Genomic DNA, 72,089 nt, shown 5'->3' on the forward strand with positions numbered 1-72,089 from the left:
TTCGAAACGGTGTATCTTGCACCTTCATCCGACAATCGTACCGCCTTTGGTACCATTACCGCAAAATGACGTCAAAACTGTTTTTCTGGTTTTGAGCTTAACTTTCATTTCCGGACTTTTCCCTATCTTGACTTGTACTAGTACTACTTGGAGCTTGCTGAATGGCTATTGGATGAACTTGTTGTTGTGTGTGTACCTTTGGGTTGGAATGAGGAAATAATGAAGCCATGATGGCTGGAAAAGTTAGCAAATTCAGGGGAAGTGTTGTCCGAACTTTGAAGGGATTTGTTTGCATTGAGTTTGTGATCTAAGACTTGGATTTGAGCAAGGCAATGTTATATGATGGATGATTTATGAGCCGTGGAGGTGAGTGACCCTAAACTATTTCCAAAGTACTTGTGAAATGTTTTTTGCATTATGTACTCGATTGCATATCATGCGTGCTTGCATGTGAGTTCATGACTTGATTTGGCTTCAATGAGTTCTGGGAAAGTCTTGTGCTGGACACCAACGTCTCCACTCTGTTTATGGTTCATGTTCATGTTTATCTGGAGCTCAAGAAGGGGCTCCCTCTTAATGTTAATGTTAATGTTAAATGATCTATTTGAGCGTTGGGTGTTCAAGTGTTATGATTTCCCTGGCTCACGAGAGCACTAAACGAACATTTGATCTCTGAATCATGACATCATCGAAATGCAACATTGTGAAATATATTTGTTTAATGATTTTACTGGTTACTCGCTGAGCTTCTAGCTCACCCCAAAAATATTTTATTCCCCTCCACAGGGCTCAAGGCGAAGGAAGGACTTGTAGTACTTGTGCACGTGACTGGATGGCCTATGTTTTGTATAATTTGGATTTGGAAATCATTTTATGTATAGTTGAGAATTGTTTCCGCTTCGCTTATGACATGTAATTTTTGGAGAATTTGATGTTTATTGGAGATTTATAATGTAATATTTGAGTTTTATCTTGTAATCTGTTTGAGGAATGTAGTGAACGACTGAGTCCCGGCGAGAGCTGGGCAGGCGGCCCGCCGAACCCTCTGGTTCGCCTTAGGGGGAGGTGGGGCTGTCACAGCCTTGGCACTAGCATCACCCGAGCTAATTCTAACTATATCAGTCAAAAGGATCTACCACTCTGGATTTAGTCCACAGTAGGGCTACCAGGTGGAATCTCCTTCTCAGGATCCTCCTCCAGAGCCGGACTCTGGATAATGTCCATCACCTCATCAACCGACCCACCAGTATCTGCTAGGATCCCAGAAGCCCGATCTCGGACCTTCTCATCTAACTTAATAAGTCGAGCCCTAGTCCTTTGAAACTCATCGCGAGTGACCTCAGCCGTGGCCATCTCGTTTGCCAATACCTCCTCAAGCTCGGCAATCCTCTCACTCTGAGCATTCACCATCTGGCTTAACTCCTCCACCTCCTGGAATAGTTCTCTGTTGGTGTTCACCAACTGACGACGCTCATTGTCAAGGGCTAGTACAAGGTGGTTCGGGTATGCATACGTTAACCTACACGGACATCGAGGATACCTAGTAGCGGGCGAGCTCCTCCACCAAGAGCTCGATAGTAAATAGGCCTAGGAGGCTCTACATGGCCATTGGCATGACCATTCCCATTAGCAGCAGGGTTCCTATTTCCATTCTCCATCCCTGCAAAACAACCACAATTTTTGGATTAGAAACTTAGTCACTAACTCGCTCAAATATCACTTAAAGTATAACTAAGTCATCTTATTTCAAATCTTAAGGGTAAGGTTTCTAATATATCTACCAAATAAATCTCTAACCTAGCGCTCTGATACCAACTGTGCTGCCCCCACTTCTCCCAAGGGCGAACCCAAGGGTATCTGCGGGACGCCTGCCCAGCTCTCGCCAGGACTCAAGACAATTCAATTGAAACTTAATACAATAATAGCTAATGCGACAAGACAAAGTAAGAAAGTGCAGATGCTTCCATATATAAATATCCGATCTTACACCATGAGTTCAAAATACATCAATTTTCCAAAATATACAACTAGCAAAAGATGTCTAGTCGATTACAATCGAAACCCTAATACAAAAGTTCATCCCAAAGGTTTTCCTAAGTTTCACCCCAACTCCGCTCCTGTTAAGGAAAACAAATATACGGGGTGAGTGATTGCTCGTGAGCCCAAGAAACACACATGCAAGCACGTTGTTCACGTAACAATCCCATTTAACAAGTAAAACAATAATATTCGGGTAATTAACAATTCAAGTAAAATTTAAACAGAAACAATTCAAGGATATGGTAGCTCTCAGGAGCTAATTTTCACTTGCTTTGCCAACCTCGATCGAATACTTTCCCGCGATGACACTCCATCAACTGAGTCGGTATTTTAAGTCCGTAGATCTCCACTAACTTCACAGGTCCGTCCACCATACAACCCCCCACCGGGCCCGAACTTCTATAAAGCCGCTACTGCACGAGTAGGCCAAGAAAGATCTCTCCAATAGATCAAGCTTATACAGGTTTTCTCATGGCTCACCAAAGTTCCCGACCAAACCCATGCCGGCTCGAGACCAAGGTCGGCCGATGAAATTTGGGTGTCCCCCAGGTCAGGTGTGAGTCGAGGAGTTTCAATCCAGCGACATATGCAGCCATAGCATATAATTCAATTCAATTCAGGTCAGGTAATTCAATTCAATTCAGGCAATTCAATTACAATTCATTTAAATGAGAACGAGTGTGATAAAGTACACACTCGACTCAGCAGTTATCAATTTTCAGTTCATGAGAAGCAATTCACATAATTGCAACAAAACATGCACTTGACACTCACCTAGTCAAAACAAGAGAGTGGTGCACAATCAAGTATTCAAGTGAGGGTTTTAGGCGTCCACTGTGAGATCCTCTTGAAGCTCTCCTTGAGTGCCTGAGCAAATAATAATTAACTATCACACATAATCCCTTATAAACCCCTAGTTAACAAGGTAGATTGTACACTTGTACAACCTAAGAAAATATCATGAAAGAGAGCCTTAATTACTCATAAATCGAGACTCAAAAGTGAGGTTTAATAATACAAGGAAAAACTGATTTTCATGTTTGAAATCAAGTGTAAACGGTCAAGCAATATCGAAGGGTAATGGAGAGTTTCTAAAAACTCAATTCCCTTCAAGTTCAGAAATTCTAGATATGAGGTGCAATCTTTGAAAAATCGTATCAGTCTCTGTAGGTCCAAAATTGGAAAACTTGGTACTGTTGGAAACTACTTCTAAAGTACTAAAAGTTCCTAGAAGACACTTTTCCATGATTCTAAATGGAAGACACTCAAATTTCGGCTTAAATCTACTAACTTGCACTTCCAAGACCGATTCGGGTTTGGTTTTTGGCAAACTTTGGAAATTCGGCAAAATTCACAGAATTTGAACTAGCCTCTAAAATTTGAAAATCAATTAGAGTTACAATCAAAGTTTAAAACACAACAAACGGAACAAGAATCGGAGTTTTGAACGCCAATATATAGCAGTTCAAATTTGGTTCAAAATGAGGACTGTTGGGCAATTTTTCAGATTTGGAAGAATAAATTTGGTAACTTCTTTGTATATTAAAACAGTCTTAGAATGACACCAAAATTGGTACAATTCAACTTCCATATGAGAACTACTCCTCTACCAAATTTCGCTTAAAAATTCACAAGGGAAGGTAGTTAACTAAACTACCAAAGTTTAAGGAAATCCAAAGACAAAACTGTCTTCATGCTTCTGTTTTTCTTTTTCGAACCTTTGGCCAATCAAATCATCTCAAACATGGTTCATTTATGAAGAAAAGGTCTAATAAATATCCAACATACATTTGGTAGATGATTGACACCAAAAGTTTCAAAATAACCAGTCCTAATTCAATCTAAGCTATTCGGCTAGCCAAAATTAGGGTTTTCTATCACTGGTGCAGTTCTGTAATTTGGCCATAACTCAGTCAATTCAACTTAGAATTGGGCATGGTTGGTGGCTTGGAAACTACATTCAATAGGCTACAATTCATCAGAAGAAAGCATTTTAAAATTCAGTTTGTAGCTAGCTCAAATTCAAGCAACAAGCCTCAGCTCATCTCTGACTCTCGAGCACAGCAATAAAACAGAATAAGTAAATTTAAAGAACTGGTACGGCTCACTCAAGTCGAATCAGGGGATGTATTTTATACCTTTAGAAAACTGGAAGTGTCTAGTTTCCAATGCCACAAACAACACTTGATTTTGACATCGGAGCAAAGAGTTATGATCGTTCAAAGTTCACTGCCAGAGAACCCCTGATATGCGAATTTCCAGTTTGTTCTTGTTCAAAACTTAACTTTCTCTTAACCAAATCAAGTATTTTTTTGTGGAAACTTTCCACACAACCTATACAACATATCTACAACAAATTCAAGGCCATTTGATCACAAAAAAATTGAACCAAGGGCTCGGCAAGAACAGGGCAGAATCGGCTAAGCTTCTCATGCAACTTTCCTTTGATTTTCTTTCCACTTTTTCAACTTATCTCTACTTTTTTAACACTTAATCAACATAAATAACACCCATAATCATCATATCAGTCCAACGTGTCCATGGTGGGATTTTATAGAGCCCACTCAAATGATTTTCAACCAAATAAAGATACCCTCATGAAGCTACAAGCTTCCAAGTCAAATTTAACTCACTAGAACCAAGTTTAAAAGGTTAGATGATTACCAACTCTTGGATGATGAAAAATCAGAAATTTTGGGTCACCAAAAGCTCCAAGAAACCATGAGAAAGTTGCACTCTTCCTAGTCCAAGTGATTCTCCAAGTTGTTGTGAGTTTGTGTGATGAATTTGGAGTGAAGAGGTGCAAGAAATGAAGTGATATGATGAAGGGTTTGGCTCTTCTTCTTCCTTTGGAGTTTCGGCTAGCAAGGGTGAAAGAAGAGAGAGATTGTGCCGATGGTGAAGCTTCTCTTGGAAGCTTGGTAGTTGTAGTTCAAATTTTGGCAGAAAAGTCAACTCTCAATAGTGCGCGTACGCGCTTGTTTCGTGCCCGTTTCCTCTCGGGTTTGTTTCACTTGTGCACTAAACCTCTAATGCACTTCCTTAAACACTATTATTATCCACTCTTAGTAGTCTAACAATAATTTTCTAAAGTCCTTCAATTAGTCGCGCGCGCGAAAATGCGAACTTCCAACTCGCGCGCGATAAAGCAAAATTTCTAAGAAATTCTTGTAACGATAGTATAACTAACTAATACTTGGGTAATAAATCATGAAAATAATTATTTTGGAGTAAACCAATAAATAAGTGAATAAATCAATAAAATAAAATAAATTACGATCCTCACATTTCCAACTTTATACTTGATCACATAAGGGAATGTATCAATGAATGCAATCCTCCTAACATGACGCTTGTTTAACTTTTGTTGTGACTTAATGTGCTTAAGCGACTCATGATCAGTGTGTATAACAAATTTCCTTGGTCTCAAGTAGTGCTGCCAAGTCTCTAAAGCCCTAACTAATGAGTATAACTCTTTATCATATGTGGAGTAATTTATAGCTGCCCTATTTAGTTTTTCACTAAAATATGCAATTGGCTTACCCTCTTGCATTAAAACAGCTCTAATACCCATGCTAGATGCATCACACTCAATCTCAAACATTTTGTCAAAACAAGGCAATGCAAGTAACGGTGCATGTATGAGTTTGTGTTTAAGCAATTGAAATGCATTTTCTTGAGCATCACCCCACACAAACTTCTCATTCTTTTTAATCACAGTAGTTAAAGGTGCAGCAATGGTACTAAAATCTTTGACAAATCACCTATAAAATTTCGCAAGACCATGAAAGCTATGCACTTCTCCCACCATTCTTGGAGTTGGCCATTCTCGAATGGCTTTGACTTTGTTTTCATCCACCTTGATTCCCTATTCACTCACAACAAAGCCTAGGAAGACAAGCTGGTTAGTACAAAAGGAGCACTTCTTGAGGTTGGCATATAGCTTTTCTTACCGAAGTACTTCAAGAACAAGGTTTAAATGCTCAACCTGTTCATCTAAGCTCTTACTATAAACTAGAATATCATCAAAATACACAACACAAAATTTCCTAGGAATGGACGAAACATATGGTTCATTAACCTCATGAATGTACTAGGTGCATTAGTGAGTCCGAATGGCATAACTAACTACTCATAAAGCCATGTTTAGTTTTAAAGGCCGTTTTCAACTCATCACGCTCTTTCATCCTAATCTGACGGTAACCACCTTTCAGATCAATTTTTGTAAAGATCACAGCACCATATAACTCATCTAGCATGTCATCAAGTCTAGGAATAGGTGTTGTGCCCCATTTTTTAAAATAAAATAAAATAACGAGCTTTAAGAAAATGGAATTTTTTTTAATTTAATTTTGAGTGAAAATGTGTGAGTTAAATAATTTGTAAAGAATAAATAAAGAAAATGGGCCTAATAATGGGGTTTAAAAGTACGACGATTTTGGCCCAAATTATAGTTAAAAAAGGGTTTTGAATAAAAACCGGAGTCGCCACTTGGTATCGAGTTAAGGTGTACCAAGTCACCTAAAATGAATTTTAAATGAAAAAGTAAAGAAAACCTTTTTTAAACGACTCCCAATCTACGAAAATCAGAGAAAAGTGTTCGGGAGTCACATTTGAAGAAAGGGAAGGCAAGGATAAAATCCAATGCACCTTTTCAACCTAGCCAAAGCTAGTTGCGTGATTTAGTCAAAGATTTTCTTATTTTAACCTAAGAATTTATCACATTTGGATGTCACTCTATGAATGCAAAACCTAAACCTAGGAGGGTATCGGGGGGGGTCGGAATATCTCTTCAAAGTTTAATTGGTGCAAATCACATTAATTGTGATGACCAAGAGTGACTCTTCGAAGAGGTCACGAATATGCAAAAATATGAGACTCTAAAAAAAGAAAAGAAAATAATAATAATATACAAATATACATGGCCTAAAGGAATGCATCATAACGGGTGCGGGGGACTATGATTCATGACTAGATTTTCCCTTTAATAGAGGGAATACGAGCATGGTAAGGCTAGAGAGCCAACTCGTCCATATCCCATATTTGAGGGTTTCTTCCTAATCTAATCAAGCAAATGTACTAACCTATCTCTAATTTTTCTTATATGAAATGCAAGTCTAATGTTATGTCTCATACATAGGATAAATAATGTATATATAGGGGAAATATGGGGTAAGGGATACACATATAAGGAAAATGTCATGCAAAAATGATAGAAGAAAACCCTAAAAATCGGAAATATGCATGGAAATGTAGTGTAGTCATACAACATGATCTAACGCGTTGAAGGTGCCTAAGGGTCTAGCGTTGGACCAGCCCATATCTAGGAATCCTCACTAGTATTGGACTAGTGGGAAATCGGAACAAAGGGCCACAACTAGCGTTGGACTAGTGTGAATTCGGGAAATGGACTACAACTAGCGTTGGACTAGTGTGGTGACGCCACACATTGATTATAACAAACATAATAAAGCGAGTAAACACATAAGATCACATAAACACATAACACATAAGCATGATATCTAGATGCAAGGCCCTAAGAAAGCGAGTAACACGTAACACATAAGCATGCAAAAACACAAAAGGCGAATAACGCAAATAAAGCCCTAACTATTACATTAGGGGGGACCTAACTACAATCTAAACGGGGGAAATGAAATAAAATAAACCTAACTATTACACATTCTATCTAAATACAGATCTTGAACTCCCTAACTACTACAGCTTGGCATTAAATGCCTCACAAATGAGCAAAATTAAAAATAAAATAAATATACTAAATTAAAACAACTAAAACGAATAAATAAATAAATGAAATGAAAATATTCAAAAGCTATGCAATTAAGTACATAAAGTCACATAGGGGCACATAGGATCAAGTAAAGTCAAAATAAGGGATAGAGTATACCTCCCTTGAATTGACGACCTAAGGAAACGGAATTTCTATATTTACTCTCCAAAACAAACAAAAAAGTCAAGGCATCACTTTAGTTAAGCATTAATTACATGAAATGAAAATTAAACACGGAATGGAATCACTTAATGTATTTCACATAAAATAAGCCATCCATGTTCAAGAAATTGAAGCAAACAAGGACCTGATTAAGATAATTTAAAAGTTTTAAGAGTCTAAAATGAAATACTAAACTTAATGGCTTAAGATAGGATCTATCAAAATCAAATGCTAAAACTTCACAAAAGAGGAATGGAAACTTATTTATTATATTTAAACTACAAATTTCACTAAAATCCAAATCCAAGTATAAATCTATTAACAAATGTTAAACCTTCAAAATTATCATAAAATTCACTAAAAATCAATCAAAAAGTCACATTAAGTTATATCAAAGAAAGAAATATCATGTTAAAGGGACAAAATGATTAATTTTTCCATTTTCTTGGGCCTTCGTAACATTAAATGAAACTCAAGGGGTTAGAATGCAAATTATGAAAACTTTTTGCGTGCATGCAACGAAGCTCTCTTTATTTCTGCTGGTTTCTTCCCTTTGCAACATACTGGATTTCTCAAATGCAATCCTAACGCAACTAACATCTCAGCCAACCAATCAAAGCCTCGACATTAAACCAAAGACAACCACAAAACTTAACTAGCCAACCACTTAGAATGAGGTTATGCAAATTCTGGAAATCTTTCATGCAAAAATGGTTCGAAAGCTTTCTTATTCTCTGCTGCAACTTTGCAGCTTATTCTCTATATAAATCTTCCATAAACTCAAATAAAAAACAAGATAAAAACAAATACCATAACCTATCAACTAATACGCCTCAAGACACAAACCATTAACATGCCAAACTCTAATGCAAAGCTTGCTGAAGATTGAACAGCGGAAACCCAACAGAACATATGACAACAAAAATGAAAGAATGGGGATAACTTCTAGTAGTTCAAAATGGAATCATTGAAAGCCGCTCAATCCTATAGCATTAGGAATCATGCGAAAAGAAAAACAAAATCCAAGGGCAAGGCACTCCATAGGCAAGATTAAGGCAATACAGCAGCCCTATACTTCATGCCAGAGATGACCCAAAACACATACAGCAGCAAGAGACACAAGACACTACAAGCTATTAGCAAGACACTACACTACAAGCATCTGTGAGACACTACAAGCATCAGTAGCCCATGATACGACTGAATGTAAAAATGTAGCAGAGGCACAAAGGGAGAAATTCATGGCAAACATACACACATCATACGAACAGGATGCCAAAGCAATCACACGCTTCAAGCAACCAAGAGCTCTAGCATCAAAGCGGCTCTATTGCAGCAAAAAGGCAGAGAGTTCCAATTTTATTGTGGCAACTCTCGGATCTTCATAATGGTTCTAATACTTTCAACCAAGAACTGACTCAATATCAAGACTCTTAAAGCTTTCTTTTCTCTTCTTTTCAACATGTAATTTGGACTTCTAGACATAAGAGCTCTGCATAAGAGCATGAAAATCTAGAAGGATGGCTAAACACTACTTATATGATCGGTATGAAGAACCCATCATCATCCGGAATGGATGTAACATCAAAACCCGTCAAGAACACATGTAACAACGGAAATCTAAGGCAAGGAGGGGTCAAGAACATGGCTTTAAAAAAATTCATGTAGCCGAGCTGTTATTCGAGGATTTACTGCACTTTCGTTGGGTTTTCCCTAGGCATTACAGATCATCAGAATAGAATGGATTTCTGTATGAATCACCATCGCCTTACTATGAAACAAAAAGGAACCGAAATATCACTCGAATCAAGCCCATGCACACATTATTCATTTTCACAGCAAAGTAAAGCATCAATTAGTTCCTTCACTCCCAGGCAGGGCAAGGAAATTCTAAGTAACATCATCAGCAAATAACCATCAGTTGACATGGAAGCAAACGCAGAACCATCAGACATCAGAAAGAGCACAAATAAACAATTAAAGAAAGTAACTTTAGACTGTACAATGCAAGTAATATGCGAGGAAACTGCTGCAAAAGGGGGAAACTTGCAGGTAAACTGTCTCTCTCAACTTCTGGCCACACTCACGGGCTTTACATGGGAATTGAAATGAAAAGAAAAAGGTTGAGGGTTACCTATTTTGCTGCTGTAAGGACTGGATCCTTGATAGGAATCTGAAAGAGGATCACTAGAATCCACCATAATCCTAGGGAAATGAGTTGCAGGTCCTCTTCTCCTTGTTTTTCAGCTTCGATCCTCCAGTTTTCTCTACGAAACACTCCCTCTTTCTTGCTTTTAGTTTTCCTCTCTTTTCTGGTTCGACCTTCCTTTTCTTTTTCAGTTTTCCCATAGCTCTCCCCTTTCTCTTAGTTTTTTCTTGCTTTTTCTTTGCTTCCTTTCCTGATTCCCCTAGCCGCCACTCTTCTCCTCTATCTTGATTCTCCTTCACTCCCTCTCACTCTGATTTTCTGTTCTCTCTATCTCTTCCTCCTCACTCTATTCTTCCCTCTAGCTGCCAACCCTAGATTCTACCCTTTCTCTTCTCTAGGCTAATCCTTTTATATCAAATGAGGGTTCCTAACCCTCATCTTAAGGGTTCATATGGAACCCTAGTTCTACTGCCTGCCTTTCTAGCCATTAGATTGGCTTTGTTTCCATGAAAATTTTAAGGTTTGGATCAAAGCCAGGTGGAGTGGTGTTAGAATGATCCAATGGTAAAAAAAATGAAGGAAAGAAATGGTGGAAAATCATAGGAAGTGAAGCTGCGTTTCCTGTACTGTAGCATTTTCCATGCCTTCGAATCAGAAGCCATGGAAAGAGTGCACGTGCGCGTGGCTACCCCCCTTTTCTTTTCCTTTTTTTTTAACACAAAATCGATTTTCATTTTTTCTGTTTTTTTCTTCTTTCTTTCTTTCTTTCTAATTCTTTTTTCCTAATTTTTTTTCCGATTTTCTAAAATGATTTTCATCAAGAAAAATAAAATAAATTAAAAAATAAACAAAATCAAAAAAATAAAAATGAATAAAATAAAAATGGTGAAATTTTTGGTGTCTACAGTTTGCCCCTCTTTGTCTGAGTTTCGAAGAAACTCGAGACAAAGCCGTAGACACCAAATACCTACCTGTAGTTATTCTGCCGTGTGCTGAAACATGAAAAGGTCAGCGGGATAAAATCCGGTCCTACCGTGAGTCCAAATTCAACACAATAAAACGGTCAGTGGGATACTCCCAAGCCTGCCAAGATTCCAAATTCGACTCAATAAAACGATCAGTGGGGTACTCCCAAGCCTGCCAAGATTCCAAATTCAACCAAATCCAACATTATAAAATGGTCAGTGGGATACTCCCAAACCTGCCAAAATTCCAAATTCAACCAAATCCAACACTATAAAATGGTCAGTGGGATATTCCTAAGCCTGCCAAGATTCCAAATTCAACCAAATCCAACACTATAAAATGGTCAGTGGGATATTCCCAAGCCTGTCAAAAATTTAACTCCAACTAAGATTCCAATTCGATAAAACGGTTAGTGGGATACTCCCAAGCCTACCGAGATTCCAACCTCAACAACCAAATCCAACACGATAAATGGTCAGTGGGATACTCCCAAGCCTACCAAAATTTTAACTCCAACTGAGATTCCAATTCGATAAAATGGTTAGTGGGATACTCCCAAACCTACCAAGATTCCAATCTCAACAACCAAATCCAACACGATAAACGGTTAGTGGGATACTCCCAAGCCTACAGAAATTTTAACTCCAACTAAGATTTCAATTCGATAAAACGGTTAGTGGGATGCTCCCAAGCCTACCAAGATTCCAACTTCAACAACCAAATCCAATACGATAAACGGTCAGTGGGATACTCCCAAGCCTGTCGATATCCCAATTTCAACGGAGATTCCAACTCGATAAAACAGTCAGTGGGATACTCCCGAGCCTACCGAGATTCCAACTCCATCATCATAGAGTGGTCAGTGGGACATACCCAAGCCTGTTGATATCCCAAATTCAACACAATAAAATGGTCAGTGGGACATACCCAAGCCTGCCGTAACATTGGTCAAGAAATTATATGTGATTGTCAAGAAGGGGGGTAGAAGGGTGCGCGGCGGACGCCGAGACTTCACCAATAAGAATTTAAATTTGATTTGGTCGATTTTTTTCTTCTTTTTTTTTGGGAGAATCTTTTTTTAAAAATAATTTGCCCCAGTTTCAACCAATATTGTGCAACCGATCATTCAATTTGCATTATGGCATTATTGCTTCTGCTTAAACTTTGATTCACCTCTTCCTCGGTCCGAACCCTTCAATTCTTGGGTGACATTCCACAATCATATAAAATGTGCCCCAGTGTGTTGCTATTGGACCATTGGACCTGTAAAAAATAGAAATAATCGTAATGATAGTTAATGCCACCACCATCCGATCAATCTTGCTTTCAAGAAATGTGTAAATATGAGTACCTGGGCGTTTTTCCCCGATGTAGCGAAAATTTAACTTTACTCCGTGAACTGTGTCAAGTTTCCTCAACTTCCAATACTAACAAGACCCTTGGTATCCAGTCAATCATAAGGGTTGCCATTTGATAAATTCTTGACCCAATTTCGCTCCTCGAATTACATCACATCTTCTTAACTTCTAATGCTAATAAGACACTTGGTATCCAGGTAATTCCAATAAATCACAGGGATTGCTATTGGATAAATCCAAAGAGATAAATGAGACCATGAAACAAATGAAAGAATATTCTATTTACACAACAATGATGAAAATCTCCGTAATTTGAAAACAATCATTCATTTTGAAAGAAAATTAATTGAAGAGAAATAAACCTGTAAACTTAACAATTTACACTTGAGAAACTAAAGTACTTTGATTTCAAACAAAATGCCACATTTGACCCTTTGGATATCACTCCTCCGGAGTTCAATGCTTGGCAACAGAACCACAATACGAAGAGAAATTCCAATGGACTAAGTCTCCAGCCATTCCATTCCAAGCTCACTTTCTCCTTATAAACCCTACCTTAGCGCCCTTTCGGGTTTTCACTAAGGTTGCCCCCGCCCTTTTTATTTTCTTCTTTTTTTCATTTTCTTTTTTTTTTCTCGTTTCTTTCTTCTTTTCTTTTCTTTCTTCTCTCTTTTTCCTTTTCTCTTTCTCTCTTTTCTCTTTTCCTTCTTTTTTTTTTTCAAAGGTGCCCTTTTGGGATTTTACCTAGTGAACAAATCCTGCCGATAATCTCTATCAATTTGGAAATGTGTTTTGAGAAATGGTGGCATCAGTGTGACAATCCTTCCCTTGCAAAATTGGTGAAGATGTATTGACATCATTTGCCATGTGATTTAGAAATTTTCCTTAAAGAGGCGGTGCAAAGAACGGAAGTCAGGACTTTTAGTTTTTGTAATGTGGTCAGGTGAGATGCTAAGAAAAGTTAAGGCTTGAAGGCGGATTTCAAAAGTGGTTAGATCATCTAAGGTCGCATCTTCATATTAACCCTACTAAAATTGCCCCAGTTTATTCTCAACTGAGGTTCTTTTTCATTTTCTTTCCTTTTTTTTCCGTCATTCCATTCATCTTTTGGAATGTTCACAATTTGCCCCAGTTTATTTTTAACCGAGGTTCTCTCTTTTTCATTTCCTCTTTTCTCCTTTTTGTTCATTCATCTTTTGAAAATTTTAAAATTTGCCCCAGTCTATTTTTAACTGAGGTTTTCTTTTGTTTATTTCCTTTCATTCTTCTATTATTTTTCACCTCTTGCAACTTTTCTTTCCAACTCAAACTTGCCCCAGTGTGGGGTTTGCGATCCTCAGGGGTTGCCAAACGAAATAATTTATTCTGAAGGTTCAAAAAGGTATAACTAGGGATAAAATGTTTAGTTGGAAAGGAAGAAGGCTTGACTTTCATTCCATACTTCGCATTAACCCTAAAAGGAAACTTCTAAATGAAAAATTTCTTACACATATCCGAATTGATCGGCTGAGGGAAAATTTGTCAATCCATTTCTGCTAGAACAGGTGCTCCACCAAGGATCCTGCCAATTTGATGCAAAATTACCCTTAGCCTTCTCTTGGTAAAATCTATTTCAACACTTTATCTCCTTCTTCGAATAGTCATGATTTGACCTCCTTGTTGTAAGCACGGGTCATTCTCTTTTGATAGCACCAACTATGATAAATGGCATTTAGCTGCTTCTTATCAAGTGACCTCCGATTTTTATTTCTTTAAACTTGATCCCAATTCGGCTTGAATTTCGATTTATAGCATTCAGTCCTCTCATTTTGAAATTCAAAATTCACATTCGTGAGATATCAAGATTGCCGCCATCAAATTTCGGAACAGTGATATCCAAAGGATCAGAGGATTTTATTCTTGGCCATCACAGTATATATATAAAACTGTACATTTTATTGAATTTCAAGATAAATACCAAACTTAATAGCATGTTACTTGTTAAGCAAAACGTGTCTTTAAAAGCCACTTGATTGAAAACTATTTATAAAAACACAGTTAAACAAAAAACACACATATGAACGATTTTTCATTGGATTTAACCAAAACAATTTCCCAAATTTATTGAAACTTCCCTTCAAAAGGGAGGAATCTCACTAATTTCGCTCCTTCCAGGATTCTCAAATTTCTTCCTTGGGGTAAATCTCGTGATGGTATCCTTGTGTTCAGGAAAAGGATTCATACTTGAGCTCGGTCCTTGTTCTTCCCTTTTCCTTAACACTACATCTCCTGCTTCGATCATATCCTAGATTTTATGTTTTATTACCCAACAGTTACTAGTCGAGTGACCGGGCGCTCCAGAATGGTAGGCACAAGTGGCCTGAGGGTCATAATCACGGGGAAACCCTTTAAGATAGATTTTGGGAGGCATAACACCAATTTTCCCGATAGCTTTGAGTTGTTCGTACAATTGATCGATAGGTTGGCCCAGGTTGGTGAAAGTTCGATATCGGCCGGGTTTTTGTATTTCTTTGGTTGGAGGATGGGCTCGGTTGTTTAGTTGAGTAGGTCTTGGATTATAAGGAGGGCGAAATCGAGTTTGAAAATTGGGTTGAAAAGTTGGGACGGGTAGTATAGGTGGGTTTGCATAGTTTGGCCGAGGTTGAGGGTGATTAATAGTAGGATGGTAAGCAGGGCGTGGGTATGGGTAAGGGTACGAGTAGGTAGGTTGATTAGTAGGTAAGGGATTATACTGAACACTAATACTGCTAGCAAACAGTTGGTCAATCATGTGCCTTTGTGCGGTCACCTCCGTGCTTAAATCATTGATTTTGTTCAACACTTCGCTTAATTGAATTCCTAGATTTGCAGCATCTGTTGGAGGTACTGTGGCGGATCTATCAGATGATTCCCGATGTGCACTCATGTTTACACGATTTCTCGAAACTCGGTTATGTGATCGTGTAATAATGGGGCTTCTTTTTGTAACTATGTTTACAAATTTCCTGAAAATTCAGGAAAAACCCTATTTAAATTTGTGACAGCCCCACCTCCCCCTAAGGCGAACCAAAGGGTTCGGCGGACCGCCTGCCCAGCTCTTGTCGTGACTCAGTCACTCACTACAGTCCTCAAATAAATTACAATATCAATCTCCAATATACATCACATGGTCCACAAATTCACATATCATAAGTGAAGCAATACTTCCCAATCACACTTCAAACTAAAACCTCAAGAGATAAAAGTAATGCGAATTTCCCGAATACGACGAAGGTCCTCAGTTCTCACATAATTACAAGTACAATCGTAGTCTCAAATATTACACAAGATAAAACTAGACCTTCAACTGAATAGGAGATAATCCAACCAGTCCCATGAATAAGTACTACAAGCACTTCCTTCGCCTCGAGCTCTGTGGAGGGAAAATAAAATATTTTTGGGGTGAGCTAGAAGCTCAGCAAGTAACCAGTAAAATTAGTAATCAAATATATTTCACAATAGTTCATTTCAATGATGTCATGAATCAGTAATCAAATATACGTTTATTGCTCTTGTGAGCCAGTGAAATCATTGTACTTAAACATCCAACGCTCAAATAGGTCCAATAACAGTGAAACAGGAATAGGGAGCCATTTGCGCTCCAAATAACCAGTAAACAGTGGTGGAGACGTTGGTTCTAAGCACAAGACTTCCCAAGAACTCATGAAGGCAAATCATGTCATGAACTCACATGCAAGCACACATGATATGCAATCAAGTAAATAATGCAAGAAACAGTTCATAAGTAGCTTTGGAAATAGTTTGGGGTCACTCACCAACCACGACTCACGAACCTTATCCATCATTTATCATTGCCTTGCTCAAGTTGAAACCCTAGATTACAAATATCAGGTCAAGCAAAGGAATTCTAACATTATCAAGCTTATATCACCTTTTGGCACTTTAATCACAATTGAAGCTATACTTATTGGATTGAAACGAATCTTACGGCGTTACGAAGCTAAGACATATACTAACATTTCTTATGAAGACCTCCAAGGCCAAATCATACATTTTCAGGGTCAAATATCGAAATCTCAGAGAGGACAGAAAACTGTCCGCAAAACAGGGTCTATGAATAGTCAAGGGTATTTCGATCAATTCACAAGCTACAGTACTCCGATCAATCTGAAATTTTTACAGGTAAGTAGTTAACTCAAATGTCTATATCTTTCATGTTTTTAGCAAAAGCTAGATCGGTCTAAAACACAGAGAAATTGGCAGTCAACATTGAGTTCAGAAACAAGGTAAGACTGAAAGTACACTTCTAAACCAACCTTTGCATTTAACCATTTCTAATAGCAATTAAGGCTAGAAATTCTGCCTTAACACTAGAATAAATTCCACTAATCATATACATGTCAAAATCAAAGAGGGAATAACTTAGATCACGTCTAGAAATATCGTTAATATGGAACTCATTCTCCCAACTTCCAAATTACAAGAATTTCCATAAAATTAATCAAGATCAACTCAAATTCAAACAATCAAATACTCTCAAAGATTGGACAGCATTTCCCCTTACTTTTCTTATTTTCCATATTACAATACAATACCAAATATATCTCAATTCAACTACATTTTCACATACAAATCATAGCCTCTAAAATACACCTAATTAAGGCCACAATACCCTTAAATCTTAACTAATTAAGAGCACAAGAACCAATCATAAGAAAGCCCCAAATCAAAACCTTAAATCTGAAATTTTCGCACAAATCTGAAATTTTTCGCAAACAACCGCAATTAACGCACAAAAGCTCCATTTAACACAATTTAGAGGCCAATCATAATCATCATGTGAAAACAGAAAAATTCCCCAAAAATCGGAAAATTACCATAATACTACTTTAAATCATGATATATTCTCACAAAGCTACCGTAACTACAACCTTAAGCCACAAATTTGAAAGTATTAAAGGCAAAGAGGGTTTCTAAGAGTTGTACTATCCAACACCTTGAAAATAAGCCAAGCAAAACCCTTTACTTCTCAAAACTTTCCATCCTTAGCTTGCCACCACCTTAGACTTGAAGTTAATCGGAGTAGATTGCAAATCGAATGGTGGAATCTCAAGTTTTGGACAAGGAGTTGAAGTAGAAAATGAAGGTTCCTCTCTTAGTTTTTGCTCCCAAGAGGTTCGGTCAGCTTTGGAGATGAAGAAAAGTGGGTTTTGAACCCCCAAATATGGTCAAAAAGTGAAAACTTAACCATTAAGGAAAACTGTTCGCGACAGAATCCGGCCGGATAGGAGGCCGGATTCAAGGCAGAAGCAAATCAATTTTTTTTTCAAATGGCCAACTCAATCCGGCCTGCAATCCGGCCAAGAACTGGCCGGATATGCGGCCGGATTTGCCAAGTAGCACTGTTCACCAGAATTTTTTTGTTTTCTTCTTCCTCCGGGCGTCACAAACTCCCCCTTAAAAGAATGTCGTCCTCGACATTCCAACTTGTACTAATCAGATCAAAATAATCCTCGAAAGTTAGGCAAGTACTAAGATTCACTCCAATCTCACTCATCACTTAGGAACGAGTTAATAGATAGCTAAACAGGTAATCAAAAGAATATGCAAAAGGGCGAGGTTCAAACAACCAGCCCTAAGTTGGAAATAAAGTCTCAGATATTCGAAAAATTCAGGACATGGCTTAGCCTCAAGTTGGAAATTTCTTAGGTCGGAAATTTTACCCTTGGCGGTGCTGGACAACACAACAAGCTAGCACAACGGCTATACTTCACCAAAGAGTCTCAGTTCAAGAAATTCATCCCTGGTGGTGCTTGAAAACACAACAAGTTAGCACAACGGCTATACTTCACTAGAGAACCTCAATGCAAGAATTTCCATTCCTGGTGGTGCTTGAGAACACAACAGGCATGCCTCGCCCGAAGAATGGTGGTGCTTGAAAACACAACAGGCAATGCCTCACCAGAGAGGTCCAGTTCAACTGCTAAAGAGGAGTAGTAGCCGGTCTACAACCACACGAGTACGAATAAGTTCAAAAGCAGGGTCAAAGCAGGGTTCGAACAGATAAGTTCAAAAGCAGAGCCAAATACTTCAGGTTCATGGTGCACGAGTACGAATAAGAACCTACTCGACTAGCCTATGCCTAGCAATTCACATTCTCAAGTAGTCACAAAATTCAAATCCACATACTGGTCATATACGAATCAAACCACTTGCTCATGCGTAAATGAAATACCATCTGGCAAGTCAAGTCCATTAAGTGTACGTAAGAGCACACTCGCCTAAACAAGTTCAAATCTCAAATGAGCTTAGCTTAGTCGGTCTCAGGCAGTTCAAGTAGTATTCGTCCTCAAATCCTTACCTAGTCCTCGAGTGTAAATTTGGGCAGCATGCCCTTTGTATTTACCTATTTTCCAGCCATTTATGGCTTCATTATTTTTCTCAATCAGTCCCAAAGTCACCCACAAATAATCTCATGACAATAGCCATTCAATCGGCTCCACAATCATCCAAGTACAACACAAGTATAATAATCCAATCGGAATCATGTTTTGAAGGCAAAAGGCTATATGGCAGATTCGACATCTTAAAACATTTTAGTCACAACTAGAGTTACGTTTATCGGATTTATGTGAACTTTATACCGGCTCGAAGCTAAGACAAAGGGATACAATTTTTATGAAGACTACTCAATCCAGTTTGTGACGCCCCGAAAAGAATGAGAGTGAGAACCCGAAAATTTTCTAATTTTCTAGGGTTTATTTTTTTAATCGCACGCCTTTTCTACATTTTCTTTATTAGAAAATGTTCCCCAGATAAAGTTTATGAGCAAAGATAGTTTGAAAATGATTTTTCTAGTATCGGTTAGTTTTTAAGAAATTAAGAGCGTATTTTGAACGTGGGACCCACAAGTGCGGTAAATGCATTATATTTTTGACAACTTGTTGGAATTTTGTATTAAGTGATATTATTTTACAAAGTGTTAAGATATTTGTATTGGAGAGACAAAAAGATAAGTTTTAAACCTAAAGGTGACAAGTGTCACCATCTAATTTAATCTTGGACTTTGACCATTTGACTTTACCTTTACCTTTACCAAATAAATACAAAAAAAATTGATCAAAATAAGCTTCATTTTGCAAGCTTCTTGGCCGAATGTTCTTGCTCAAGAAAGAAAGAAAAGCTCTCAATTTCTTCCTTCTATTTCTTGCTCAATCTTCAAATCCAACCAATAAAACTCCAAATCATTCCATAAAATCTCTTTGCTAAGTGGTCTTGAGGTGTTTTGTGCAGTTGTTTGGAAAGCTAAGGTGATTTGTTGCTCTATCTCTTGTATGGCTAAGGTGAGTTGTGAAGAACCACTCTCCTCCCTTAATTGATGTTCAATTCATGATTGGTGGTGGTATAAGATGCACTTTTATGGATTATATCTTGATTTTGGTTGAATTGGTGAAGTTTTATAATTTTTGGGGATTTTTCTGTTTTCATATGGATATAATTATGGGGTCATGTATGATGATTGGAAATTATGTTTAATGACTCTAGGAGGTGGAAAAAGTGATTAATTACAATCAATTTCTGTTTTGGAAGGAAAAGTGGAAAACTAGGTTTCAATGTTCTTCATTCTGTCCGAATTTTTAGCTCATATATAGAGGCCGAATTAGCCTTGACTTAAAACATGAAAGTTTTATGTAATGACATTTTAGAGGTGCCTACAAAATTTCAGGTCAATCGGAGTAGTGTGGAATGAGAAAAGTTGAAATTACTATTGCTGTTCTGGTTTTACCCGAATGTAAGAATTGCGCCTGTAATTGGTTGTTTTGGTCAGGATTGCTTCCGAATTGGTTGTTGAGGTCTTCTGATGAAATGTAACCCTGTTTCTTATATTTCAGCTGGTTTTGGAATTTCTGGATTTGGACTTGGATAGCCTGATTTATGATGTTTCCGCTAGAATGCGTTCTGTGACTCTATTTTTGTGATTCTGGTATGGTATCTTGCATTTTTGACCTAGTTACACTCGAAACTGGGTTGAGTGACCTTCTGAAATATTGTAGCCCTATCTCTTAGCTTCTAAACGGTGTGTCTTTCACCTTCATCCGACAATCGTAGCGCCTTTGGTACCATTACCGTAAAATGACGTCAAAACCTGTTTTTCTGGTTTTGAGCTTAACTTTCATTTCCGGACTTTTCCCTAGCTTGACTTGTCCTAGTAGTACTTGGAGCTTGCTGAATGGCTATTGGATGAACTTGTTGTTGTGTGTGTACCTTTGGGTTGGAATGAGGAAATAATGAAGCCATGATGGCTGGAAAAGTTAGCAAATTCAGGGGAAGTGCTGTCCGAACTTTGAAGGAACTTGTTTGCATTGAGTTTGTGATCTAAGACTTGGATTTGCGCAAGGCAATGTTATATGCTGGATGATTTCTGAGCCGTGGAGGTGAGTGACCCTAAACTATTTCCAAAGTACTTGTGAAATGTTTCTTGCATTATTTATTTGATTGCATATCATGCGTGCTTGCATGTGAGTTCATGACATGATTTGGCTTCAATGAGTTCTGGGAAAGTCTTGTGCTGGACACCAACGTCTCCACTCTGTTTATGGTTCATGTTCATGTTTATCTGGAGCTCAAGAAGGGGCTCCTCTTAATGTTAATGTTAATGTTAAATGATCTATTTGAGCGTTGGGTGTCAAGTGCTATGATTTCCCTGGCTCACGAGAGCACTAAACGAACATTTGATCTCTGAATCATGACATCATCGAAATGATCGAAATGCAACATTGTGAAATATATTTGTTTAATGATTTTACTGGTTACTCGCTGAGCTTCTAGCTCACCCCAAAAATGTTTTATTCCCCTCCACAGGGCTCAAGGCGAAGGAAGGACTTGTAGTACTTGTGCACGTGACTGGATGGCTTATTTGGAATTGTTTTCGCTTCGCTTATGACATGTAATTATTGGAGAATTTGATGTCTATTGGAGATTTATATTGTAATATGTGAGTTTTATCTTGTAATCTGTTTGAGGAATGTAGTGAACGACTGAGTCCCGGCGAGAGCTGGGTAGGCGGCCCGCCGAACCCTCTGGTTCGCCTCAGGGGGAGGTGGGGCTGTCACACAGTTCACAATTGATCTAGGTCAAAAGTACAGATTACAGAACCAAAACATCCTTGTCAGTACGGTTACCAGTACTCAATTCAAATGACAATAACTCAGGCTACACAATTCCGTTTGAGGTGTTTTTAGTTGTGTTGGAAAGCTGAAACATAGGGCTAAAAGTTTTGTGTTTTGGCCAAAGTCTAATTTGATACGGATCAAGGTGGAAAACACAGCTAGAATGAGGAAATGTCAAAACTGTCCACGAAACTATACCTATGGCAGCAAGGGTACTTTTGTCATTGCATGAGCTACGGTGTCAGATTGAGCTGAAATTTTATAGGCAGCTATAAAACATTATTTCCTACAACTTCCATGATTTGAGCTAAGTCTGATTCGGCGTCCATCATAGGCGAATGAAACTGGCAAACAGGGTAATACAAAACCGAAAACTGGAATTCATGCATTCACGGGCTGATCTTCACAATTTTAGCTTGAAACACTACTTTACCTCCGTATCTAAGCTTGTTCACAGCATCAAATACTAAACCATGTTTCTTCCAAATTCACAAGCATTTCCTCAGGAAAAGTATCGAGTACCCAGGTACAAAAATCCAAAACGAAGAAACTTTACGACTTAGGCCGTACGCTCCTAAGCGTAACTTAACCAAGTCCTATCTTACACTTATCACTTACAAGATTCACAACTACGCTCCAAAAGAGCACTTACTCCTTTGCACATAGCCGCTTAACTTTCAAATCAACCCCACAGTCCGGCACCCTAAACTTTAGCTTAGGATACGCTACAAAGATCTAAAGCCTAAACTCTGATACCAACTGTGACGGCCCCCCCTCACCCTAAGGCGAACCAAAGGGTTCGGCGGACCGCCTGCCCAGCTCTTGGCGGGACTCGCCTACTCACTACAGTCCTCAATTCAATTACAATATAAATCTCAAATATACATCAAATGTTCCTCAAATTTACATAACATAAGTGAAGCAATACTTTGCAATCACACTTCAAACTAAAATATCTCAAGAGATGAAAGCAATGCAAATTTCTCGAATAAGACGAAGGTCCTCAGTTCTCACATAATTACAAGTACAATCGCAGTCTCAAATATTACACAAGATAAAACTGAAATGCCAACTGTACTGGAGATAATCCAACCAGTCACATGAAGAACTTAATACAAGCGCCTCTTTTACCTCGAGCCCTGTGGAGGGGAAATAAAATATTTTTGGGGTGAGCTAGAAGCTCAGCGAATAACCAGTAAAATCAGCAGTCAAATAAGTTTCAGAATAGTTCATTTCAATGATGTCATGAATCAGTAATCAAATGTACGTTTATTGCTCTTGTGAGCCAGTGAAATCATTGTACTTAAACATCCAATGCTCAAATATGTCCAGTAACAGTGAAATAGGAATAGGGAGCCATTTGTGCTCCAAATAAACAGTAAACAGTGGTGGAGACGTTGGTTCTAAGCACAAGACTTCCCAAGAACTCATTGAAGCCAAATCATATCATGAACTCACATGCAAGCACACATGATATGCAGGAAGTGCGCACCATATACATAAATATATCAAATCCATTGCAACAATAAACAGCATATCTCATATTAGGGCAAGTGCGATAAAGTACACTCTTACCCGATCAATCAAATGACATATCATTAAATCACACTGGTCAAGTATTGAAAACAAGTGTCCAGTTCAATCAGGTATTTAGAAGCACTCACCAAAGGTCTAGTGCCTCTCAAAAGTCACGTTCAGGTCCAACTCCTTGGTTGGAGTCCAAATCTGCGATAAAATATCATTTGCGAATGTAAAACTCTTTAGAGTTCGAAACATAGGAGTTTCACTTCAAGAAAATCAAGTAAATGTAACTCGTTTAAGTAGTATTCACGATACTTATCAAATGCCGAACAATTCATGCTCGCTCTTAAGCCTTTGAAACTTTGAAGCAATTATACGTTGAAATACCATTTGAGTCGAAGAAATGGAGAAAACGTATTTCTATTAGTCGTAATTTTCATTTTTTCAAGAGTACAAGTTTCGGCCGAATTCTAACTCATATGCGATAAAGAAGATGCAAAGATCCTAGATGGTTCAAGTGGTATTCACTCTCAATCTTTACTCAAGTCGCAAGTATATCTACCTAGGTCTTGAGCGTAAATTTGGGCAGCACGCCCTTTGTATTTACCTATTTTCCAGCCATTTATGGCTTCATTCTTTTCCTCAATCAGTCCCAAAGTTACACACAAAATTATCTCATTTCAATAGCCGTTCAATAGGGTCAAAGGCATACAAGGACAAAATCAAGCTAGGAACATGTGCGGAAATGAAGTTTGAGTCAAGAAACAAAAGACAGATTTGACGTTGTTTTCCGTAACGGACACAACCGAGGCTACGCTTATCAGATTGGGGTGTAAGCTATACTGTTTTGAAGCTAAGATAAAGGCCTACAACTTTGATGAAGACCACTCAGTCCAGTTTGTAGTGTAGCTAGGTCAAAATTTCAATGTACAAAACCAGAATCTCACAAACAAGTTAGCTAACCGTACTATGGTTAAATGACAATAACTCAGGCTACCGAAGTCCGATTAAGACGTTTTTAGGGCGGTTGGAAAGGTAAGACATAACACTAAAACTTCTGTGTTTTGGCCAAATGCTAATTCCATACAGATCAGGGTGAACAGATGCGGTCATATTGATGAAATGTCAAAACTGTCCCTAACGTTCTACCTATGGCAGTCAGGGGTATTTTTGTCTTTTTACATGTTAAAGTGCTCGGATTGAGCTGAAATTTCACAAGAAACTATAAAATATCATTATCTACAACTTTTATGTTTTGTGCTAAGCCTAATTCGGCCGCTAACCTAGTCAAACAAAACCAGTCAGAACAGGGGAGGTGAAAAACTGAAATATGGAATTTGGGGTTTCAAAGGGAAATCTCTTCATTTCTTGCTCCAATCACTACCACAACCTCTTATACAAACTTACATATACCATATACCATCCAAACAATAGGAATTTCAAGTGAACCCTTCAAACCCTAACTCAAAATTCATCACTACAATCATCCAAAATCACATGAATTAAGCATCACAAGCAAGATTACAAGTTACTACTCAACTTAGACAAGACTAAGGAAAATAAATGTGATGGTCAGCCCATATTGTGAGGACTTGCAAATTCCTTATATATTTATTGAAAATTCCATTTTATTTAAAATTATTTGGAAAATATTATTCTATACCATCTTACTACTCAATCACCCTAGAAAAAGTGCCAATGATCATAGGAAATTAGGGTTTTCCTTTCCGATTTCAATTCGAAGTGAAATAGGGTTTTTCGTGTACCCGTAGTGTAATTATCCGGTATGGAGTAAGGATCAAATTTGGTGCTTAAGAGTGACTTTTAAGTGAGAAATAATATTTGATTAGAAGCTATGATATAAAGTTAGTGAATAGGAAATAAAAACCCTAGTACGTGTAATTTAAGGAAAACGGTTAGAACTGACGTGTACTGTTCGTTACCGAGTGAGTGCACCGATTAAACCCTACTTTATTTCTTTAATCTCCTCATTTTATTTTGACTAATTAACCCTCAAAATATCTTATACATGAGTCACCGTGGTGGGCCAAAGGAAGAGGGAAGAAAACTCTAGAAAGGACACATGTCAAGCCCTTATTGGAAGGAGCTTTGACTAATTTGTATCAACCATCATAAAACAAGAATTTAACCAAATCTTCTCCATTTCTTCACCACCTTGGCTGAAAATAGAGAGAGAAAAAGGGGAGAGAAACTTCATCTTCATCAACTAAATTTCTTGCCTAATCTTAAACTCCAACCATAAATCTTGTGAATCACTTCACCAAAACTACTCTTTAGGGAAGATTAGAGCTTTTTATGGCAAGATTTTGAAGGAAAGATTGTGGTCTTCTCCTACAAGCATCCTAGGAAGGTATCATGGCTTTTCACCCTTTTCTTTTCCCAACTTTGGTTAAATATGGTTAGAAGCTTTTAATTTTGAGTTACAACGGTTAATTAGTGAGTTTTGTTGGAGTTGGGGGGATGATTAGCTAGGGTATCATTTTCAGCTTTGATTATGATCATATATCCTTTAATTGATGTTATGAAGTTGCTATTTGGAGGTTTTGATGATTTAAACCTAACAAACATGAAATTCTAGCAATAAAGTTCTAATTCCAGGTTTAAATTCTCACAAAACACCATTCTGCCCGTTTTTGTTTCATCATGATCGAGGCCGAATTAGACTTCACATAAAACATGAAAGTTGTAGAGAATGATGATTTATAGGGTCCCAAAAAAGTTTAGCTCAATCGGAGCAATGTAGCCTATGAAACGATCGAAATACCCCTGCTGCCCTGTTTCTGTCCGAAAATGAAAATCAGCCTCTGTAAGTGGTTAGTTTGACCAGGAATATTACCGAATTGGTTGATGATGTATTCTTAAGAATTATAGCCTTATATCTTATCTTTCAAATGGATTTGGAATTACCTGAATTGGAGTTGTGTGTGCTGAGATATGAGTGAATAAAGCAGGACTGCTAGTTGATTTCTGCAGTGAATTTTGAACTGGAAAATCTGGAGTTGTTTTGGTAAATTTGACCTAGTTAGGGTAAGAACTGGACTGAATGGTCTTCATGAAAGTTGTAGGGCTTTGTCTTATCTTTTCAACGCCTCCAACAACGCCTTAAACGGACTTTTTTAGCCTGCGATATGGCCATTTAAATGTAGTACGGTTAATTAGCCGATTAGTTGGAACTTGGTTCTGGGAATTGGGAATTTGACTAGGTTACACTGGAATTTGGACTAAGTGGTCTTCATCAAAATTGTAGCCCTCTGTCTTAGCTTTGAAATGGTATAAATTACATCCCAATCCGATAAGCGTAGCTTCGGATGTGTCCGTTACGTAAAACCCGTCAAATCTGTCTCTTACTAAAGCTCATTTCCGCACATGTTGTTAACTTGATTTTGTACTCATATGACTTTGAGCCTATTGAATGGCTATTGTGATGAATTTATATTGTGTATAACTTTGGGATTGGCTGAGGAAAATAATGAAGCCATAAATGGCTAGAAAATTAGGTAAACACAAAGGGCGTGCTGCCCAAATTTATGCTCGAGAACTAGAGAACTATACTTGCAACTTGAGTAAGGGTTAAGAGTGAATATCACTTGAACTATCTAGGATGTTTGCACCTTCTTTTACCGAGGTATATAAGTAAGGACTTGGCCGAACTTATACCCTTGAGAAATAAAATAATGACTGCTCGGAGTACGTTTTCTTTGTCACTTCGACTTAAATGGAGATTTCAAAGTTTTATGAGCAAGCATAAGTTTTACAAATATTTTACTCATAGCCTTTGGTTTAAATGTACTCTTTTCACTTCCAAAACTATATTTATATTTTGTACTAGTAGTTATTCGGATTTTCTTGGGTTCCCTTAAACTTTAGAGGGGTTTAACTGTAATATTTTCTCATGGCTATTATTAGGGTTTCTTGGCGATTGAGAGTGGGAGTGTTTGGATAGTGTATTATTTGAAATATTATTTGAAATAATTACTGTAGTACTTTTTGTGATGTGATGTATGTGAGATAAAAAGGTGGTTGGAAATATAAACATGTGGGTTGAAAAATATGTCTATGATGCAAGCGAAATATTATTTGGGATAATTGAGATATCCAAACAAACCTTTAGTGTTATCCGGGAGGATACCTTGGACATTATTTTGCTTAAATAGGTGAGTGTTCCTTGTTTGTTATATTTCCTTGACTTATTGGCTTGTTATTATTGATTGATAATGTGTTAAGTGCTTTCAATGATTGTTAAAACGAGTTTTCTAGGCGAGTGTGTACTTTATCGCACCCGACCTAAATAAATGTGAAATTTTCAATGATTAAATGATTAAATGCTAGTTGCGCATGAATGTAAGCTGTTTGGCTGAACTGGACCCTGCCCTTCGTTACCGATCGACTCGAGCCAGGAGCGGACTCGGTCGGGCGATATGGTGACCCTGGGTGTGAACGTTGGTATACTCGAGTATTACCTTGTAGGTTGGTGGAGCCTGGTCAATGTCCAGGAGGGGGTGAATGAAATGAAACGAACGAACGAACGAGGGTTTTACTTACAAAAATGCATTTTCAAACAATTGGAGGAATCAGAGGAAATGTCAGGAGAACGAATGAACGAACGAAAGCATGGCTCCCTGTGAGCCCGTATCCTTTTAATGAATGTGTTATTATCGCTTTCCATTGTAAATGTTTCTTGAATTATTGATACTCTATGTTTAATGTATTGGATTGATTGTTTGGTTATGTGTTCGGAACCTCACTGAGCTTTTAGCTCATCCCTTTAGTTTTGTTTTCCTTAACAGGGAAGGCGAGCCAGGACAGGAGTTTTGGATCGACTAGCCTAGACTAGTTTCTTGGTTTTCTTTTGTAATGGTTCTCGCCCTAGTGCTTGGCACGGGTTGGATGTATGAAGAATTTAGAACCTTTGTATATTCGATGTTTGTACTCTAATGTACATAAGTTTTGCGTTAAGCTTTGGATTGTCGTTATACTTATTCCTATGTTTTATTTCGATTTTAATTGAGGACTGAAGTGAACGACTGAGTCCTGGCGAGAGCTGGGCAAGCGGTCCGCCGAACCCTTTGGTTCGCCTTAGGGGGAGGTGGGGCTGTCACAGTTGGTATCAGATCCAGGTTCGCGTGGTCTCTGCGCGGAGTGAGTTTGGGCTAAGTGGTGAATAAGTATGAAGGACTAAGTGCTCGTTCGAGCATAAGCTATGAACCCTGAAGTGTTATAGGTCTTAAATCTTTCTCATGGTATCTAAGGACCATAGATAGGTATGTCGGGTAGGAATTTCGATTTGTAGATGGTTTACTCTTGGGACTGGCCAGCTCGAGATGTGAACTATCTTATTTCGGGTTCTCGTGCCCGAGTACTCCAGAATTGAGGCGATGCAAGCTACTAGGTACTTGAGACTTGTATTTTGGAAACATGAACAGGATTTGTCTGGCTAGAATGAGCACAAGAGGTCAATGGGTATCTAGTTTGGATAGTAAGTGACGTGGGAGACCGGACGGGGTTATTCAACTGAAATTAGGACGATATCGCCTTTTCTTTTGATTTGCCCTTATATTATTGTTACATGACGTTAGTTGGTGTATTTGTGCATATGATTATCTGTCTAATTTGATATGTCTTTGTGTATTTGATCATCTGTCTTCGTGATATATGGTGTGTTACGTGTGTCTATGTTTAATTGTGTATTTGGTATGCTGGAATTTGTTACTTTAGTCAATTTACTGTGTTTATTCACTAAATTACCTTTTGGGGGAAAAAGGAAAAGAAAAGAGAGAGGGAAAACATATAGATGGACGGGAGACGTAGTCGTGGACGTGGACGTGGCCGTGGGAATAAACGAGCTCAAGAGCCAAGAAAGGAAAGGGAAACAACAGCTGCACAAGAGCAAGGACCAAGGGTTGAAGCCGGGGACCAAATAGCGACGGCAATTCAACAAATGACAAACATCTTAGCAAGGTTGGTGGACCAACAAGGTCAAATACCTGTGAATCAACCTCCGAACCCTGAAATAGGAGAAGATCAGGCTCTTGAGAGGTTTCAGAAGTTTGCTCCTCCGAAATTCCTTGGAGGGTCTGATCCGGATGTAGCCGAACAGTGGCTGGAGGCCATGATCAACATCTTTGCAGCTTTGAACTATACCAAACAAAGGCAAGTGAACTTTGCGGTATTTCAATTTGAAGGACCGGCCCGAGCATGGTGGAACGTGATTAAGGCAAAGTGGGAAAGAGAACAGACTGCATGGACATGGGCAAACTTCCTAAGGGAATTTAACGAGAAGTACCTCCCACCTTTAGTCCAAGAAAGGAGGGAGGATGAGTTTATTGGACTACGCCAGGGAACCCAAAGTGTGGCCGAATATGAAACAAAATTCACCAAACTATCCAAGTTTGCTTCCGAGTTAGTGGCCACGGAACCGAGAAGGGTAAGATGATTTATACAGGGATTGAATCTAGAAATTCAAGAAGCACTGGCGGCGGTTCAAGTGAATACGTTTACGGAGGCCTTGAGAAAGCCCAACGAATCGAGAATGCAAAAGCACTGATAAAAGCCTCCCAAAATCGAAAAAGGGGTACACCTGGTAGTGTGACTGAGGAACCAAGTGAATCGATAGTCCCTTCCAAAGTGCAGAAAGTGAACTTTTTGTCCCACCCACCATGGACAATAGGGACGTTAGATGAACGATCTACAAAAGGAAGTCAAGTAGGCCATGGGGAGATTTTTCAAAAAAGCCAACAAGTGGCTTCTTCCTTGACTTGTGGCTACTGTGGAAAGGCCAATCACATTGAGAGTGATTGTTGGAAGAAAGGCCGGAAGTGTTTGATTTGCGGAAATGGTGACCACCAGGTTAGCAACTGTCCGAGGAAACGGTCACGTGAAAGTAGTACTTAGCAACTGGAGGGCACTAAACCAAAATCAGCGAATGAAAAAGGGAACCGAACAAAAGTACCGGCAAGGGTATATGCCTTAGACAACCAACAAGCTCCTGAGCCATCTGAAGGTAAAAATTTCGAGGACGAAATTTCTTAAGGGGGAGAGAGTGTGAGGACTTGCAAATTCCTTATATATTTCTTGAAAATTTCCTTTTATTTGAAAATTATTTGGAAAATACTATTCTATACCATCGTACTACTCAATCACCCTAGAAAAGTGCCAATGATCATAGGAAATTAGGGTTTTCCTTTCCGATTTCAATTCGAAGTGAAATAGGGTTTTTCGTGTACCCGTAGTGTAATTATCCGGTATGGAGTAAGGATCAAATTTGGTGCTTAAGAGTGACTTTTAGGTGAGAAATGTGTTATTATCACTTTCCATTGTAAATGTTTCTTGAATTATTGATACTCTATGTTTAATGTATTGGATTGATTGTTTGGTTATGTGTTCGGAACCTCACTGAGCTTTTAGCTCATCCCTTTAGTTTTGTTTTGCTTAACAGGGAAGGCGATCCAGGACGGGAGTTTTGGATCGACTAGCCTAGACTAGTTTCTTGATTTTCTTTTGTAATGGTTCTCGCCCTAGTGCTTGGCACGGGTTGGATGTATGAAGAATTGAGAACCTTTGTATATTCGATGTTTGTACTCTAATTTACATAAGTTTTGCGTTAAGTTTTGGATTGTTGTTATACTTATTCCTATGTTTTATTTCAATTTTAATTGAGGACTGAAGTGAACGACTGAGTCCCGGCGAGAGCTGGGCAGGCGGTCCGCTGAACCCTTTGGTTCGCCTTAGGGGGAGGTGGGGCTGTCACACATATACCTCTCAAAGATGCTTATAAGAGTTATCCACCACCTCTTCTTGTAATCCTTTTGCACACCAAGGTTTCCAAGTGCTCAAAGAAGGATTTAATCGGTTTAGAATCTTGTTTTCTCACTCAAATGGATCAAACTCAAGATGAAATGGAGTTCTTTCTCTTGCTCTCTCTCTCCCTCAAGCTCACGATTTTCAGCTGGAAAAATGGAGAAGATTGGAGGCTAAGAAAGGTTATAAGACTTGGTCTTGGTTTGGGCCAAAGGTGCTTGGATAGCCTCCACTTGTCACCACCAAAATCCATCTCAATTTTTTTTCTTTTCTCTTGTTTTCTTGGTCAAATATTGTGGCTGATGTATGAGATATTTTGAGGGTTAATTAGCTGAAATAAAATGAGAAGATTAAGGTAATAAAGTATGGGTCAAGTGGTGTTTTTACCCGGTAATAAACGGTACCCGTTGGTTCGCGCCGATTTTCCTTAAATCGCGTATACTAGGGTTTTAACTTATAAGTCACTAACTTATTGTTATCTTTTCAAATCACACACTTAATATCATCTCAAACTCACTAGTAATCACCAAATTTGATCCATTCTCTGTATCGGATAGTCACACTACGGATAGGCGTAAAACCCTAATTCGCGCTAACTTGAAAACGAAAAGGGTGAACCATTAATTCTATGTTTATTTACACTTATTGTGGGGTGATTGGGGAGTAAGGCTATTATAAAGTAATAATTTCCAAATAAAAGGGAATTTTTAAGAAAAATATAAGGAATTTTGCAAGTCCTCACACTCTCTCCCCCTTAAGAGAATTTTGACATCGAAATTCATACCTTTAGTTGTAAAGAACTTAGAGTATTTCCCTTGCATAACCGTTTCTAGCTCCCAAGTCTTATTGTAGCCACATTTTAGCTAAATAATGGAAAACGCGATTCGTACCTTCTCCTACTTCCGATGGTTCAGGTACTGCCCGTTGGTCCAAGGCATACACTCTAGCTGGCACCCTTGGTTTATTCCCTCCTACATTTGATTGTTCAAGGTTTAAGTGTGACCTACGGGGGCAAGTTGCAAGTTGGTGCTCGGCACTACCACACCATAAATATTTTTGTGCCTTTCGCCAACAATCATCTTCAGCATGATTGGTCTTCCCACAGTACCCGCAAGATACTCGAGGGGCTGAGGTCTGACCTCCTTATGAGGCACCTCTTACTTGTCCCTTTCCACTCGAGGCTCCGCTTGGAGTAATTTCCTGAGGTGTCCTCGAAATTTGCATACCACCATCCCCTCGACCCACCTTAGAGGGTGGCATATCTCGATCACCTTGTCCCTACCCTTGAATTCCACCAGGCACACCTCTCCTTTTTGCATGAAAAGTGTGATACACCGAATGTTAGGAAATTGTTTAGTTTTGGTTTTGATTTAAACCCTTAAATTTTTTTTGTTTAAAGACTAGAAACCCTAAATTCAAAAAAAAAAAAAAACCCTTAGTTACTTGTGACTAATCGGTTTTCTTAAATCTCTCATGTTTTAATTGAAACCCTACTTTTAATGGAATTGTAAAATCCTGCACATTTTCTTAAAATTCCCTTACTTGGAAATTATTAATTTATAATAGCCTTACTACCCAATCACCCCACAATAAGTGCAAATGAATATAGAATTAAGGGTTCACCCTTTTCGTTTTCAAGTTAGCGCGAATTAGGGTTTTTACGTCTATCCGTAGGGTGACTATCCGGTACCGAGGGTGATTCAAATTTGGTGATTAAGAGTGAGTTTTAAATGATATTAAGTGTGTGATTAGAAGTGATAATAATAAGTTAGTGAATTATAAGTTAAAACCCTAGTACGTGCGAAATAAGGAAAAACGGGTTGGACCGACGGGTACCGATCACTACCGATTGAACACACCATTTGACCATCATTTTTATCAAGTTAATTTCCTTGATATTAGAGCTTAAATATCAGCTCAAAATCTGATCTTGAGGGCCGAAATTATTGACTTGGAAAACAAGAAAAAAGAAAAAAAATTTGGATTAACCAAAGTGTGACACTTGTTGGCCATTTAAGGCCCTTTGACCAAGCCAACATTCTTACCTTCTTATCTTCACTTTGGCTCCATTTCTTCACCATTTTTCCTTGGTTTGGCCGAGAGCAAGAGAGGGAGAAAGAGTGAAGAGAGCTTTCTATTTCCAACCTCAAATCAAGAGTTGTGAGTGAAACCAAGAAAAACTAAACCGATTAACTTGTAGGTTGAGAGTTTGGGAAGCTTAAGGAACCAAAAATTCCAAGAAGAAGTGGAGGATAACTCTAGCAAGCTTTGTTTTTGAGGTAATATGGCTGACCACTCTTTTCTTTTCCCTTAATCATGTTGGAGTTGCTTAGTAGCTTGTATTTGTGGTTGTAATGCTTATATCAAGTGATTTTGGATGGTTGGGGTGATGAATTTGAGTTAGGGTTTGATTGATTTCCTTCTAATACTTGTTGTATGGATGGTATATGATGTCTAAAAGCTTGTATATGAGGTGGTAGTGATGGTTTTAAACCAGAAATGGGAATTATATCTTGATTGTAGCAAATTTCCAGAATTGAAGTCAGTGTATACCCTGTTCTGCCTGGTTCTAGTTCACCATGTTAGAGGCTGAATTAGGCTTACAATAAAACATGAAAGTTGTATAGAATGATGTTTTATAGGTTCCTGAAAAATTTCACCTCAATCGGAGTAACGTAGCCTATGAAAAGACCGAAATACCCCTGACTGCCATAGGTAGAACTTTCGGGACAGTTTTGACATTTCACCTAACCTGACCGCATCTGTTCACCTTGATCCGTACTGAATTAGTATTTGACCAAAACATAGAAGTTGTATTTATATGTCTTAGATTTCCAACACCGCTAAAAATTCCTTAATCGGACTTCGATAGCCTGAGTTATTGTCGATTACGTATAGTGCGGTTAACTAGCCCGAATGTGAGCTTCTGGTTCTGTAATTTGCAATTTTGACCTAGCTACACTACGAACTGGACTGAGTGGTCTTCATCAAAGTTGTAGGCCTTTGTCTCAACTTCGAAATGGTATAAATTTCACCCCAATCTGATAAGCATAGCCTTGGTTGTGTCTGTTACACAAAACAACATCAAATCTGTCTTTTGTTTCTTGATTCAAACTTCATTTCCGAACATGTACCTAGTTTAATTTTGTACTTGTATGACTTTGAGCCTATTGAACGGCTATTGAAATGAGCTTATTTTGTGTGTAACTTTGGGACTGAATTGAGGAAAATATTGAAGCCATAAATGGCTGGAAAATAGGTAAACACAAGGGGCATTCCGCCAAATTTTCACTAGATGACTAACCTAGCCTTTGGAGTTCTAGTTCTATATTTTGCATATTTGACTTGGATACACTGAAAAATGGGTTGAAATATCTTCATGGAAGTTGTAACCTTTTGTTTAAGCTTTGAGACACTACCTAGTACATTTTGATCCGATAACCATAGCTCCAGTTATGGTCAAAATCGTGTAACCCGTTTTGACCCATTTTCATTCTCACGCACGCGCTCGTGCATTTCTCAACCGTTTTGCCGTTTTGGACCATTTAGGACTACTTTTGTTATTTTGTTACCATTCCGGCCATTTCGGCCAATTTCGACATTCTTTTGGCCTTAACGTCGTTTTTGACCGTTTTTTTTTATTTTTGACCGTTTTCGACCGTTTTCGACGTTTAAGTTATAAACTGCTATTGTATGGCCGTTTCACTTATGTGTGTATATAATTTGTCAATACAGACTGTGAGGCTTTTGACGGTGACGGTCAAGCTCAGTGAATTATATCGTTTTTCGTGCCAAGCTTTATCAAGTGAGTAATTCGGTTGTTTATTGATGTGAAATTATCAAAGTGCTTTGTATATATTAAATGGGTACTTAGGCGAGGGTGTACTTTATCTCACTCGACCTAAGCCCATCCTTTGTTTTGATTTCATACGTAAGAATACATGTCTTATGTTGAGTATCACCCTCTTGCTATGTGCTGATGGGGGTGGTTACATGATTTGAGTTGAACCCCTTTTGCTGTGTGCTGTTGGGGTAAGTACTTTGTTGTGTACTTTATTAAGAGATATCATCTATTGAGAGATTGGATATCTCAGGGCTTGGTTCCAGCCCGGTTCCAAGGGTAGACGAACTATTCGAGCCAGTCGGGGTTTGGTCGAAGTTAGTTCCATGCTAACCTGGGGATTTCGTTCTTTGTTAAAGCTTTGATGAAAGCTAAGTGATTTTGTTTCGCTCGAGCTGCTGTGTGCTGTTGACTGGCCAGCGGGGGTTGATAAGGTGAACGGGGAAAGTAAGTGGAGTCTACGGACCATGAGTACTTTGGTTGACGGAGTGTCAACAGGCGTTCAAACTCGGGGAATTGAAATGGTTTTGAAGCCACCCGTATCCTACCATTGTGTTGTTACCTTTCTGTTATTGATGTTAAATATCCTGATTACTTGTTATTTGGATGTGCGTTTACATTTTTACCCCTGATTATTCACTAAGCATATAGCTTACCCCATTCCATATATTTTCCTTAGCAGGGGGCCGACGCGGGTATCGCTCGGGAAGGTGTTTAGACTTTTGGCTATAGAATAGTTGAATTTGTACTTGTTATAAGTTGACTAGTAAGATGTATATAGTTGTCGTGGTGGTTGTAGTTATCAGCTTTGCTAGGGTTTACTTTCTGGTATTCGTGGTATGTATGACTTGGTGTGCTAGTTTATGCAACTTTTGAAGATGTAATCGTTTGAATAGAACTTTCTTTTGGCGTGACCTCTATTTTCTAGTTTTAGAGTATCGAGTCCTGGCGCGAGTTAGGCAGGCGTCCCGCCGATACCCTCGGGTTCGCCCTTAGGAGAAGTGGGGGCGTCACAGGTGGTATCAGAACGCCTAGGTTAGAGGACTTGGGCAGTTGGGAAATGTGTGATAGAACATATAAGTATTCGATTGTCTCTAAGTTGAATCATATCTATTAAGATGAAATGCCGGAGAACTAATTAAGTGATATTTTATTGTGTAGGTATGGAGGCTGGGGGACCTAGCGATACCGGTGGACCTAGCGGTACTGGAGTACGAGCTACGGGTGTAGGCTGGCCGGTGAACCGAGTGGTACGCCGACGAGTACTCAGATACCAGAGGAGGGTCGGGGAACCCTATAGGCTATATTCTCCCTTTGGCCAGATGAGTCGATCGTGTGAGTGTCGACATACGTATGGATACCCTGACGAGGTGGTTATGGCTATAGATGACGAGCGTCGTCACCTAGGCAGGACGGTCGACACTTTGAGGGCACAGTTGGATGAGGCCAGAGGGGTGAGTCATGCACAGGCCATGCGTCTGCGTGACCTCGAGACGGGGTTATGAGTTGAGGAGGAGCGGATGCATACCCTTGGTCGTCAGCTTGAGAAGACCCACCGCCATCTCTTCACTTTGAAGGGACAGATGAGAGAGAGAGCCCGAGGTATCATGCTAAACTGTGAGGTTCTCCTAGATATGTCTGTCGAGGCGCCACCTAGGGCTGGCGGAGTGGGGCCGATGGATGCGCGATAGACTCTATAGGCTCTATTGGGGATTTCCGCTAGGGTCGTTACTCTGAGTTGTTTTGTTGATTTGTTTTGGAGCCGGTGTGCTCATGAACGAACATGTTTTGTACTGGCTGGATAATAGCTGCTATGTGAACTGATATGTGTATATTTTTGGCGTGTCTTGTATATATATGTACATATTTTGATCTTTTCATTATTTATTGCATTTGATAACTTTTCAACGCTTTGATCTCATACTATATTTTGTCCCAATTATAGAAGTTATAAAATAATCAAATGGAGACTCGTGGTGGGGGTAGAGGACGAGGACAAGGAATCGATGGGGTAACCAATGAAAATGCGAATACACAAGCCGAAACCCAAGTAGCTACAGCCATACAGCGAATGGCTGATTTATTAGAACGAATGGTTAACCAACAGGGTCAAGGCCAAGTACAATATCTTGGAAATCATGAGGGAGAGGACCGTGCCTTAGAACGGTTCCAGAAGTTTCTACCACTAAAATTTTTAGATGGACCTAGCCTAGATATAGCGGAGAGTTGGTTGGAGCGAATGTTAGACATTTTTGCTGCGTTAGGATACCCGGAGGAACGGCTGATAGCTTTCGCCGTTTTTCAATTTGAGGGAGCGGCTCGTGCCTGGTGGAATGTAATTCGAGACAAGTGGAATAGAGAGCAAACCCCATGGACATGGGTTAACTTCACTCGTGAGTTTAATGAGAAGTACCTACCGCCACTTGTTCAAGAAAGGCTAGAGGATGAGTTCATACGCCAACGTCAAGGGTCCATGAGTGTGGCGGAGTACGAGATGCAATTTACCAAACTCTCTCGTTTTACTCTTGAGTTAGTGCTGACAGTGTGACGTCCCCATTTCTCCCTAAGGCGAATCATAGGGTATCCGCGGAACGTCTGCCCAGCTCTCGCCAGGACTCAAGCAGTTTCCATTCAAGCTTAAAGCAAAATCATTCAACAACACTAGATAAGTAAGAAAGTGCGAAAAACTCCCAAACTTAACAATATACATAACGCTTATCCAATCATTACATTAAATTCCCAAAAGGTACACCATTACCCAAAATATACTACATCCGGGTACATCAAATATCCAAACCATATATTAGGTTTTTGAAGTACAACCAGTAAGAGGTCTAGCCCAAAATATATTAAAACCCTAAGCCAGAAATGTATCAAAAGAGTTCCTCCAAGTATCATTCCATGCCCAATCCTGTTAAGGGAAACAAATCTACAGGGTGAGCGAAACACTCGTGAGGGCAAGGACACACATGCAAGCAAATAGTTCAAGTAACAAGCCCAATTAACAGGTCAAATAATAAAGTACAAGTAATTGCCAATTCCAATGAAATGTAAACAGAAACAATTCAAGGATATGGTAGCTCTCAGGAGCTAAGTTCCACTTGCATTGCCAGGGTCATTCGTATACCTTCCCGCGATGACTCTCCATCAACCGGTGGGTATTTCCAATCCGTAGATCACCACTTACTTCCCTCCATCCATCATTTCACCCTCTCGGATCCGTAACCAACAGGCATGTAAAGGCGATACTGTACAAGTATGCCAAGCAAGATCTCAAAAGATCAAGCTTCAGGTCCCAAGATTTACCAAGTTCTCCCGACCAAGACCTCACGATTGGCTGCGAGATTAAGATGTATAACCATTGGGTTTTGGGCGTCCCCACAGGTCAGGTTTTCAGAAACAAATCAAGTTTTAGCCGATGAGATTTCTCTGCATTCGACTTTAGGTCATGTACATGTAAAATCCAGCAATTTCATGTAATTCATGTAGCAAGTCATGTATTGATTCAAGTAAAGGAGATAAAGTGCGGTAAAATACACACTTTCCCCAACAAGTACAGTTCAAGTAACAACAGGTTCAAGTAGAGTTCATGTAGGCAACAGATCTCAAGCGAAGTGCAAGTAAACATGCACTTGACACTCACCAAAATAAGTAATGAGGAAGAAATGCCCCTCGGAGCTTTAGGCGTTCACTGTAGGATCCTCTTGAAGGTCCTCGTGTGTGCCTGAGCAAATAATAATAAACTATCATTCACAAACCCCTACTATTAAAGAAGATCGTACCATAGTACAATCTTAGAAAGTCTCGTGAAAGGAGCCTAACTTATCCTAAATCGAGGCTCTCAAGTGGGGTTTCAAAGTACAGGAGAAATTTAGTTTTCATCTTGGAAATTAAGTATAAATCGTTCAAGTAATATCGAAGGAATAAGGAGTACTTGAAAACTCCATTTCCTTGGAATTTGGAAAATTTCAGTTTTGATACGATACATTAGAAAAATCGTATCTCACGTTTCACAAGTCAAAAATTGGAAAACTTGGTACCGTTGGAAACCTCTTCGAAGGTACTAAAAGTTCTTAGAATACACTTTTCTTGGATTCCAAATGGAAAATATTTAAAAATAAGCTCAAAATCGCTGTTTTGGTTCATAAGGCAGATTTAGGTTGGTTTTTGGCCAACTTTGAAAATTCGGTAAAATTCACTTGATTGGAACTAGCTTTTGAAATTTGGAACTCTTTTAGAGTCGCAATCCAAGTTTACAACAAAACAAGCGGAATGAGAAATGGAGTTTTGAGTACTAAGATATGACAACTCAAAGTTACTCAAATTCCCTTGTGAAACATGGGTTTTCCAAACTCGAGTCATGAACTTTGGTAATTTATTTGAGCCATGAAACGGCCTCAGAATAACACCATAATTAGCAGTATAATACTACCATATAAGGGTTGTCCCTCTACCAAATTTCATGGAGAAATAACTTCGGAAAGGTAGTCAACAGAACAACCCAAGTTTCGAAGAATTCTAGGGCAAAACTGTCTTGAGCTTTTGTTTTCCATTCCAAATATTTGGCCAAGGAAAATCCTTCAAACATGGTTCATTGGTGTAGGAAAAGCCTAAGGAACATTCATGGTACATTTGGTAATTGTTTTAACTCCAAGAAACTCAATTGGCAAGTCCACACCAAGTCTAGCATCAATTCTGCCCAAAATTTAGGGTTTTCAAGAACAGAGCAGGTTTCGTATTTTGATCACAAATCACTCAATTCAACTCACAATTGAGCATGGTTGGTGGCGTTGGAAAATAAATTCATAAAACTATAATTTTACAGAAGAAATCATTTTGAAATTCAGCACACAACTAGCTCAAATTCGAGCCTCAATTTGTAGCTTCTGAACTTCATTCCAGGAAAACAGAGAAACAAGACAGTCATTTTTAAACGGTTGGTACAGGGTACTCGGGTGGAATTAGGGAATGAATTTTAACCAAATGAAATATGGGAATGTCTAGTTTCCAGTGCCGCAAACGCCACTCGATTCCGACATCGGAGCGATGAATTATAGCCGAAACAAGATGGCTGTCTGGTAGTGACGGGAATCATTTCCCAGTTTTGACAGATTTTCTAAATCTCAACATGCACCCACCCAAATCACGTAAAATTTTGAGAAAACTTTAAACACAACCTATATTTCACATTTTCATCAGAAACAAGTCAATTGGACTTCAAGAAAGTACACTAAAATGCACGAAAATAGCAGGGCAGAATCGGCACCTTCACATGCAACTCCTCATTTGACTTCCTTTTCATTTTTGCCACTTAACTCTACTAAATTAGCACTTAATCAACACAATTAGCATTCAATCCTATCAAATCAGATCATCAAAGTCATTGTGGGATTTCATAGAGCCCACTCACTAATTTTCCAACAATTTAAAGCTGCCCATGAGAATCCAAGAGCTCATGAATGTATTCTATCTTCCATAAAACAAGAATTAAGTGGTTGATCATTACTTACTTTCTTAGAGAGCCAAGACAGAAATTTTCGGTCACTTTGAGCTGGAGAAAAACCATGAGAGGCAGCTCCTTTCCTAGCTTATCTTGATCACCAAGTGATTTGAGGGTTGCATGTAAAATTTGGAAGTGATTGAGCAAGGAATTGAGGAGAGAGAGTGGAGGAATTTTCTGGTCTTGCTCTTCCTTTGTTGCTCGGCTGTTTGTGAGTATGAGAGGAAGGAAATGCTGATGGTATGAGCTTCTAAGGTAAGCTTAAAACGTGTGGCTCAATTGTACTCAAAGCTGTCCACTAAAATAATGCACGTACGCGTGCGTTTCATGCTCGATTCCTCGCGAGTTTATTGCACTAGTGCACTAAACCTCTAATGCACTTACATTCATATTATTATAATTCACTCTTAATAGTCCCAAAATAATAGCCTAAGGTTCCTCAATGACTCGCATGCGTAAAAACGCGTATTTCCAATTTAAGCGCGAGATAGTGAAATTTCTAAGAAGTTCCTATGACGGTAATATAACTAATTAACCTTTGAACACTTAAATGTAAAAATACCTATTTTGAGACTAATGCACAAGTCTCCAATTTTCCAAGCTTATTGTATTCTCGAATCGATTATTTACTCCAGTCGCGTATTTACTATTTTCACTTAACGAGCCTTCAGAAATTAAATTTCGAAACGAGTCACTTTAAAAATATAACTAAGCTATGGATACATTTAATTAGGCCTAAAAAGGTTAGAAAATAATAATCGGAGCATTTGACCAAATAAATAATTAAATGAGTTAGAATTTGGAGTTTAAATTAAATAATTTTTTTTTGTGAGTCTTTAAATCCTCTCCTCCTTAAGAAAATTTCGTCCTCGAAATTTACCTTGATCTACGAACAAGTCTGGATACTTTCCTCGGATTGCCTCTTCAACTTCCCAGGTCGCTTCCTCTAACTCGTGGTTCCTCCAGAGAACTTTTACTAAAGGTATCTGCTTATTTCTCAATTGTTTCACCCTTCTATCCAGAAATTTCACCGGTTTCTCCTCATAGGTCAAAGTCTCATTAATCTCAATATTTTCCGATTGCAATATGTGAGAAGGGTCAGGATGGTACTTCTTAAGCATGGATACATGGAAAATATTATGGATCCGAGATAAACTCGGTGGCAATTCCAACTTATAGGCTACACTCCCCACACGCTGGATAATCTTATAAGGCCCTACGAACCTTGGTTGTAGTTTCTTCCCCTTTCCGGACATCAAGCTCGCTTTCAAAGGTGTGATACTGAGAAACACTAGATCTCCAACCGCAAATTCCAAATCCTTCCTCCGGTTATCTGCGTAACTCTTTTGACGACTTTGTGCGGTTTGAATTCTCTGACGTATTAACTTTACTTTCTCATTAGCTTCCTCAATCCATGGCACTGTAGTCGGGTCCAAGATCTTTCGTTCACCAACTTCGTCCCAACAAATCAGAGACCTACACTTTCGACCATAAAGTGCTTCATACGGGGCCATTTGAATAGAAGATTGGTAATTATTATTATAAGCAAATTCTACCAAAGTTAAATACTTGTTCCAACTCTCCCCAAAATCCAACACACAAGTCCTCAACATATCCTCAAGGGTTTCAATCGTCCGCTCGGACTGTCCATCGGTTTGGGGATGGTAAGTAGTATTGAATCTCAATTTAGTCCCCAACACCTCTTGCATCTTTTGCCAGAACCTCGAAACAAATCTTGGATCTCTATCCGACACGATACTGACAGGGATTCCATGTAATCTAATGATCTCATCCAAATACAACTTGGCCAACTTCTCCAATGGGTACCTAATGTTAATCGGCATAAAATGAGCCGATTTGGTCAATCTATCCACTATCACCCAAATCGCATCATGGCCTCTTTGTGTCCTCGGTAATCCTGATACAAAGTCCATAGTGATGTTCTCTCATTTCCACTCAGGTATTTTCAAAGGTTGCAAAAGTCCTGATGGTTTCTGATGTTCGGCTTTAACCTGTTGACAAATTAAACAGGTTTGGACAAATTGGGAAATTTCCTTTTCATGCTCTCCCACCAGTACAATCTCTTCAAATCTTGGTACATTTTATTCCCTCCAGGGTGTACCGTAAACTTCGATCGGCGTGCCTCCTCTAAAATTTCCTTCTTAAGCCCTTCATCTTTTGGCACCACTATCCGATTCAGAAACTTCAAAATACCACTTGATCCCAAATCAAAATCCGACTTTTCTCCATTTTTGACACTTTCCACCCACTTTTGCACTTCAAGGTCCTTTTCCTGAGACTCTTTAATATGTCCCATCAAGGTGGAATTCACTACAATGTTCCCAAGGATTATTTTCCTCGGCTCCAATCGAGGATTCCAATAACTAATTTCTTCTAACAAGTGAAGCTCCTTAATCATCAATCCGGCCACTTGTACTAGACGACTTAGAGCATCAGCCACTACATTGGCTTTTCCTGGATGATACTTTATCGTGCAATCATAGTCTTCTAGAAATTCCATCCATCTACGTTGCCTTAAATTCAGCTACTTCTGAGAAAATAAGTATTTAAGGCTTTTGTGATCAGTGAAAACCTCGAATGTCACCCCGTATAGGTAAATCCTCCATTTCTTTAAAGCAAATACCACAGCCGTTAATTCTAGGTCATGGGTCGGGTAATTTCCTTCATGTGATTTCAATTTCCTAGAGGCGTAGGCTATCACTTTGTCATTTTGTCATTTCTTTAAAGCAAATACCACAGCCGTTAATTCTAGGTCATTGGTCGGGTAATTTCCTTCATGTGATTTCAATTTCCTAGAGGCGTAGGCTATCACTTTGTCATTTTCCATTAAAACACAGCCTAATCCTTCCTTGGAAGCATCTGTGTAGACCACAAAGCTATCTTTTCCGTTCGGTAGGGCTAACACTGGTGCCCTAGTCAAACGTCTTTTCAATTCCTGGAAGCTCTCTTCGCATTTAGAACTCCAAATAAACTTCCCACTTTTCTTGGTCAGCTCAGTCATGGGTCCAGCGATCCTAGAAAAATCCTGGATAATTCTCCGGTAATACCCTGCCAATCCTATAAAACTTTGAATCTCAGTAGGGTTTTCCGGTCGTTTCCACTTCGAAATAGCTTCAACTTTAGCTGGATCCACTTTAATCCCATCCTTATAAATTATGTGTCCCAAGAAAGTCACTTCTTTTAACCAAAACTCACACTTGCTAAACTTAGCATATAATTGGTGCTCCCTTTGAGTTTGTAAAACAATCCTCAAGTGTTTCTCATGATCCTCCATATTCTTAGAATACACCAAAATATCGTCAATAAAGACCACGACAAATTGGTCCAAATAAGGTTTAAAAATTCTATGCATCAAATCCATGAAAGCAACATGTGCATTCGTTAACACAAACGGCATTACGGCAAACTCAAAGTGCCCATATCTCGAGTTAAAAGCAGTCCTGGGTATATCCTTCTCCAAAATCCTCAATTGATAGTAACCCTGTCTCAAATCCAACTTCGAGAATACTATCGCCCCTTGCAATTGGTCAAATAGCTCATCAATGTGTGGCAGTGGGTACTTATTCTTAACTGTAACATTATTTAAACCTCGGTAATCTATACACAGTCTCAAACTCCCATCATTCTTCTTAACAAATAAAACTGGGGCTCCCCACGGTGAATCACTTTCCCTTATAAAACCCCGTTCCAACAAATCCTGTAGTTGTAATTTTAATTCTTTCAATTCGGCTGGAGCCATTCGATATGGCGTCTTAGAAATTGGTGTTACTCCCGGGGTCAAATCAATCTTAAAAGCTATATCCCGTTTCGGGGGCAAAGACTCTAACTCTTCAGGAAAAACATCTAGAAAGTCTTTCACTACAAGCATGTCCTCCAAATTCACCTTATCACTAGGGGTGTTAATAAGGAAGGCCAAATATCCTTGAGCTCCTCTACTTAATAATCTTCTAGCCCGAATTCCTGAAATAAGTGCAGACAAAGCCAACTTACCCCTCACATCCAGCTTCAGGGTTGCCTCCCCTGGAATATCCAATTCTACAATCTTTGTCCTACAATTCAACTGGGCATTATAACGGGCTAGCCAATCCATCCCTAAAATCACATCATACCCCTTAATTGCCAAGCCTATCAAATCGGCCAACAATTTTCGTTCCCCAACGCAGATTTCATAATCCCTATATACCAGGTTAGCAATTAAACTTTTATCTCCAGTAGGCGTTTTAACTTCCAAATCATAAGGTAACTTAATTGGTTTCAAGTCTATTCCATTCATGAAATTAGGGTTTACAAAAGAATGAGTCGCACCCGGATCAATCAAAATCTTAGCTAAACGGTGGAAGACAGGAACTGTACCTTTAACCACCTCAGTTGCATCTGGTATCTGCTGATGATCCAGCACATAAACCTTGCCGGTACCTTAGGTCGACTTCCTCCAGCACTGGTCTGTTTAGAGGTTGACTTTTCTGGCCTCTGAGTGTTACCTCCAATATTCGTTTTACTTGGACAGTTCACAAGTTGGTGCTCCGTGCTACCACAAGCCAAACACTTCCCAGACTTTCTCCAACATTCATTCTCAGAGTGGTTGGGTTTTTCACAATATCCGCAAGTGACTTGAGGGGTCACGGCTAAACCACTAGAAGGCGCTCCCCTAGTATGAACCGGTCCACTACGACCTCCTCTGGATAAAGCTCCCCTAGAAGGTCCAGCATTCCTCTTCCAACTTTAGAAGACTGTGAACTCGTACTAGTTTGTCCAGAAGTACGACTAGAAAAGTTCCTCTTCCTATTGTGAAAGTCTTTAACTTGCATTCTTGCAGTTTTCACTCGCTGCGCTTTCTCTAAAGTCTCAGTAAAGGTGGAGATTTGGGCTGCAGCCAAGCCCTCCTGAATCTCTACGTTAAGCCCCTGTACAAACCGCCTTATTCTCTTCCTTTCATTGGTTACCAATTCAGGGGCATACTTAGAAAGCTTAGTAAATTTCCCTTAGTACTCAGCTACACTAAGGGTCCTTTGTTTCAACTTGATAAATTCATCCTCCCTCTTTTCTTGAATCAGGGGTGGAAGAAATTTTTTATTAAACTCCCTCGTGAAATTCTCCCAAGTCCAAGGGGTTTGAACTCTCCCCCATTTTCCTTTTATCATGTCCCACCAAGCACAAGCCACTCCCCCAAATTGGAAAGCGACAAAATTCACTTGCCTATTCTCAGTATAGTCTAAGGCGGCGAATATATTGGTCATTCTTTCCAACCAATTCTCCGCTACCTCAGGATCAGGTTCACCAATGAACTTAGGCGGATTAAACTTCAAAAATCTTTCTAAGGCTCGGTCCTCTCCTCTTTCCCGTTCCCCAGATTGGTTAAGTGGTCCAGGACCTTGCCTATCAACTAAGCGTTCTAGGATGTCAGTCATTCTATTGATGGCATTGGCCACTTGATTTTCCTCAATATTTTCCTGGCCTTGGGTCGGTCCCGTTGCCGACCCTGGTCATCCCCCTGAGGTTAGGCCTGTCTAGTACCTCGCCCACGGCCTCGACCACTTCTTAGTCCTTCCATAAGCTAGGCGTGCCTAGTGCAAGAAATAAATCAATTTCGCGAGAAAATGCTTAAAACAAGAACCAATCACGAGAGCATTGAAAATAACAGTAATTTACAGTCATTATCATTTCAAGTTCATACAATTAGCAAGTCATGGGGAAATTACAAAAATATAGCACGCAAGGGCTACAAAAGTACTTTTAGTCACAGAAGACTATAGTAAAAGCAAGTGCCACAAAAATTGGCCACACAGTCATGCAAAATACAATGGCCTCCGCACTTAACATCACCCCTGCTAATCATATCTACACCAGTCAAAAGGGTCAAAAGAGTCGATCACTAGGGATCTAGTCCACGGCAGGACTACCAGGCGGAATCTCCTTCTCAGGATCCTCCTCAGGGTCCTCCTCATGGATCGGGCTCTGAACTATATCCGCCGCTCCATCTATCTTCTCTGTGGCATCAGCCATGATCCTGGAAGCCCGAACACGGACCTCCTCTCCTTATCTAGTGAGTCGAGCCCTAGTACTCTGGAGCTCCTCACGAACAACTGCAGCTGTAGCCACCTCGCCCTGTACTACCTCCTCAAGCTCAGCGATCCTCTCGCCATGAGCACTAACCATCTGTCTAAACTCGTCTCCCTCTGCCTGTAAGTCTAAGTTGGCAGTCACCAACTGATGACGCTCGTCGTCCAATGCTAGCATAATGTGGTTCGGGTAGGCAAATGTTACCCTACATGGGCAACGAGAATATCTATCATAAGGCGTATATCGCACACGAGCTCCTCCCCTAATAGCTCGGTAGTAAATGGGCCTAGAAAGCTCTACATGACCATTAGCATGGCCATTCCCGTTAGTTGTCCGGGCTCCGTTTCCATTTTCCATCCCTGCAAAATAATTACACTTTTTGGTTAGAACCTTAATCGCTAAATCGCACGGATGTCACTTAGGGTATGTCCAACTCAGTCACTAGTTCGCCCAAATATCACTTAAGGTATGACTAAGTCGTCCGATCTCAGATCTTAAGGGTAGAGTATCTAGTATGTCTCCCATATAGATCTCTAACCTAGTGCTCTGAAACCAACTGTGACGTCCCCACTTCTCCCTAAGGTGAACCAGAGGATATCAGCGGAACGTCTGCCCAGCTCTAGCCAGGACTCAAGCAGTTTCCATTCAAGCTTAAAGCAAAATCATTCAACAACACTAGATAAGTAAGAAAGTGCGAAAAACTCCCAAACTTAACAATATACATAACGCTTATCCAATCATTACATTAAATTCCCAAAAGGTACATCATTACCCAAAATATACTACTTCCGGGTACATCAAATATCCAAACCATATATTAGGTTTCCGAAGTACAACCAGTAAGAGGTCTAACCCAAAATATATTAAAACCCTAAGCCAGAAGTGTATCAAAAGAGTTCCTCCAAGTATCATTCCATGCCCAATCCTGTTAAGGGAAACAAATCTACAGGGTGAGCGAAACGCTCGTGAGGCCAAGGACACACATGCAAGCAAATAGTTCAAGTAATAAGCCCAATTAACAGGTCAAATAATAAAGTAGAAGTAATTGCCAATTCCAATGAAATGTAAACAGAAACAATTCAAGGATATGGTAGCTCTCAGGATTAAGTTCCACTTGCATTGCCAGGGTCATTCGTATACCTTCCCGCGATGACTCTCCGTCAACCGGTGGGTATTTCCAATCCATAGATCACCACTTACTTCCCTCCATCCATCATTTCACCCTCTCGGATCCGTAACCAACAGGCATGTAAAGGCGATACTATACAAGTATGCCAAGCAAGATCTCAAAAGATCAAGCTTCAGGTCCCAAGATTTACCAAGTTCTCCCGACCAAGACCTCACGATTGGCTGCGAGATTACGAGGTATAACCATTGGGTTTTGGGTGTCCCTACAGGTCAGGTTTTCAGAAACAAACCAAGTTTTAGCCGATGAGATTTCTCTGCATTCGACTTTAGGTCATGTACATGTAAAATCCAGCAATTTCATGTAATTCATGTAGCAAGTCATGTATTGATCCAAGTAAAGGAGATAAAGTGCGGTAAAATACACACTTTCCCCAACAAGTACAGTTCAAGTAACAACAGGTTGAAGTAGAGTTCATGTAGGCAACAGATCTCAAGCGAAGTGCAAGTAAACATGCACTTGACACTCACCAAAATAAGTAATGAGGAAGAAATGTCCCTCGGAGCTTTAGGCATTCACTGTAGGATCCTCTCGAAGGTCCTCGTGTGTGCCTGAGCAAATAATAATAAACTATCATTCACAAACCCCTACTATTAAAGAAGATCGTACCATAGTACAATCTTAGAAAGTCTCGTGAAAGGAGCCTAACTTATCCTAAATCGAGGCTCTCAAGTGGGGTTTCAAAGTACAGGAGAAATTCAGTTTTCACCTTGGAAATTAAGTAAAAATCGTTCAAGTAATATCGAAGGAATAAGGAGTACTTGAAAACTCCATTTCCTTGGAATTCAGAAAATTTTAGTTTTGATACGATACATTAGAAAAATCGTATCTCACGTTTTACAAGTCAAAAATTGGAAAACTTGGTACCGTTGGAAACCTATTCCAAGCTACTAAAAGTTCCTAGAATACACTTTTCTAAGATTCTAAATGGAAAATTTTTAAAAATAAGCTCAAAGTCGCTGTTTTGGTTCATAAGGCAGATTTAGGTTGGTTTTTGGCCAACTTTGAAAATTTGGTAAAATTCACTTGATTGGAACTAGCTTTTGAAATTTGGAACTCTTTTAGAGTCGCAATCCAAGTTTACAACAAAATAAGAGGAATGAGAAACGGAGTTTTGAGTACTAAGATATGGCAACTCAAAGTTACCCAAATTCCCTTGTGAAACATGGGTTTTCCAAACTCGAGTCATGAACTTTGGTAATTTATTTGAGCCATGAAACGGCCTCAGAATAACACCATAATTAGCAGTACAATACTACCATATAAGGGTTGTCCCTCTACCAAATTTCATGGAGAAATAACTTCGGAAAGGTAGTCAACCAAACAACCGAAGTTTCGAAGAATCCTAGGGCAAAACTGTCTTGAGCTTTTTGTTTTCCATTCCAAACATTTGGCCAAGGAAAATCCTTCAAACATGGTTCATTGGTGTAGGAAAAGCCTAAGGAACATTCATGGTACATTTGGTAATTGTTTTAACTCCAAGAAACTCAATTGGCAAGTCCACACCAAGTCTAGCATCAATTCTGCCCAAAATTTAGGGTTTTCAAGAACAGAGCAGGTTTCGTATTTTGATCACAAATCACTCAATTCAACTCACAATTGAGCATGGTGATGAGAATATAAAGACCAAGGCCCATTCAAGCACATGGGGAATTGGAAGATTCAAGTGAAGACTAGTTGATTGCACGAATGCTTGAGTTTAGTAGGATTATTTGATTTTCCTCGTTGATTTTGGTTATTTCTCGTTTTAAAAAGTCTAGGTAATTAATATAGTTTAATTGTGGCCCATTTGTTAGTAAGTAAGGCCCAAAATCTTTCTTAAGTATGTAGGGTAGTTTGGTCAACTTTTGGATTAGGGTTAATGCTTGTAAGGGCTATAAATAGCCCCATTTCCTCTTTGTTTGGGATTAGTTTTTGACTATTAAATACAATTAGTGAGTTTTCACTTTCTCTTTGGCAAGAGAGTTGCCTTTGAATACTTGAGAATCTTCTCAAGTTATTCACCCGAACTTATCAATCGAGTATCTCATTGATTGTGGCGTTCTACTATCTCCAATTTGGTTCGTTAATTCGAGTAGTTACGGGTTGAGATAATATCAAAATTGTTCGTGACTTCTAGGGATTAGTTGGGTCAAATTTCCGCTGCCTAAGCCATGGTGTTTTGGTTGTCTAGATCGGGGTTTCACATCAGTTGGTACCAGAGCTAGTCGACAACCACCAGTTATATCTTTTTTTTTCATTTATTTCGAGTCATATATGTTTATCCCAATCTGTTCGTTTGTTTAGAACCAAAAAAAAAATTATTACTGTTCTTTGACTGTTCACCGACACTGTTCACCGATACTGTTCGCCGACTGTTCACTGTTCATAGTTACTGTTCATCCGAATACAAATCTGTCCAGCCTTGTTGTTTGTGTTATCCAACTTGTTTACTTGGTTTTCAAATCTGAATTTTGGCAAAACTTGTTGGAATTTTGTGAATCTTGAAGAGAACTTACAATAATCTTGAGCTTCTTGAATTCTTGACCACAATCTTGAAATTTCTGAAGTTCCTGACAACTTCCTTGAACGTTCTTGAAAGATCTTGGAGTTCTTGGTTGTTATTATTTATGGACTTCCTTGTTCTGTGTCGTGGTTGATAGTTGTAGTCAAAAAAAAATGAAGAAAGAAAAGAGGAATTGGTTGGCAAGAGAAAAAAAAAGGAAAGGAAAGAAAGGGGCAACCGAATTGTTTTGAATAGAGAACCAAATCTGATTTGTGCAATCTTTCTTGGAGTAGAATTTGGAAGTTACCAAAAGTTGTTTCAAGAAGATTACCAAAGGTTGTTTCAAGAAGGTTACCAAAAGTTGTTTCAAGAAGGTTACCAAAAGTTGTTCAAGAGGAAGAGGATTTTCAAAAGGTTTCCAAAAACTAACTTGTTTCCAAAATCAATTAGGAAACTAAGTAAAGCACTTGGATAACTCTTTGTACTCACTTGGACACTCTCTCTCCTACCTTTTTAGGAAACTTTCCTAAACTCTCTCATCCATTTTTTTGGAAACTTTCCTATATTCTCTCATCCATTTTTAGGAAATTTTCCTAAACTCTCTCATCCATTTTTTTGGAAACTTTCCTAAATTCTCTCATCCATTTTTTAGGAAACTCTCCTAAAATTCTCTCATCCATTTTTAGGACCTTTCCTATATTCTCTCATCCACTTTAGAAAACTCTCCTATATTCTCTTCCTAGATTCTAGGAACACTTTCCTACATTTTCTCCTACATTCTTGTGATTACACTTGTGGAAAGGTTGGTAACGGTTGTTGGACTTGAGCAGCATTTCTCAACTACCTAACCCAACAGGTAAAGGTATTTGGTAAGTCCATTAGAGTGACATCCATATACACGAGTGCGAGTGGATACACGTAAGGGAGCGTGAAAGGCAATATCTTCGGTTTCGTTGCTAACTTTTTGCAGGTTCCCTCATACGTCATGGCGAGTATAAGACGCATAAAAGCTAGCCCACAACATTGTCTTCCTGATCGTAAGGGAGTTAAAGAAGTGGCATTACGTGGTGTAGATGAGCAATTGGACCTCGTCAAATCTCAGTTGCTTGGTTGGTTTTATACTCGTTGCGGTGTCAAAGATAAAATTTGTAGCTTGGCCATTGATGGTAGTTGTGAAGTCAATCTTGCAAGTGCTATCATGGTTGAGAAATTAAATCTTCCAACCATTAATCATCTTCAACCGTACAAGTTGACGAGCACTCATGGGGATGTTTGGGTTACTAAGCACACACTTGTACCTATTCAAATCGGCAAATATGTGGATGAGGTGTTGTGTGATGTAGTCCCAATTCAAGTGACACATGTGTTGTTGGGCAAAGCATGGATGTCGAGGCGAGAAGTTAAAATTGATGGACATACTAATAAGTATTCCTTCTTATTTAATAGTCGTCGTCTTGCACTTGTATCACTTACTTATGACCAACTTTGTATTGATCTAGCATGCATGAAAAGTGAGATTGAGCGTTATAGAATGGAGAAAAAGCTAGATGAGGGAATTGTGCCTGCAGAGGTAAAACCCGAGGAAGTTGAAAGTAATGAGATAAAAGGGTCAGCTGTTGAACTAGAAAAAGAGATGGAAAAATCTAATGAGATGGGTGGTAAAAAGGAAGAAAGAAGAGAAAGTGGGCTGATCTTGAGCAACCCGTTAAAGGCCTATTATTTTCTTAACAAACTTACCTTTGCTTTGTTTAGTGTTTCTTCTTTTATACAGATCAAGCAAAGGCAAGTTGAGCTGATCTTGGTGTGTTCCATTCCAAAATCAAGTGTAGACGTTGCAAGCCTCCATGGAGTTGGTACTCCAAGAGTTAAACCCCCTTGGTATCCATTCATGGAACAATGTCAACTCAAATCAGTCCACACCAAAGGGGAGTTGATTCGAGCTCATCTTGAAGGGGACACTCCATATTTTAGGGATGGTTGTGTACCAAGGGTTCGTTTAAAGAACAAGTTCCTCAATGACCATTATGATTTTCGTCTTGCTCTTAGTCCACATGCAGCTCCAACATCACCAAATCCGCCTTGGTGCCTTGCAAGTGTGTTCGAGCCGGAGTTCGATTTCACGGAATACACTTCATACCACTTTGAGGACCCTTACCTCATGACCACAAACAATAAAGTTGAGCTTACATTGAAGATGGTTTGTGAGATTCAAGGTTCGACGAGGGTTATTTTCCAACTTAGCACATGGGCTTTGCATTGGATGCCATCTGTAGCCATCATAACAAGATTGAGTCGAAGGCATGTAACTCGTCTTGTCACCATTCATGCTTCAATTTGTGGGCAAATTACTTTTAAGAGGAGGGGAATGATGAGAATATAAAGACCAAGGCCCATTCAAGCACATGGGGAATTGGAAGATTCAAGTGAAGACTAGTTGATTGCACGAATGCTTGAGTTTAGTAGGATTATTTGATTTTCCTCGTTGATTTTGGTTATTTCTCGTTTTAAAAAGTCTAGGTAATTTAGATAGTTTAATTGCGGCCCATTTGTTAGTAAGTAAGGCCCAAAATCTTTCTTAAGTATGTAGGGTAGTTTGGTCAACTTTTGGATTAGGGTTAATGCTTGTAAGGGCTATAAATAGCCCCACTTCCTCTTTGTTTGGGATTAGTTTTTGACTATTAAATACAATTAGTGAGTTTTCACTTTCTCTTTGGCAAGAGAGTTGCCTTTGAATACTTGAGAATCTTCTCAAGTTATTCACCCGAACTTATCAATCGAGTATCTCCTTGATTGTGGCGTTCTACTATCTCCAATTTGGTTCGTTAATTCGAGTAGTTACGGGTTGAGATAATATCAAAATTGTTCGTGACTTCTAGGGATTAGTTGGGTCAAATTTCCGCTGCCTAAGCCATGGTATTTTGGTTGTCTAGATCGGGGTTTCACATCACATGGTTGGTGGCGTTGGAAAAAACATTCATAAAACTATAATTTCACAGAAGAAATCATTTTGAAATTCAGCACACAACTAGCTCAAATTCGAGCCTCAATTTGTAGCTTCTGAACTTCATTCCAGGAAAATAGAGAAACAGGACAGTCATCTTTAAACGGTTGGTACGCGGTACTCGGGTGGAATTAGGGATTGAATTTTAACCAAATGAAAGATTGGAATATCTAGTTTCCAGTGCCGCAATCAGCACTCGATTCCGACATCAGAGCGATGAATTATAGCCGAAACAAGATGGCTGTCTGGTAGTGACGGGAATCATTTCCCAGTTTTGACAGATTTTCTAAATCTCAACATGCACCCACCCAAATCACGTAAAATTTTGAGAAAACTTTAAACACAACCTATATTTCACATTTGCATCAGAAACAAGTCAATTGTACTTCAAGAAAGTACACTAAAATGCACGAAAATAGCAGGGCAGAATCGGCACCTTCACATGCAACTCCTCAATTGACTTCCTTTTCATTTTTACCACTTAACTCTACTAAATTAGCACTTAATCAACACAATTAGCATTCAATCCTATCAAATCAGATCATCAAAGTCATTGTGGAATATCATAGAGCCCACTCACTAATTTTCCAACAATTTAAAGCTGCCCATGAGAATCCAAGAGCTCATGAGTGTATTCTATCTTCCATAAAACAAGAATTAAGTGGTTGATCATTACTTACTTTCTTAAAGAGCCAAGATAGAAATTTTCGGTCACTTTGAGCTGGAGAAAATGTGACAGCCCCACATTCCCCTAAGGCGAACCAAAGGGGTTAGCGGACTGCCTGCCCAGCTCTCGCCGGGACTCAGTCGATCACTTCCATCCTCGAGCAAAACCAGATCCAACCCATACGAAAAATATAGCAATGATCCAAAAAATTAAACGAAACTTATATACATTACGATCTCAAAAGAAGTACAACCGTCGAATATACAAAGGTTCCAAATCCACCATACAACCAGCCCGTGCCAAGCACTAAGGCGAGAACCATTACAAGAAAAAAAAATCAAAAGCTAGACCAGCTAGTCTATACAGAGCTCTCGTCCTTGCTCGCCTTCCCCTGTTAAGGAAAACAAAACTAAAGGGATGAGCTAAAAGCTCAGTGAGGTTCCGAAGAGGTAATTAAACAACAACGCCAATACATAAACCATCAATAATCAATAATTCAAGAAACATTTAGCATGGAAAACAATAAGAACACATACATTAAAAGGATACGGGCTCACAAGGAGCCAAATATTCCCGCGCTCGCTCGTTCCCCTGACATTTCCTCCTTCCTTCAATCTTTTAAAAATGCATTTTTTTTTCTTTTTGTAAATAAAACCCGCGCTTCATTTAGTCATTCATTTCATTCACCCCCTTCCCAGCCATTGACCAGGCTCCACCAAACTTCAAGGTAATACTCGAGTATACCAAAACGTTCACCCAGGTCTCCTAATCGCCCGACCGAGTCCGCTTTTGGCTCGAGCCGATCGGTAACAAGTGGCAATGGCCAGTTCAGCCAAAAAGGCTTACATTCATGCGTAACTAGTATTTCAATCATTAAATCCTTGAAAATTACACAGTTATTTAGGTCGAGTGCGATAAAGTACACAATCGACTATAAAGCTCGTTTTGGAAATTGGAAATCATTAAAAGCACTTAACACGTTATCACTCAAGAATACAAGTTATGAAGTCAAGGAGCATTTAACAAACAAAGAACACTCACCTAACTATGCAAAATAACGTGCAAAATATCCTTCTGGATAGAATCCTTAATCACCAAGAAAACCTAAGATTCAACGAGAAAGAATATAGCACAACCAATTAGGTGAAATCGAAGAAACCTAATAAATGATGAGTAAAGTGCATAAAAATGACTTTAAAGCGAAACGGGGCATTTGGACTGATGGACGGAAATATCTAGGGTTTTGATAAACCAAACGCAAAGCTAAACTAAAAGGGTTATAAAATTTTGCGGCAAAAAGCACTTGGACCAAAACTAGCCTTCAAGTAAAAATTTCGGCAGCAAATCCCTTGTTTTTACCTATTTTCCAGCCATTAATGGCTTCATTATTTCCTCAAATCAGTCCCAACATCTTACACAAAATAATCTCATTTCCAAAAGCCGTTCACTAGGCTTAAAGTCATTCAAGTACGGGATTTAGCTAGGAAAATGACCGGAAATAAAAGTCAAGCCCTAAAATATTCCCATAAGCACAACAAGACTCGAATACAAGTCATAAACCAATGTCAAATACTACCAAAAGAGGGTTCCATAAGCATACATAAGTATTAGAGGAAACCAGAAAAATCCAGAAAAGATTTAGCTTTAACCCTGAAAAAACAGTTTCTGACCTCATTTTACGGTAATGGCACCAAAGGCATTACGATTATCGGATGAAGGTGCAAGACCCACCGTTTCGAAGCTAAGAGATAGGGCTACAATGTTCCATAAGGCAACTCTGTCCAGTTTCGAGTGTAACAAGGTCAAAAATGTAAGATACTACACCAGAACCGGAAAAACAGATTCTCAAAACACATTCTGGTGTAAACATCATAAAACAGGTTACCTAAGTCCAAATCCAGAAATTCCAAAGCCAGATGAAATATAAGGAACAGGGTTACATTTCATCAGAAGGCCTCAACAACCAATTCTGAAGAAATTCCAGCCAAAACAACCAATTACAGGCGCAATTCTTACATTCGGATAAAACCAGGACAGCACGGGTAATTCGACTTTTCTCATTCTACGCTACTCCGATTGACCTAAATTTTTGAAGGCACCTCTAAAATGTTATTCCCTACAACTTTCATGTTTTAAGCCAAGGCCAATTCGGCCTCTAACTAGGAGCTACAAAACCAGGCAGAATGTTATTCACAAAAACCCTAACTTGTCAATTTTTCTTCCAAACAGAAATTGGTTGTAATTACCCACTTTTTCCACCTCCTAGAGTCATTATATACCATTTCCAATCATCATAGATAGCCACACAATCATGTTCATATTAAAACAGAAAAATCACCAATAAATAGAAAACTTCACTAATTCAACCACAAATCAAGATATAATCCATAATATTGCACCTTATACTACCACTAATCACAAATTAAGCATCATTAGAGGGAGGAAAGGAGTAATCCAGCACTCACCTTGGTAAAACAAGAGAGAGAGCAATTAACCACCTTAGCTTGCCAAACAACTTCACCAAACAACTCACCAACACTTCCCTAAGGATTTCTATGGAACAAAAACAAGAGTAGATGATTGTGTGATTGGATTTGAGCAAGAGGACTTCAAGAAATTGGAGAGGTTTTTTCTTTCTTCTTGAGAGAGAGGGCCGGCCACTTGAAGAGAAGAAAATGGGAAATTTTGGCAATATTTTGTGATTTATTTGGTCAATTAGAAAAGGTGAATAGTGGTATTACTTAAGACCCAATCCTATGGTGACACTTGTCACCTTCATTAATGCTTGCCTAACTTTGTCTCTCTTATACCAATCCACTTAGCATCATCTACTTATCTCTTAACACTCGGTAAATTAATTCCAGTATCCAAAACTTAACCTAGTTGATCGAATCTTTCCGAACTTTTCGCACTAGTGGGTCCCACTTCCGGTATACGCTCTTAATTTCTCAAAAACTATCCGATACTAGAAAAATCATCCAAAAATTATATATGCTCCTTAACAATATCTAGAATTTTTTCTAATCACGAAAATGCAGAAAACAAGCCATGAAAAATAATAAAACCTAGAAAATGGGAAAAATTACGGGTTCTCACACTCTCTCCCCCTTAAAAAAATTTCGTCCTCGAAATTTTACCTTCAGATGGCTCAGGAGCTTGTTTGTTGTCTAAAGCATATACCCTTGCCGGTACTTTTGTTCGGTTCCCCCTTTCATTCGCTTGTTTTGATGTAGTGCCCTCGAGTCGCTGAGTACCACTTTCACGTGACTGTCTCCGTGGACAGTTACTAACTTGATGATCTCTACTTCCGTAAATCAAACACTTCCGCCCCTTCCACCAACAATCGTTCTCAGTGTGATTGGCCTTTCCGCAATAGTCACAAGTCAAGTGGGAAGCCATCTTTTTGCTTTCTGGAGAAGTCTCCCCCTGTCCGGTTTGGCTTCCTTTGATAAATCTTTCATCTACCGCCCCCAATGTCCATGGCGGCCGGAATAACTGGTTCACTTTCTGTACTTTAAGGGGTGCTACTGATTCGCTAAGTTCCTCACTCACGCTACCCACTGCACCCCTTTTCCGTATTTGGGAAGCCTTCACCTGCGCCTTTGCATTCTCGATTCATTGAGCCTTCTCAAGGGCCTCCGTAAATGTGTTCACTTGCGCCGCCGCCAACGCCTCCTGGATGTCCAAGTTCAATCCCTGTATGAACCGCCTTACTCTTCTCGGTTCCGTGGCTACTAATTCGGAAGCGAACTTGGATAGTTTGGTAAATTTGGTTTCGTATTCAGCCACACTTAAGGCCCCCTGGCGTAGTCCAATAAATTCGTCCTCCCTCTTTTCTTGGACTAATGGTGGGAGGTACTTTTCATTAAATTCCCTTATGAAGTTCGCCCACGACCAAAGAGTCTGCTCTCTTTCCCACTTTGCTCTAATTACGTTCCACCATGATCGGCCGGTCCTTCAAATTGAAATACTGCAAAGTTCACTTGTCTCTGTTCAGTGTAGTTCAAAACTGTGAATATATTCACCATGACCTCTAACCACTGTTCAGCGATGTCCGGATCAGGCCCTCCAGCGAATTTTGGAGGTGCAAACTTTTGAAACCTCTCAAGGGCCCGATCTTCTCCTATTTCAGGGTTTTGGGGTTGATGCACGGGCATTTGACCTTGTTGGTCCACCAACCGTGCTAGAATATTGGTCATTTGTTGAATGGCCGTCGCCACCTGGTCTCCGGCTTCAACCCTTGGTCCTGGTACAGGCTCCGCCGATGTTTCCCTTTCTGCCCTTGGTTCCTGGGATCGCTTAACACCACGGCCACTACCACGTCCGCGACCACGTCTTCCCTCCATATATATGTTTTTTTCCCTCTCTTTGTTTCCCCCCCCCTAAAAAGGTAATTCAGTGAATAAATACAGTAAAGTGACAAAAGTAATCGAATTCTAGCACACCAATTACACCAAAGACATATACACATATACACACCATGTATCAAGATGGTAGACAATCGAATACACCAATACATGTCAAATTAGACAAATAATCATATGCACAATACTCAAGCCAATGTCATGTCATAGCGGCATCAAACCAAATCAAGAGTAAAGGCGATATCGTCCCATACCCAATTAAAATAACCCCGTCCGATCTCTCACGTCACTTACTATCCAAACTAGATTCTAATCTCTTACACTCATTCCAGCCGAACAAAGCCTATTCATGTTCCCAAAATGCAATTCTCACATCCTGAACACCGCCTCAACTCTAGAGTACTCGGGCACAAGAATCCGAAATAAGACAATTCACATCTCGAGATGGCCAGTCCCAAGAGTAAACTATCTACACTCGAAATTCCTTTCAGACGTACCTATCTATGGCCCTTAGGTACCACAAGAGAGATTTAAGGCCTATAACATTCACAATTCAAAGCTTATGGTCAAACGAGCACTTAGTCCGTCATGCCTATTCACCACTCAGTCCAGGCTCACTCCGCGCAGAGACCACGCGAAGCTGGCTCTGATACCAATTGTGACAGCCCCACCTTCCCCTAAGGCGAACCAAAGGGGTTAGCGGACTGCCTGCCCAGCTCTCGCCGGGACTCAGTCGATCACTTCCATCCTCGAGCAAAACCAGATCCAACCCGTACGAAAAATATAGCAATGATCCAAAAACTTAAACGAAACTTATATACATTACGATCTCAAAAGAAGTACAACCGTCGAATATACAAAGGTTCCAAATCCACCATACAACCAGTCCGTGCCAAGCACTAAGGCGAGAACCATTGCAAGAAAAAAAAAATCAAAAGCTAGACCAGCTAGTATATACAGAGCTCTCGTCCTTGCTCGCCTTCCCCTGTTAAGGAAAACAAATCTAAAGGGATGAGCTAAAAGCTCAGTAAGGTTCCGAACAGGTAATCAAACAACAACGCCAATACATAAACCATCAATAATCAATAATTCAAGAAACATTTAGCATGGAAAACAATAAGAACACATACATTAAAAGGATATGGGCTCACAAGGAGCCAAATATTCCCGCGCTCGCTCGTTCCCCTGACATTTCCTCCTTCCTTCAATCTTTTAAAAATGCATTTTTTTTTCTTTTTGTAAATAAAACCCGCGCTTCATTTAGTCATTCATTTCATTCACCCCCTTCCCAGCCATTGGCCGGGCTCCACCAGACTTCAAGGTAATACTCGAGTATACCAAAACGTTCACCCAGGTCACCTAATCGCCCGACCGAGTCCGCTTCTGGCTCGAGTCGATCGGTAACAAGGAGCAATGGCCAGTTCAGCCAAAAAGTCTTACATTCATGCGCAACTAGTATTTCAATCATTAAATCCTTGAAAATTTCACAGTTATTTAGGTCGAGTGCGATAAAGTACACACTCGACTATAAAGCTCGTTTTGGAAATTGGAAATCATTAAAAGCACTTAACACGTTATCACTCAAGAATACAAGTTATGAAGTCAAGGAGCATTTAACAAACAAGGAACACTCACCTAACTATGCAAAATAACGTGCAAAATATCCTTCTGGATAGAATCCTTAATCACCGAGAAAACCTAAGATTCAACGAGAAAGAATATAGCACAGCCAATTAGGTGAAATCGAAGAAACCCAATAAATGATGAGTAAAACGCATAAAAATGACTTTAAAGCGAAACGGGGCATTTGGACTGATGGACGGAAATATCTAGGGTTTCATAAACCAAACGCAAAGCTAAACTAAAAGGGTTATAAAATTTTGCGGCAAAAAGCACTTGGACCAAAACTAGCCTTCAAGTAAAAATTTCGGCAGCAAATCCCTTGTTTTTACCTATTCTCCAGCCATTAATGGCTTCATTATTTCCTCAAATCAGTCCCAACATCTTACACAAAATAATCTCATTTCCAAAAGCCGTTCACTAGGCTTAAAGTCATTCAAGTACGGGATTTAGCTAGGAAAATGACCGGAAATAAAAGTCAAGCCCTAAAATATTTCCATAAGCACAATAAGACTCGAATACAAGTCATAAACCAATGCCAAATACTATCAAAAGAGGGTTCCATAAGCATACATAAGCATTAGAGGAAACCAGAAAAATCCGGAAAAGATTTAGCTTTAACCCTGAAAAAACAGTTTTTGACCTCATTATACGGTAATGGCACCAAAGGCATTACGATTATCGGATGAAGGTAAAAGACCCACCATTTCGAAGCTAAGAGATAGGGTTACAATGTTCCAGAAGGCAACTCTGTCCAGTTTCGAGTGTAACAAGGTCAAAAATGCAAAATACTACACCAGAACCGGAAAAACAGATTCTCAAAACACATTCTGGTGTAAACATCATAAAACAGGTTACCTAAGTCCAAATCCAGAAATTCCAAAGCCAGCCTAAAACTAAGGAACAGGGCTACATTTCATCAGAAGACCTAAACAACCAATTCTGAAGCAATTCCAGCCAAAACAACCAATTACAGGCGCAATTCTTACATTCGGATAAAACAAGGACAGCAAGGGTAATTCGACTTTTCTCATTCTACGCTACTCCGATTGACCTGAAATTTTTCAGGCACCTCTAAAATGTCGTTCCCTACAACTTTCATGTTTTAATCGAAGGCCAATTCGGCCTCTAACTAGGAGCTACAAAGCCGGGTAGAATGTTATTCACAAAAACCCTAACTTGTCAATTTTTCTTCCAAACAGAAATTGGTTGTAATTACCCACTTTTTCCACCTCCTAGAGTCATTATATACCATTTCCAATCATCATAGATAGCCACATAATCATGTTCATATTAAAACAGAAAAATCACCAATAAATAGAAAACTTCACTAATTCAACCACAAATCAAGATGTAATCCATAATATTGCACCTTATACTACCACTAATCACAAATTAAGCATCATTAGAGGGAGGAAAGGAGTAATCCATCACTCACCTTGGTAAAACAAGAGAGAGAGCAATTAACCACCTTAGCTTGCCAAACAACTTCACCAAACAACTCACCAACACTTCCCTAAGGATTTCTATGGAACAAAAACAAGAGTAGATGATTGTGTGATTGGATTTGAGCAAGAGGACTTCAAGAAATTGGAGAGGTTTTTTCTTTCTTCTTGAGAGAGAGGGCCGGCCACTTGAAGAGAAGAAAATGGGAAATTTTGGCAATATTTTGTGACTTATTTGGTCAATTAGAAAAGGTGAATAGTGGTCTTACTTAAGATCCAATCCTATGGTGACATTTGTCACCTTCATTAATGCTTGCCTAACTTTTGTCTCTCTTATACCAATCCACTTAGCATCCTCTACTTATCTCTTAACACTCGGTAAATTAATTCCAGTATCCAAAACTTAACCTAGTTGGTCGAATCTTTCCGAACTTTTCGCACTAGTGGGTCCCACGTCCGGTATACGCTCTTAAATTCTCAAAAACTATCTGATACTAGAAAAATCATCCAAAAATTATATCTGCTCCTTAACAATATCTAGAATTTTTTCTAATCACGAAAATGCAGAAAACAAGCCATGAAAAATAATAAAACCTAGAAAATGGGAAAAATTACGGGTTCTCACAGAAAAACCGTGAGAAGCAGCTCCTTTCCTAGCTTATCTTGATCACCAAGTGATTTGAGGGTTGCATGTAAAATTTGGAAGTGATTGAGCAAGGAATTGAGGAGAGAGAGTGGAGGAATTTTCTCGTCTTGCTCTTCCTATGTTGCTCGGCTGTTTGTGAGTATGAGAGGAAGGAAATGCTGATGGTATGAGCTTCTAAGGTAAGCTTAAAACGTGTGGCTCAATTGTACTCAAAGCTGTCCACTAAAATAATGCACGTATGCGTGCGTTTCGTGCTCGATTCCTCGCGAGTTTATTGCACTAGTGCACTAAACCTCTAATGCACTTACATTCATATTATTATAATTTACTCTTAATAGTCCCAAAATAATGGCCTAAGGTTCCTCAATTACTCGAATGCGTAAAAATGCATATTTCCAATTTAAGCACGAGATAGTGAAATTTCTAAGAAGTTCCTATGACGGTAATATAACTAATTAATCTTTGAACACTTAAATATAAAAATACCTATTTTGAGACTAATGCACAAGTCTCCAATTTTCCAAGCTTATTGTATTCTCGAATCGATTATTTACTCCAGTCGCATATTTACTATTTTCACTTAACGAGCCTTCAGAAATTAAATTTCGAAACGAGTCACTTTAAAAATATAACTAAGCTATGGATACATTTAATTAGGCCTAAAAAGGTTAGAAAATAATAATCGGAGCATTTGACCAAATAAATAATTAAATGAGTTAGAATTTGGAGTTTAAATTAAATAATTTTTTTTTTGTGAGTCTTTACATCCTCTCTCCCTTAAGAAAATTTCGTCCTCGAAATTTACCTTGATCTGTGAACAAGTCTGGATACTTTCCTTGGATTGCCTCTTCAACTTCGCAGGTCGCTTCCTCTAACTCATGGTTCCTCCAAAGAACTTTTACTAAAGGTATCTGTTTATTTCTCAATTGTTTCACCCTTCTATCCAGAAGTTTCACCGGTTTCTCCTCATAGGTCAAAGTCTCATGAATCTCAATATTTTCCGGTTGCAATATGTGAGAAGGGTCAGGATGGTACTTCTTAAGCATGGATACATGGAAAATATTATGGATCCGAGATAAACTCGGTGGCAATTTCAACTTATAGGCTACACTCCCCACACGCTGGATAATCTTATAAGGCCCTACGAACCTTGGTTGTAGTTTCTTCCCCTTTCTAGACATCAAGCTCGCTTTCAAAGGTGTGATATTGAGAAACACTAGATCTCCAACCACAAATTCCAAATCCTTCCTCCGGTTATCTGCGTAACTCTTTTGACGACTTTGTGCGGTTTGAATTCTCTGACGTATTAACTTTACTTTCTCATTAGCTTCCTCAATCCATGGCACTGTAGTCGGGTCCAAGATCTTTCGTTCACCTACTTCGTCCCAACAAATCGGAGACCTACACTTTCGACCATAAAGTGCTTCATACGGAGCCATTTGAATAGAAGATTGGTAACTATTATTATAAGCAAATTCTACCAAAGTTAAATACTTGTTCCAACTCTCCCCAAAATCCAACACACAAGTCCTCAACATATCCTCAAGGGTTTCAATCGTCCGCTCGGACTGTCCATCGGTTTGGGGATGGTAAGTAGTACTGAATCTCAATTTAGTCCCCAACACCTCTTGCATCTTTTGCCAGAACCTCGAAACAAATCTTGGATCTCTATCCGACACGATACTGACAGGGATTCCATGTAATCTAATGATCTCATCCAAATACAACTTGGCCAACTTCTCCAATGGGTACCTGATGTTAATTGGCAAAAAATGAGCCGATTTGGTCAATCTATCCACTATCACCCAAATCGCATCATGGCTTTTTTGTGTCATCGGTAAACCTGATACAAAGTCCATAGTGATGTTCTCCCATTTCCACTCAGGTATTTCCAAAGGTTGCAAAAGTCCTGATGGTTTCTGATGTTCGGCTTTAACCTGTTGACAAATTAAACAGGTTTGGACAAATTGGGAAATTTTCTTTTCATGCTCTCCCACCAGTACAATCTCTTCAAATCTTGGTACATTTTATTCCCTCCAGGGTGTACTGTAAACTTCAATCGGTGTGCCTCCTCTAAAATTTCCTTCTTAAGCCCTTCATTTTTTGGCACCACTATCCGATTCTGAAACTTCAAAATACTACTTGATCCCAAATCAAAATCCGACTTTTCTCTCTTTTTGACACTTTCCACCCACTTTTGCACTTCAGGGTCCTTTTCCTGAAACTCTTTAATATGTCCCATCAAGGTGGAATTCACTACAATGTTCCCAAGGATTATTTTCCTCGGCTCCAATCGAGGATTCCAATAACTAATTTCTTCTAACAAGTGAAGCTCCTTAATCATCAATCCGGCCACTTGTACTTGACGACTTAGAGCGTCAGTCACTACATTGGCTTTTCCTGGATGATACTTTATCGTGCAATCATGGTCTTCTAGAAATTTCATCCATCTACGTTGCCTTAAATTCAGCTCCTTCTGAGAAAATAAGTACTTAAGGCTTTTGTGATCAGTGAAAACCTCGAATGTTACCCCGTATAGGTAATGCCTCCATTTCTTTAAAGCAAATACCACAGCCACTAACTCTAGGTCATGGGTCGGGTAATTTCCTTCATGTGGTTTCAATTTCCTAGAGGCGTAGGCTATCACTTTGTCATTTTGCATTAAAACACAGCCTAATCCTTCCTTGGAAGCATCTGTGTAGACCACAAAGCTATCTTTTCCGTTCGGTAGGGCTAACACCGATGCCCTAGTCAAACGTCTTTTCAATTCCTGGAAGCTCTCTTCGCATTTAGGACTCCAAATAAACTTCCCACTTTTCTTGGTCAGCTCAGTCATGGGTCCAGCGATCCTAGAAAAATCCTGGATAAATCTCCGGTAATACCCTGCCAATCCTATAAAACTTCGAATCTCAGTAGGGTTTTCCGGTCATTTCCACTTCGAAACAGCTTCAACTTTAGCTGGATCCACTTTAGTCCCATCCTTAGAAATTATGTGTCCCAAGAAAGTCACATCTTTTAACCAAAACTCACACTTGCTAAACTTAGCATATAATTGGTGCTCCCTTAGAGTTTGTAAAATAATCCTCAAGTGTTTCTCATGATCCTCCATATTCTTAGAATACACCAAAATATCGTCAATAAAGACCACGACAAATTGGCCCAAATAAGGTTTAAAAATCCTATGCATCAAATTCATGAAAGCAGCAGGTGCATTCGTTAACCCAAACGGCATTACGGCAAACTCAAAGTGCCCATATCTCGAGTTAAAAGCAGTCTTGGGTATATCCTTCTCCAAAATCCTCAATTGATAGTAACCCTGTCTCAAATCCAACTCCGAGAATACTATCGCCCCTTGCAATTGGTCAAACAGCTCATCAATGTGGGGCAGTGGGTACTTATTCTTAACTGTAACATTATTTAAACCTCGGTAATCTATACACAGTCTCAAACTCCCATCCTTCTTCTTAACAAATAAAATCGGGGCTCCTCACGGTGAATCACTTTCTCTTATAAAACCCCGTTCCAACAAATCTTGTAGTTGTAATTTTAATTCTTTCAATTCGGCTGGAGCCATTCGATATGGCGTCTTAGAAATAGGTGTTACTCCCGGGGTCTAATCAATCTTAAAAGCTATATCCCGTTCCGGGGGCAAAGACTCTAACTCTTCAGGAAAAACATCTAGAAAGTCTTTCACTACAAGCATGTCCTCCAAATTCACCTTATCACTAGGGGTGTTAATAAGGAAGGCCAAATATCCTTGAGCTCATCTACTTAATAATCTTCTAGCCCAAATTCCTGAAATAAGTGCAGACGAAGCCAACTTACCCCTCACATCCAGCTTCAGGGTTGCCTCCCCTGGAATACCCAATTCTACAATCTTTGTCCTACAATTCAACTGGGCATTATAACGGGCTAGCCAATCCATCCCTAAAATCACATCATACCCCTTAATTGCCAAGCCTATCAAATCGGCCAACAATTTTCGTTCCTCAACGCAGATTTCACAATCCCTATATACCAGGTTAGCAATTAAACTTTTGTCTCCAGTAGGCGTTTTAACTTCCAAATCATAAGGTAACTTAATTGGCTTCAAGTCTATTCCATTCATGAAATTAGGGTTTACAAAAGAATGAGTTGCACCCGGATCAATCAAAATCTTAGCTAAACGGTGGAAGACAGGAACCGTACCTTTAACCACCTCAGTTGCATCTGGTATCTGCTGATGATCCAGTGCATAAACCCTAGCCGGTACCTTAGGTCGACTTCCTCCTGCACTGGTCTGTTTAGAGGTTGACTTTTCTGGCCTATGAGTGTTACCTCCAATCTTCGTTTTACTTGGACAGTTCACAAGTTGGTGCTCCGTGCTACCACAAGCCAAACACTTCCCAGACTTTCTCCTACATTCATTCTCAGAGTGGTTGGGTTTTCCACAATATCCGCAAGTGACTTGAGGGGTCACGGCTGAACCACTAGAAGGCGCTCCCCTAGTATTAACTGATCCACTACGACCTCCTCTGGATAAAGTTCCCCTAGAAGATCCAGTAGTCGTTATTCCTCCCATTCCTCTTCCAACTTTAGAAGGCTGTGAACTCTTACTAGTTTGTCCAGAAGTACGACTAGAAAAGTTCCTCTTCCTATCGTGAAAGTCTTTAACTTGTATTCTTGCAGTTTCCACTCGCTGCGCTTTCTCTGAAGTCTCAGTAAAGGTGGAGATTTGGGCTGTAGCCAAGCCCTCCTGAATCTCTACATTAAGCCCCTGCACAAACCGCCTTATCCTCTTCCTTTCATTGGTTACCAATTCAGGGGCATACTTAGAAAGTTTAGTAAATTTCCCTTCGTACTCAGCTACACAAAGGGTCCTTTGTTTCAACTTGATAAATTCATCCTCCCTCTTTTCTTGAATCAGGGGTGGAAGAAATTTTTCATTAAACTCCCTCGTGAAATTCTCCCAAGTCCAAGGGGTTTGAACTCTCCCCCATTTTCCTTTTATCATGTCCCACCAAGCACAAGCGATTCTCTCAAATTGGAAAGCGGCAAAATTCACTTGCCTATCCTCTGTATAATCTAAGGCGGCAAATATATTGGTCATTCTTTCCAACCAATTCTCCGCTACCTCAGGATTAGGTTCACCAATGAATTTAGGCGGATTAAACTTCAAAAATCTTTCTAAGGCTCGGTCCTCTCCTCTTTCCCGTACCCCAGGTTGGTTAAGTGGTTCAGGACCTTGCCTATCAGCTAAGCGTTCTAGGATGTCAGTCATTCTATTGATGGCATTGGCCACTTGATTTTCCTCAATATTTTCCTGGCCTTGGGTCGGTTCAGTTGCCGATCCCTGGTCATCCCCCTGAGGTTGGGCCTGTCTAGTCCATCGCCCACAGCCTCGACCACTTCTTAGTCCTTCCATAACCTAGGCGTGCCTAGTGCAAGAAATAAATCAATTTCGCGAGAAAATGCTTAAAACAAGAACCAATCACGAGAGCATTGAAAATAACAGTAATTGACATTCATTATCATTTCAGGTTCATACAATTAGCACGTCATGGGGAAATTACAAAAATATAGCACGCAAGGGCTACAAAAGTACTTTTAGTCACAGAAGACTATAGTAAAAGCAAGTGCCACAAAAATTGGCCACACAGTCATGCAAAATACAATGGCCTCCGCACTTAACATCACCCCTGCTAATCCTATCTACACCAGTCAAAAGGGTCAAAAGAGTCGATCACTAGGGATCTAGTCCACAGCAGGACTACCAGGCGGAATCTCCTCCTCAGGATCCTCCTCATGGACCGGGCTCTGAACTATATCCGCCACTCCCTCTATCTTCTCAGTGGCATTAGCCATGATCCCGGAAGCCCGAACACGGACCTCCTCTCCTTATCTAGTGAGTCGAGCCCTAGTACTCTGGAGCTCCTCACGAACAACTGCAGCTGTAGCCACCTCGCCCTGTACTACCTCCTCAGGCTCAGCGATCCTCTCGTCCTGAGCACTAACCATTTGTCTAAGCACGTCTACCTCTGCCTGTAAGTCTAAGTTGGCAGTCACCAACTGACGACGCTCGTCATCCAATGCTAGCACAATGTGGTTCGGGTAGGCAAATGTCACCCGACATGGGCAACGAGGATATCTATCATAAGGCGTATATCGCACACGAGCTCCTCCCCTAATAGCTCGGTAGTAAATGGGCCTAGAAAGCTCTACATGACCATTAGCATGGCCATTTTCGTTAGTTGTCGGGGCTCCGTTTCCATTTTCCATTCCTGCAAAACAATTACACTTTTTGGTTAGAACCTTAATCGTTAACTCGCACGGATGTCACTTAGGGTATGTCCAACTCAGTCACTAGTTCGCCCAAATATCACTTAAGGTATGACTAAGTCGTCCGGTCTCAGATCTTAAGGGTAGAGTATCTAGTATGTCTCCTATATAGATCTCTAACCTAGTGCTCTGATACCAACTGTGACGTCCTCACTTCTACCTAAGGCGAACCAGAGGGTATCCGCGGAACGTCTGCCCAGCTCTCGTCAGGACTCAAGCAGTTTCCATTCAAGCTTAAAGCAAAATCATTCAACAACACTAGATAAGTAAGAAAATGCGAAAAACTCCCAAACTTAACAATATACATAACGCTTATCCAATCATTACATTAAATTCCCAAAAGGTACATCATTACCCAAAATATACTACATCCGGGTACATCAAATATCCAAACCATATATTAGGTTTCCAAAGTACAACCAGTAAGAGGTCTAGCCCAAAATATATTAAAACCCTAAGCCAGAAGTGTATCAAAAGAGTTCCTCCAAGTATCATTCCATGCCCAATCCTGTTAAGGGAAAAAAATCTACAGGGTGAGCGAAACGCTCGTGAGGCCAAGGACACACATGCAAGCAAATAGTTCAAGTAACAAGCCCAATTAACAGGTCAAATAACAAAGTACAAGTAATTTCCAATTCCAATGAAATGTAAACAGAAACAATTCAAGGATACGGTAGCTCTCAGGAGCTAAGTTCCACTTGCATTGCCAGGGTCATTCGTATACCTTCCCGCGATGACTCTCCATCAACCGGTGGGTATTTCCAATCCATAGATCACCACTTACTTCCCTCCATCCATCATTTCACCATCTCGGATTCGTAACCAATAGGCATGTTAAGGCGATACTATACAAGTATGCCAAGCAAGATCTCCAAAGATCAAGCTTCAGGTCCCAAGATTTACCAAGTTCTCCCGACCAAGACCTCACGATTGGCTGCGAGATTACGAGGCATAACCATTGGGTTTTGGGCTTCCCTACAGGTCAGGTTTTCAGAAACAAATCAAGTTTTAGCCGATGAGATTTCTCTGCATTCGACTTTAGGTCATGTACATGTAAAATCCAGCAATTTCATGTAATTCATGTAGCAAGTCATGTATTGATCCAAGTAAAGGAGATAAAGTGCGGTAAAATACACACATTCCCCAACAAGTACAGTTCAAGTAACAACAGGTTCAAGTAGAGTTCATGTAGGCAACAGATCTCAAGCGAAGTGCAAGTAAACATGCACTTGACACTCACCAAAATAAGTAATGAAGAAGAAATGTCCCTCGGAGCTTTAGGCGTTCACTGTAGGATCCTCTTGAAGGTCCTCGTGTGCGCCTGAACAAATAATAATAAACTATCATTCACAAACCCCTACTATTAAAGAAGATCGTACCATAGTACAATCTTAGAAAGTCTCGTGAAACGAGCCTAACTTATCCTAAATCGAGGCTCTCAAGTGGGGTTTCAAAGTACAGGAGAAATTTAGTTTTCATCTTGGAAATTAAGTATAAATTGTTCAAGTAATATCGAAGGAATAAGGAGTACTTGAAAACTCCATTTCCTTGGAATTTGGAAAATTTCAGTTTTGATACGATACATTAGAAAAATCGTATCTCACGTTTCACAAGTCAAAAATTGGAAAACTTGGTACCGTTGGAAACCTCTTCGAAGGTACTAAAAGTTCCTAGAATACACTTTTCTTGGATTCCAAATGGAAAACATTTAAAAATAAGCTCAAAGTCGCTGTTTTGGTTCATAAGGCAGATTTAGGTTGGTTTTTGGCCAACTTTGAAAATTCGGCAAAATTCATTTGATTGGAACTAGCCTTTGAAATTTGGAATTATTTTAGAGTCACAATCCAAGTTTACAACAAAACAAGCGGAATGAGAAACGGAGTTTTGAGTACTAAGATATGGCAACTCAAAGTTACCCAAATTCCCTTGTGAAACATGGGTTTTCCAAACTCGAGTCATGAACTTTGGTAATTTATTTGAGCCATGAAACGGCCTCAGAATAACACCATAATTAGCAGTATAATACTACCATATAAGGGTTGTCCCTCTACCAAATTTCATGGAGAAATAACTTCGGAAAGGTAGTCAACAGAACAACCCAAGTTTCGAAGAATCCTAGGGCAAAACTGTCTTGAGCTTTTTGTTTTCCATTCCAAACATTTGGCCAAGGAAAATCCTTCAAACAGGGTTCATTGGTGTAGGAAAAGCCTAAGGAACATTCATGGTACATTTGGTAATTGTTTTAACTCCAAGAAACTGAATTGGCAAGTCCACACCAAGTCTAGCATCAATTCTGCCCAAAATTTAGGGTTTTCAAGAACAGCGCAGGTTTTGTATTTTGATCACAAATCACTCAATTCAACTCACAATTGAGCATGGTTGGTGGCGTTGGAAAATACATTCATAAAACTATAATTTCACAGAAGAAATCATTCTGAAATTCAGCACACAACTAGCTCAAATTCGAGCCTCAATTTGTAGCTTCTGAACTTCATTCCAGGAAAACAGAGAAACAGGACAATCATTTTTAAACGGTTGGTACGGGGTACTCGGGTGGAATTAGGGATTGAATTTTAACCAATGAAATATGGGAATGTCTAGTTTCCAGTGCCGCAAAAGGCACTCGATTCCGACATCGGAGCGATGAATTATAGCGGAAACAAGATGGCTGTCTGGTAGTGACGGGAATCATTTCCCAGTTTTGACAGATTTTCTAAATCTCAACATGCACCCACCCAAATCACGTAAAATTTTGAGGAAACTTTAAACACAACCTATATTTCACATTTGCATCAGAAACAAGTCAATTGGACTTCAATAAAGTACACTAAAATGCACGAAAATAGCAGGGCAGAATCGGCACCTTCACATGCAACTCCTCATTTGACTTCCTTTTCATTTTTGCCACTTAACTCTACTAAATTAGCACTTAATCAACACAATTCGCATTCAATCCTATCAAATCAGATCATCAAAGTCATTGTGGGATTTCATAGAGCCCACTCACTAATTTTCCAACAATTTAAAGCTGTCCATGAGAATCCAAGAGCTCATGACTGTATTCTATCATCCATAAAATAAGAATTAAGTGGTTGATCATTACTTACTTTCTTAGAGATCCAAGACAGAAATTTTTGGTCACTTTGGGCTGGAGAAAAACCGTGAGAGGCAGCTCCTTTCCTAGCTTATCTTGATCACCAAGTGATTTGAGGGTTGCATGTAAAATTTGGAAGTGATTGAGCAAGGAATTGAGGAGAGAGAGTGGAGGAATTTTCTGGTCTTGCTCGGCTGTTTGTGAGTATGGGAGGAAGGAAATGCTGATGGTATGAGCTTCTAAGGTAAGCTTAAAACGTGTGGCTCAATTGTACTCAAAGCTGTCCACTAAAATAATGCACGTACGCGTGCGTTTCGTGCTCGATTCCTCCGAGTTTATTGCACTAGTGCACTAAACCTCTAATGCACTTACACTCATATTATTATAATTCACTCTTAATAGTCCCAAAATAATGGCCTAAGGTTCCTCAATTACTCGCATGCGTAAAAACACGTATTTCCAATTTAAGCGCGAGATAGTGAAATTTCTAAGAAGTTCCTATGACTGTAATATAACTAATTAACCTTTGAACACTTAAATATAAAAATACCTATTTTGAGACTAATGCACATGTCTCCAATTTTCCAAGCTTATTGTATTCTCGAATCGATTATTTACTCCAGTCGCGTATTTACTATTTTCACTTAACGAGCCTTCAGAAATTAAATTTCGAAACGAGTCACTTTAAAAATATAACTAAGCTATGGATACATTTAATTAGGCCTAAAAAGGTTAGAAAATAATAATCGGAGCATTTGACCAAATAAATAATTAAATGAGTTAGAATTTAGAGTTTAAATTAAATAATTTTTTTTTGTGAGTCTTTACAGACAGACCAAAGGAGAATTCGTCGGTTTGTCCAAGGCTTGAATGTGGAGATTCACGAG

At 39.3% G+C, this 72,089-nt stretch overlaps 1 protein-coding gene across 1 annotated transcript; it reads left to right on the plus strand.

Annotated features, from left to right (window-relative positions):
- Positions 1-36,758: 36,758 nt before the first annotated feature.
- Positions 36,759-37,343, plus strand: LOC113771264. Its single transcript, XM_027315864.1, has one exon. The coding sequence runs from the start codon at positions 36,759-36,761 to the stop codon at positions 37,341-37,343; it is 585 nt and encodes a 194-aa protein (XP_027171665.1).
- Positions 37,344-72,089: the final 34,746 nt, after the last annotated feature.

The sequence above is a fragment of the Coffea eugenioides genome, chromosome 5 (genome assembly GCF_003713205.1).
Source record: "Coffea eugenioides isolate CCC68of chromosome 5, Ceug_1.0, whole genome shotgun sequence".
Classification (NCBI taxonomy): domain Eukaryota; kingdom Viridiplantae; phylum Streptophyta; class Magnoliopsida; order Gentianales; family Rubiaceae; genus Coffea; species Coffea eugenioides.

Excerpts from the sequence above, each read along its gene's own strand:
- LOC113771264 (XM_027315864.1), top strand. The coding sequence starts at position 36,759 with ATGGAGACTCGTGGTGGGGGTAGAGGACGAGGACAAGGAATCGATGGG.